We start from the raw sequence: 67,784 nt of genomic DNA, 5'->3' as shown, positions 1-67,784 counted from the left end.
CAACTCATTTATGAAACCAACACGCTCGAAGGTCTGTACTTACAGAACACAGAATAGTTCAGGCCGACACTTCAGCGTTTTGTTTTATAACAAAGCTCTACATCCCCTTCTCCTTGCTCAAGTGCTTCCTTTTGATTCGTCAGGTGCCAGTGATACCCGTACCTGTGAATGGGTTCACTTAGGTCATTCGAAACTTCATGGTGCGCTTTCTGGGCTGCGGTGCCTACTCACACTTAGGGCTGAGAAAGGAGAGCAGCGAGGAGGTTTTTGGGACAGAACAGAAACCTCTCTCCTAAACCCTTTTATAACTCTTCGTCGGTTTTGTGATCTGTCTCCTTCACCAGCGCACAGGTTGGTATGGACTCTGCGTGACCAAAGCGTGGTTATCGTTGCTCGACAACGAAGAAACCTATCCGGGCCAGTGGCATGTGCTAGGGGACTTTCTGCTTGTAGTGTGGAGGTAATCGCAGGCGCATCAAGCTGCACATCAAGTCATGTTCTTCTATTGCGCCATTCTTCTTGCAAAAGGGAAAAAAAGTAAATTCCACCATACGCTAACGGTTGCTACTGCGATCGGCTTTGAACCAGCTGATACATGGAACATCCGCATTGCAATTACAGTACTGTGTTCTCTAGTTGACGAGGGCGTCAGAAAATGGTGCCGCAAGCACCACATGGGCACTACCGTGTTTCCAGTATTTCGGTAAATCGGAAACTGCAGTATTCATAGAGAGAGAGAGAGAGAGAGAGAGGCTCAAGCTCTCGGTTAGGCCTCAGCATTGTATGCACAGTGCCCCCATCAGAATTGCTACTGGCGGTCCAGGATCTGGACACGCCCGGCACCTAATTAACCTTCTCTACAGAAACATGCGTGCGCTTGATTGTTCCCAATTTTGCGACTGCAAACGCGGGGTAAGCAGCGCTAGCATGCGTCCGACGATTTGCCTGTGGCCGTAAGGAACCCCAGACGCGTTCTAAGTTGGGAAACGTGGCAGTGGAGGAAGCCGACGGAGCAAGAGAGCTTTGTAAAAACAAACAGGCTACGAGTGAGGCACGCATGTGAACAGCGGAAGTTTTCTCCACGCAGCAGACTGGGTCTTCGACGCACGATATCGCCGCAGCCACAGGTTCAACCGGACTAGGCGAGTGAAATGAGCGCTTAGCTGCTAAAACAAGGTCGAAATTTTCAACACTGTGTTGCGATAGACGATTTCCTCTATCCGTCGGCACCCGTATGCTCTCAAAGAGAAGCACTATTTTTTTTTCAAACCCGCGACAACCGATTCCACTGAGAACGCTTATAACGACGGGAACTCCGACCGTATTTATACTCGCACAGACTTAAACTGGATGAGTTGTTCAGTCTTCCAATAGACTTGCCTTTATGGCGATGTGTATACGGTAAACGGTACCGGCAAAATTCGTTACCGAGCATGTTTCGCTTGGTCTAAAGTGTGTTCGTGGACTTGAAAACATGCTCGTCGTAGAATATCTGCAGAAAATAAACAAGAAGTGTGAGACGATAGCAAAACGTCTATAAACTCGGGATAAAAAGCTGTAAACGTTTGGGAAGTTATGGTTCCACGAAATTATAGAGGCATCACACTATGCACGTCTAACACACACGAAGGCAGGGCGGATAATACTAAACAAGCTGGCAATACAACACCAGACTCGAATTGAAGAAAAGAGAGATATTCCATGGGACATCAGGAACACCTTCATAATCCCCACCCCAGAGAACATGCACCCAAGCCATAGCGCAGAGCGACGGAAAGCAAGAGCTCAAATACTCCAGAAGGGTAGCGGATTGGGCGAGTTGGTGTTTCATGGTAACCATAAAATTCAAACAGCGCTAGACGACAGGACCAGAAAGAGGAGGAGACAAACACGGCGTCAGCGCCGTGTTTGTCTCCTCCTTTTTCTGGTCCTGTCGTCTAGCGCTGTTTGAATTTTATTGTTACCTCAAATGCTCAACAAAGTGCTCCAAGACGCTAAACATGTGGCTTATGTTGATGCTGCAAAGTATCCGTCACAACCAGCCATAACGCTGGCAGTTGTTACGGGTACAAAAGTGGATATCGCAACAACTGGCTCCATACGTACCAAACATCCAGAAGAAGGGGAAATGGCTGCAATAGCTTTAGCATACGCATAAAGCACTGCATCATGCATCGTCACCGACTCCAAATCAGCCGTAATTAATTACACCAAGGGACTTATGTCACCTCAAGCATACCGAATTCTCATTGGAACACATCCTACCGGCAGAAGAACTGTTCGACTCATCTGGACTCCAGGCCTTGCGGGGGTAATTGGGAACAACGCTGACCACGACGCTGCCCGAGCAAGTATTAACCGGGAGAGTCACTTGCGTGGCTCATCTCTCTCTGGACAACAAATCCCCGAAGAGAACCAAACAGAACTACGGCCCCCAGAACCAGATCCAGATCAAGAAATAACAGCTTCCCAATGCGAACAGATGACTACTTGAGGAGAAATCCTCGAATACTACCGAAATGCTCGCTATAATTACCCTCCGCCTGACAAATCAATAAACAATGCACCAAGCCAGCACGTGGATACTTCTACTAACAAGCTCCTTCACCACGCCACTACTCATGCACCGAATACACCCAGAAGTATACTCATCACCCTGTAAGACATGCAATACACCACATGCAGACCTCCGTCACATTATATGGGCATGCCCATCAGCTCCAAACAATATCAGGCACAGCATAAACCACAATGCTAAAATGGAAACCTCTGAGCAGCGGGAAGCTATACTGCTCAGCAAATGCCCAGAAGACCAGCACTGGGCTGTCCCACTGGCGGAGGACGCCGCTACGGTTCAAGGCCTGGCCTGCGTCTGACGGCGAGAGGAACTTTAGGGGACTAGCCTCCCGGCCTCTCCGTTCCCCTTTCGAACCCAGCAGATACTTTTCTATAAAGATGTTTTCACTCTTTCTCTCTCTCGATAAAAGAAAAGATTTGGCTAGCGGAAAGTAAACTACCGCTAGCCATCAATATTATTTATATATGATGATCAATCTATAATTGTTTTGAATGCGTGTGTCTCCATCCCCTACATGAAAACAATTTCGTGTTTTTTGAAGATTCCGTATAGACTGCGCTAACTCATCCGTGCACGCATTGACCAGATCTTCCTTTCTTTTCACCTCATCTTTCTATTCACATTTTTGCTCAACCCAGCGCAGGGTAGGACGCGCTTTATTATTTACCACATCTACACAAGCGTGGAGAGCTGGGCTAGTCGTTGCGTAGGTTGTTCCAGCTAACGTTAGCCAAGCTGTGTAACGAAAAAAAAGTTATTAAAGAAGCACGGTGCAAGATGCGATTTTAAGACCTACGGTGTTCAATCGTCGTAACGCTATCAACCCGAACACAGTAGTTCTTATAATTGTATCTTACAGCGTGTTTTACTTTAAATCATTTTATTTCGTTGGGCAGCTAGGCTAGCGTTAGCTGGGACACACGGCACATTCACGGTTTTCCAGCGCAAAGACACACACAGAAAACCGAGGCCCAATATGTGTTTACTAAAACTCTTTTTAACGCTATCTAGTTCATATCCCTGCTTTGCCTTTCTTCTCTCTGTCTAATCTCCAACATCTCCAGGAAGAGCTGTGCACATTTACTACACGAAGTCCACACTTCGTCAAACGAATGACGAAGTGTGGCACTTCCGCGACTTGTTCAGGAATATTGAACATTTAACACAGCATAATCGAACAACGACATAACATAAAGGTACAAAAAGTTAGACGTTCTCAATAAATCCTGACCAACCAGCCTACCTCGCCATCTTCGTTCACGAATTGCGATATAATTAAATGCCCTCGATATCTTGCTACTCCTGCGTCAGCTGTAGTGACTGTATTTTGAAAATTTCGTTAGCATTTTGTTGTGTTATTATTCAAAAAGTCTCGCTCAACAAAACGACAAGCTGACGGTGCACTGACCTATCCCGATTCGAACAGGCACTCAAGGTCCCGATTTTTGCAAATGTTTGCTTCCTTTTTAGGCCATTTAACAAGCAATATGTAGTCTGTCTACAAATACTAGCAACATCGGTCATCCAGTAAAGAAAAGTTTTGTAATTCATGAGTACACAGTGGCCAACACTGAAGAATCCTACAGCATTCATGAAAGAGTAGCAGTCAGCGTAATAAAGCTAAATAGGAGATTTAAATAAAGGTAATGGAAGCCCATGCTCAAACTTTCAGTCATGGTGATGAAGAAATAGAACAGTTCTATGAAGAACAATGAGAAAGGTGCAAACTCAGTACACTGCAGCCATGAAGGAGATCCAATGCTAAAGTGTGGAAAAATCACACCGGATAACAGGCAATTAAAAACTGCGGCATCTACTGTAGGAATACTAGAGGAGAAATGTTCCTTCTTCCAGAAATGCAACATCAGGGAATGGACTTCGAAAAGCCGTAACGGGGAAACAAGAACTGAAATAGTTTCATACTCTGTGCCGACCTCGACATAGTGCAGTATGTAGATGTATTACTTAAGGTAAAAAGCGGTGATGATCGGTTACCGAAGTCTGAGATTACTCTCGATTTAAAGAGAGTAAGAGAAAAATTAGCCAAGATTAAATAGGCCAACCTAGACGCAGCAAGAGTAAAAACAGATGAATGCAGCTTGGTGCTGGCAAACAAATACGCAGCTTTAGAAGTGGGAGATGAACATAACATACAGGTAATGAATGGAACCCTAGGTAGGCTAATTGCAGATGCAGCAGTTGAAGTGGGAGGTAAGGCATCAAGGCAACCAGCAGGTAAGCTTTCCCAGGTAACAAAGGACCTCATAAAGAAACTACAAAGCATGAAATTGTTTAACTCAAGAGATCGGAATAGAATTCACTGAACTGGCAAAGGTGATAAACAAGAAGAAAGTAAGCGATATTCGAAATCACAACGTCGGAAAGATTGCAGAAGCAGTAAAATAAATTGTCGCAGCATAATATCAGTGAGAAGAAAACGGGGCATAGGACAGGGCAGGATGTATCCAGTGAAAGATAAGCAGTGTAATGCAATCAGCAATTCTTGTGACATGGCAAAAGCAGCAGAATAATTCTATACTAGCATTTACAGTACCCAGAGCAGCCACGCAGCATTCATTAGAAGTAGTGATGAACACTATACAGAGGGTCCTTGTATTACTACCGATGAAGTTAGAAGGACCTTGCAAGACGTCTAGCGGAAAAGCGGCAGGACAACATGGAATTACGGACGATTTAATCGAAGACGGAGGAGATACCTGTATAATGCTTGAAAAGCTTGCTGCCCTTTACACGCAATGCCTCACGACTTCATATGTACCAGAGAGCTGGAAGAATTCCAACATTATACTAATCCATAAAAAGTGAGACGTTAAAGAAGTGAGGAATTATAGGCCCATTAGCTTGCTTTCGGTATTGTATAAAATATTTACAAGATAAATTCTCATAGAATCAGGGCAAAATGTGACTTCATTCAACCAAGAGAACAGGCTAGCTTCAGGAAGGGATATTGTGCAATGATATTGTCCATGTCATCAATCAGGTCATTGAGAAATATGTGGAGTACGATCAACCTCTGTATGGCTTTGATAAATTATGAAAAGGCACCTAATTCAGTAAAGATACCAGCAGTCATGGAGGCATTAAGCTATCAAAGCGTATAGGAGGCATACATGAATATCTTGGGAAATATCTGCAAGGAATCCACAGCTAACTGAATTCTCAACAAGAAAAGTGGACTAATGCCTGTCAAGAAAGGGATCAGGCAAGGAGACGCTAGAAAAGCCAATATTGTTGACATGAAGAGAAAAAAATAAAGCTGGGCTGGCCATGGAATATGTATGACAGTATGTATGTATATAGTATATATATAAACGAATCCACGGCTTCGCATTCAGCGAAGGGTAGTTAGTGCAGAAAGTCGATGGGGAAACGGTGCGGTGGTAGCTCATTTGGAACGAGCATCGCACACGTAGTGCGAAGGTGTGGATTAATATTCCACATGCTGCCAGTTTTATTTAATCCTTTTTCTTTTTTAATTATTTATAACCTTTCTTTACTTAAGTTACCCATTACAAATAATTCACAAACAATTTAGAACTATTAAGAACTACAAATAATTGGTCGGCCTACTTTGCCACGCCGACCCGGAAGTGTCGGAGAACAAGAAAGTTCGCTTCCTCACGCGTCGTGTGAAGCAAGAGCTTCTTCGGCGGATTGATTCGCAATCCACGCGAGTCTATCACAAAATTTGGGCGGAAGGCACGGGCACTGAGAAGATGCCGGAAATGCGCACTCGACAATACAACCGATCGAGTGCTTTCGCCGAAAAGCGAAATCCAAGCACTATAGGCTCTGACGGGTTCCGACAGAACATCAGAGCCGTCGTACGCAAGGAACTGCGCAGGACGTTCCCTTCGACGCCACCTCAAGTAGCCTCCATTGCCGACGTTGCCCGAGAGGAGATCGAGCATTCACTTGGAGTCCCTGAATTGTCGCAGCCTCAGCCGTCACGATCCTCCTTCGCGTCCGCGTCAGGGCCCCGTTACGTCGTGCACCGCCACCGCCGCCAGCACGCCCACACGTCGCCCCGCGCGGCATTCCAAGAAAGGCACCGTTCGGCGCACCCCCGACCACCGTCCGCTCTGCTATCACTGACGAGAAGCGGGCCACGTCTACCGCCGGTGCCCGTACCGAGAGATGAGACTACGAGAGTTCGCCGTCAACGAGCCCCGCCTGCAGCAAGGTGAAGGCATATGCTACAAGGTCCAGAGAGTTTTGGAAAGTAGAAATCGTCAGAACAACATATGGACAACAAACTATTCGTAACAACCTGCCAAGGTTACTGAATAAATTACACAACGAAACCACTGGATTGGAAAATACCTCTCTTAAAGCTCTGTATAGTTATTTCTGCCTGCACTAGATTGTTTCCCTGGCGTTCGCAAATTTTTTTCCTTATCGAAAACAACTAGTCCCATTGTATAGCTTATATTCTTGGTTTTTTCATTCGTTTAGTTTGTATGAGAAATGTTATTCTTACACCTTGTGTTATGATTATATCTTTCTCACCCTTGTGTTTCTTCTTTCTTTTTTTTTTTTTTTGAACAGTTGCGATACCGTTGTACCTATCATTGTTTTTTATCCTTATTGGTTAGATATGATTTTTACTATGACCTGTTAGAGCACATCTTTCTTTTTCTTCATTTGCTTCGCATGGTTCGCGATGCTCACTATTGTGTAAAGGACATATCTAAACAATGATGTACTACCTTTGTGCTCGCTAACGCCGCGCAAACGCCAATGCGGGGGCCTGCGGCTTCGTCAAGCTGTCCATGTGGCAGCTTTTTCTGCATGCTTCTCGCGTCATGTACTGATGCAAATAAACATCATTGTCAAATATCGCCGACTACACCGCCTCAACGCAGTGGAATCCCCGAAGTTCTTCCCGTTCGCCTTCACCAGGACGCTACTAGTCACCGCAGCACCAACCATACACAGGACCTGCCCGTGGTTAGTCCGCCAGCCCATATCTGGAAAACTAAGAGCAGCAACCGAAGGAGGTGCGGTTGCTGTTCGTCTAAATGCCGAAGATCCTGAGTCACCGACAAAGACGCCGGAAATAGCGTCTCAACGACGCAGCGACGACGCGATGCGACACGAACGAAGCCTCGAAACCATTAGAACGTCGCACAAAGAAGACTTGACGACCCGACGTAACAACACGGGGACAACAAGACGCTGCCGTGACCCGAAGCGCCGCCCTAACTGGAAGGCCACACAAAGAAACACCGAACTCACCGTGCTTCTCCACGGCAACAAAGTCACCGCTCTTGTAGACGCAGGAGCCGCCTACACCGTCATCAGTGTCATATTCGCCGCCAACTTGAAGGAAACCAAGACTGCATGAGACGGACCTCCAATTCGGGCAGCAAGGGGACTCCTGATAAGGTCGACTGGAATCTGCACGGCAAGAATTGCAGTTCATGGCCAGACCTACTCTACGATGTTCTTTGTGCTGCAACAGTACCAACAAGATGGAACCTTCGGCATGGACTTCCTGAGCCAACACGTAGAAATCATCGACCTGAAGTCGAAGTCGACAACGCTATCCGAAGACCATGTGATGACGCCGGAGAGCTCTCTCAGTCACCATATATATACCGAGTGTGCTTGAAAATCAAGTCAGCCTCCCGCCTCGCTCCCGTATGATCATTTCCGTCGCCGCCAAAATACCGGCAGACGTAAAAGGGGTCGTGGAGGACGATCAACATCTACTGATAGACCGCAAAGTTCGCATCGCAAGAGGAATCGCTCGATCGCACGGAGGAAAAGCGAAAGTAATGTTGACAAACTTCAGCCAGGAGTACAAACATCTCAGCAACGGCACGACAATCACATACATCGAGGAAATTGTGGAAAGCAGAAATGAGTTTATCCACTCAGATTATCCGGCATCCACCTTGACGGCCATAGCTCCCGAAACCGCCTCCGACATAAATCAGTGTCTCGCCATGAGTAGTCAGCAACAGCTCAACAGTCTTCTCCGACGATAGAAAGACTGCTTTTCTATGTCATCGAGGATTCGGCAAGCACCAGGTTGCTAAGCATCGCATAATAACCGAAAAATGCGCTAGGCCCCTCCATCAGAGCCCGGACCGAGGTTCGACGCGGGAACGAGAAGCTACAGAGCAACAAGTCGACAAAATGCTACGCGACAAATCATCCAGCCTTCGAAGAGCCCGTGGGCGTCTCCTGCAGTCTTGTTGAAGAAAAATGGCGGAACCCTGCGTTTCTGCGTAGATTATCATCGGCAGAACAAGATCACGAAGGACAACGTATAACCCCCTTCCACGGATAGACGACGCATTGCACCGGCTCTTCAATGCTAAATGTTTCTCATCAATGGATCTCAAGACTGGCTACTGGCAAATAGAAGTCGACGAGAGGGATCGCGATAGGACCCCCTCCATCCCGCCAGACGTCCTCTACGAGTTCAAAGCCAAGTAATTCGGACTATGCTCGGAACTTGCAACATTCCAGCACGTGGTGGAGACGGCGTTTGCAGCGTTGAAATGGCAGACCTGTCTGGTCTACTGTGATGGCGCCGCTGTCTTCGAAGGTTTTCCTTCGAGCCATGCGTGAACTTCAGACACTCTGATCTGTACACATGATGAACAAACGTTGACGCTGTTATACACTGACACTAACATAATGAATAGTACAGATGACATGACCCAATATCTCGGCATATAACGCAAATTCGACACTACTGATGCGCAGAGCTATACAATAAAAATTAACTTGAGCGTGTTTTGCGCATTTCTCTTTATTGCTTTCGGCTGAATGCCCGCTACGTCGTGTTTTCTTGCCTCGGTTGTCACATTTCTAGATGTTCCTAATGCCACAAATTGTTTTCTGCGGTATTTTTTATTTTCACGCCGAGATGTTTATTGAGCACAATCTGCGATAATTAGGGAGTCTCCTATTCTGGTTTATTTTTTATTTAATTTCTCATGCAAAGCAAGTGGCGAGTCGCCGTCAACACCTCGGCTTTCTCTACGCCTGGTGTCATCAACTAGCGCCGTTACTCCCCGGGTAATGATCGAGCGAGTGAAGGTGGGGCCGTGTTGCAAGAATACCAGGCGTACATAGCAGGCGTCTGCGTTCAAACTTCCACCCTGACGCCACGTGGGCGGGCTAGCCGCGACAATTCTTTCCAGCTTTGCAGTTGCCCCACAGACGTATTAACGTGTTTCACCTGCCGTTTTCTTTGTTTGGTTATTTTCGTATCGTGAGCCCCGTACTATCATTGACGTAGCCTAGCCGCCACTACGAGGAAAGGACGCTCCCAAACTGACAGCCACGACCGCGTTGTTGCACGCAGATTACCGAGTTTATTCGTACAACACGGCACAGTCCCTAATACACGCGAGTCTTTAAACTTGCTGGAAGGGGTGAGAAAAAGAAACTAGTACCTCGTTATTGATCAACCAGCTGTTCATAACCGGATAAGGGCGTAAATATTTGAAACTGAGGCTGCTCATCTTACTTCTTTACTATAACGTTTTTAATTTTATCTTATTTTAGTTTTTAACCACTTTATCATTTTATTCCCTCTTATATTGGTGTTTTATTTCTTATTACCGAGATTTCCTGGCAGTAGGCCCTATTGCGTGGTAAACTCTTTATACTTAAAAGCTAATAAAACATACAATTTTAGTGTCGCCAACGTTAAACACGATTGGCTACATATCTACACGGCACCTGCGGGTTGTTAGCCTGGGAATCTCAATAACGCTAAATAGACAAGGGCAGACACAGGAACGACCACACACGGCGCTGTGCTGTCGTTTCTATGTCTGTCCCTGTCATTTTAGTGCTATTCAGGTTCCCAGTATGATTATCCCGAATCAACCCCTTGGTCATTGGTAGCACTTTAGTTTCTTACTGTCAGTCAGAAGTCACATCTTGTATTTTAAGATATTCGTATATAAAATTCTACGTTATTGACTACAATACAAGCAGAAATGGAATTCTTGACCATGAGGGCGTTCGGAAAGTACAAGAAGGGAAAGTATATTGACTTCGCTATGCATTTTTTGTTGTTGTTGTTGATGGGATTTTGTTTCTCCTTTTTTTTCCTTTCTTTGCAAACAGACCCTTCCTTACCTCTGGAGCAGGAACAGGAGCTGCTTACTCATAGGTAAATAATTCCCGGGATGTTATAGCTTGATACAAACAACATAAATTCCGGCCCATCCATTTACCGAGTGGCGAAATAATGGTTCTTGCGCTAAACTAGAAGTTCAAGCTTGCTTTAGATCATGATAGAGCAGTGGTGCGTGATAAACAAAAACACAGAACAGAATGACCGGTGCCAAAGTTTAGGCACAGTCGGCAAGCTTTTTAAGGATAGCACAAATGGGTAAGTGTTACTGACCGAGGAGTAGCGAAGATATTAAAGAATAATATTGGAAACATAACCATAATTACAGACATAGCGAATCGAACCCATTTAGCAACAGTCACTTCAACAGACTAATAAGTTACAATGCTAACGATCACATACTCAAGAAATCACATATACAGAGTAAATGCTCGCTCGATGACTTCTTTTGATCCAATATAATATCGTTTCTGCGAGGCTATACTCATGAATGATTCAACCCACGGCTAAAATGCTGCGCGCACTTCGCCACTGATGCAAAAAAATCAGGAGAAACTAGCGATGCCTCTAACTCCGAAGTAACCTGCTGCAACAGCAGCAGGCTCCCACAACGGACGCCGCCATCTTCTCGAGCGGTGTGTCCAAATACACGCCCCAGTGAGGCCTCTCTGCGTGTAACAGAAACAGATCGTGATGTTATTAAGAAAAAACAAGCCAAAAATGACGCCCACAGGAAACATACAAGAAGGCAGGAAAGAGGCTCTTTTCTGCCTTCTTGTATGCTTCCTGTGTGCGTCTTTTTTGGCTGGTTTGTTCTTCATACAACGCACCAACTAATCCAACAACGTGTTTTGCTAGATCTCGACGGCCACTCTTTTGCCAATCGTATGCGCAGGAAGCGATTGTGGAGCCGGAAATATGTGATGGATACTTTGTACAACACCTTTTTTTTGCTTCGCGCTCAACGTCGTCTTCATCCACTGCAGTTAATGCTTGTTGAGCCTTCGAAATGCATGAACGCGGATAGCTCTGCGCGGCGATCGAAACCTCCACAAATTGACACACTCTTCTGCGCAATAGATGAGCAGTTAGCGCATCCGCTAATTAGCCTCGGATTGCCTCGATGGCAAATGTTCGATTCCCGGCATCACTGTTGGCAGAGATATAAGTTTTATTTAAATAAAGACAGGCAGGTCGGCCTGAGATAGCGTGCTCTCTAGCCTGCTACTCTGCACAGAGGGAAGTTAAAAAAAGAAAGGTTCAGTGACGAGGAGGGTAGATTTAGGGATGCTTAGATGCACACGTATCTTGCAGTACTGCTGTAACGGCCCGGGCCCAAACTGAATGTTGCGTAAATGTTCCGGAACATCCCTCAACGAAGGTTGTCGCATATCTCGTCCAGTCGGTGCTGACAAATCTTTTGTTTGCCATGTGGAGAGGGCGAAGCGTAGAACGAGGACGTGGCCTAACGATACCGTATAGCAGGAAAGACGGGACGAAAGGACACAGCAAAGGCCTTTTTTTTTTTTTTTGTCCAGCTCTCGATTGGTGTCGCAGTAGAAGAACCGCGTTATTCGAGGGTACATACGGCATTCGTGGGTGGCGTCGAGACATACTACGCATCTGCATGCCACGCCATCGGCGCCCAACTTACGTCACGCCGAGGAGACGAGGAAACGTGCTAATGAAGGCCTCCATGGTGCGCCAGTGCGGGCGTGGGCGGTGGGCCGACAGTGATTTGCGCCAGCCAGGTCGGCGGCCGCCCATTACTGAGCGCTCGATGCGCCATTTTCGCAAAATCAGAGAGTGCCCTAGAACAAACACTCTAACATTCTCAAGCATAGGCAAAGCGTTAAAACATCTTTTCCGTGCTGTCCACACCAATATGCTTGCTGCTCCCATAGACACTAGTGCAGAACTCCCTCTTGTAATTTTTGTAAGGAACTCTACAATAGTTAAAACCTCTTAGTCATCGCACCCAACCTCGAACACGTTCGCGCCTGCTCTAACGTGCATCGTAGTGCCTGAAGTTATTCGCGTAACTTGCGGCTGTATACGTGATGTGCAGGCAAAGCGATCGCGCAGTTACGCTAACGTGCGTATGCGAGCCCCATGGAAGCGCAATGCCTCGTCTTGCTTTGGCGTCCTCTTCCAGTGTTGTCAAAACTTCTTGCCGTCGCTGTCGAATGCAAGGCCTTTGTATCCCTCTTGCATCCAGCTCTCTCACATTCATGTTATGTGCAGCTGAGCACTGTTCCTGCGTGCAGTAACGCATGCTTCCCGCCTACATTTTTTCGGCTGCTACAGCAACGGTTATGGCGATAGCGAGTGTGAAACTGAAGCGGCCTCTCGCAAATACCAGCTGCCAAAAAAGCGGCAGGTAAAGATCCGGCAAAACATTAGGTATGTCAACAAAGTAATTATGCAAAGGAGTTCAAGAATATTTCCTGTGTAAAATGAAAAAAGAAAGTACTTTCGAACTAACACTTATTTTCGAGTTTATAAACTTAACAACAAGTCGACATCGCCACGAAGAAGGACAGAGAATGCTGAACCTACAGATGCATGCTGCGGCACTCATCATGCCGCAAATGTCGCCCCTCTGTCGGAGCGAGTCACGTGACTCACATGCAGCCGATAGTCGCGGGCAACTGCGCAGGTTTGCCAGCGAGTAAAAGCGACGATTGACGTTTGAGGCACTCTGGCGCTCGAATCCATTGGCTTTTTCCGTGACGTGCATGCGTTTACTTCTTTTTCGAAAGCCTAATTCATCTTCATTTAGACAATTCCCTCGTCCTCGCGAGCGATTCTTATTGCTGCCGTCAGCTTGATGCGAACGATACGTAGGGCAGCCCGGAAAGATAGCCATGACGCAGCAGCGTCGTCGGCTTAAAACGCACCTCGGTGAAGCAGTGATCGAGGCCTGCACGGCTTACATAAACTGGTAGGGGACGGACGGACAGACAGAGACAGACAGACAGACAGAGACAGACAGACAGAGACAGACAGACACAGACAGACAGACAGACAGACAGACAGACAGACAGACAGACAGACAGACAGACAGACAGACAGACAGACAGACAGAGACAGACAGACAGACAGACAGACAGACAGACAGAGACAGACAGACAGACAGACAGACAGACAGACAGACAGACAGACAGACAGAGACAGACAGACAGACAGACAGACAGACAGACAGAGACAGACAGACAGACAGACAGACAGACAGACAGACAGACAGACAGACAGACAGACAGACAGACAGACAGACAGACAGACAGACAGACAGATTACGTCCTGTTGTATCTTCAAGGTTCCTAACAGAAATTACAGCGAATAGTGTGTTTTTCTTTCTCTTTAAAGGAACACCTAATCAAAAATAAAGCAAGTGTAGCGGTAACGTAGCCCTAATTTCATCGAAAGAAGTTGCAAACATAATTGCATTAGATACATTTATGCATTAAAACTATATCCTTTAGACTTTCATGCCGTATCTCAGCGCTGATTTGTGACAGAACACCTACCGGGTGTTCCATCAACGAGCGCAGTATTTTCCGTATGTCATCCTTTACTGTGCATTTGCGACGACGCATCCGCGGCGAAGTTTCACGGGCAAAGCAAGCGAATTCTCCCTGATGTACAAGAAGGCTAAATTTCGACTGGTTCTTCGTTCCTATGCAGGGTGGTCATTTTTAAGTTTTATTGAATTTTTAAAAATGCCTTGTAGCACATAACATAATTATAGTCCTTGAGCTGTATCATTCTGAGAGGCGGACATTACTTACACGAGAAATCGCAACTTATATTCAAATAATTAACAAATATCCACTGATTATCTAATGAATTAGTTAATTTACGGTACGTACATGTTGCAATTTACGAATTGTGGCCGGTGAGCTTGTAAGGCGTATCCGCTTGTAATGAATTTCCGGAATTACGCCAGTTAAGACAAATGCGCCATTAAACTTGCCCTAAATATGCACTTTTGTTCCACGTACTTCTTTAACGAAACGCTATGTTATGCATTGAACCAGAAAACAGCTGGAACGCCCATTAATCTCGTTCTACACTTTTGGAAATAACATATTTCGAAACTGGTGTCATCCTGGAAATTAATTTCAAGTAGACAGGTCTCGCAAGCTCACCAGCTACAGTTAGGACATTTCAATATGTGCCGTAATGTAATTAAATGAGAATCCCAGAGTTTTTTTGTTAATTATTTGAATATGTATTTCGACTTATCGTGGTAGAAATGTTCTCCTCTTCGAATAGTCCAGACCAAGGACAGGAAGTATGCTATCTGCCACAGGCGTTTTTTTTTCTCTTAAATTCCGTAAGAACTTAAAAATGATCGCCCTGTACATGTAACCAGCCCTTCAATGCACAACCTTCTGCATCAATGTGAAGCAGGAGAACATAAGTGCAGCGAATTATATTTAATTTCTCCCTCAGTGTACCTTACTGTCCCGATTGGATTACATAAGGTGGGCGTACGTCGAAGTACGAAAAAAAAAAAAAAGCCAGCAACGAACAAAACTAGCGTGCATATAAAATGCAGAAAAATAACGAAAAGAAAGAAAAGTACTATATGGTACAACCACAATTCGCGATTCCATATGACATTTTTCCAGTGGCGTAGCTTACTACCTTTTTTTTCAGTGGCAGGGTAGAAGCGGGAGGGGTTATGCATTTGGCAGGGGACAGGGAGGGTGAGGAGGGAGGGAAAGGGGGCTGGGCAGGCCCCATAATACACACATGTCTGTGGGAGGAAGAGGGGGGGGGAGGGGGCATGTTCTCGGTGTGCCACCTCGTGGCTACGCCACTGAAATATTCTGACAGTAGCACACAGCATTAACTGAGGTTGCAGTATGCCGCATGTGTACGTTCACGTTATAGGAGACAGCAAACACAGAATATCTGCAAAAGAAAAAAAAATACAGGCAGACACAACTCCATTTGACATCTAGTAAAAGCGAAGCATTCTCGATGTCACTAACTCGTGAACCATGCGTGTGTGCATAAGGAGTGCGGCTTTCTAGGTCTAAATATCAGTATTAAAGAGCAGCATGTCATTCGAAGAACCGATTTTATTTGCAGTGAAATACAGACGCATTATATAAACATTTTTACGTGCACTGCATCATGCATATGTTATTTGGTAGAATTTTCAGTGGTGATCCATAGCGTCGTGGCGTGCTTGTGGTGTTCCTTCTATAGACCTCAGACTCTGCCCAGGCGGCGCTGCGGAAATACCCGTCACCAGCGCCCCCATCGCAGACTTGGCGCGAACTGAGTAGTGCAAGAAGAGCTGTCCGCAAGCGGAGGTGCATAGGCCACAATTGACCCTCCGCTTTCGGTTGTGTTGAGGCACGGTTTCCTAAAAATCAAGGACCTGGGAAGCTTCTTCCGCCCATCCACGTTTCGGAAAGAGGAGGAAGCTCAGCAGGGCGAAGTACGTGTACAATATAAAAGAAGTCTCAGGTGTTATTTCGGCGTGCTGCAACTCGCAAGTACAGAGAGCATCAGATTTGTTTATAGGCATATCCGCATAAAAATCTAAGCATTTCAAATTGGTTCATATTGAAAATGTCCTGAACTCAAGACTTAGGTATCTCCTATATTTTTATGCATTTTATCGCAATGTTGTTTCTCGCAATTATTTACAGAGAGTAAATCCTTCCATAGCTTTTTTCATGGCAGCAAACAGAAAACGTTTCCCAGGGCAGCAAACAGCGTGCGATCATATCTAAAGTAAGCTTCCTACAGTGCCTACGCGCGCGCATCTTTCCTTCTCGCAGGAGCTACAGCATCGCTCAGTACCTTTGAAATTTTCGCAGACGCTTCGAACAAGCGCGCACAAATAAATGCAAATAAACGCGACAATTTTTTCTTTACGCTCGTGCGTTACTTCGCAATTACTCATCCAGTGCTCCTACAGCAACTTTACTGTGCACATTTGAAAAACGCAGTCGAGCAGGCTCAGCACATTGCCAAACGTGCTTGTTGTATCGGCGCAGTACATACGAAATACCGAAACTAGAAATGAGCTCGCAACACAACGATGCTCTAGAACAGGATTTGTAATTCATAAACGAACCAAAATGTTTGGTTAAACTGACCTGCCAAATTTCTCCCTTCCACTTGTTGAGTGAAGCGGAGGCAGACGTCTGTTAAAAGGTGGGAATATCGGTTGCACATAAGCAGGATGGTTCGCAACGTTGTTTTTTTCTGTTACCAACGAAGTGGCAGCTGCAGATTCTTGAGTTTTCGCTCGGCTACCACGGTCCTCCGTCAGGGCTACGCAACACAATTACAGCAGAACAAAATTGTCGCACTTTCTCATGCGAGCCGCTGTGTTGTGGGGAATGCGCGTAATTCGATTAACCAACAGGTTGAACGGCCCGTATCCAGCGCTCTCGCCTTGCCCTTTCACACGATCGCGATGGAAATCGGTAAAGCTGAACGTTGTTATTCAGTCCTTCACGTTCATGGCAATTTACAACACAACAGTAGCGTCGATTGCGGCGTTTCTTCGTAGCGCGCGGAGCTATCGCGGTTGCCGTCATTTCCGCCATCGGTCTGAAGAGTGAGCCAGCAAGCGCTTTATGGCAGTTCGGCGGTGCGTCCGACTAGCGTAGAAATTCATAGCTCTCTGTCTGGGTGTTAAATGCGCAAAACACTCGCAATATGAACCAAAATCTAGTTAAATCGTTGTTTCGCAGTCGCTAGCTGCATAGGCAACTTCGCAAGGGAGTCGGGCTTCGCACTACTCAATCACTGCCTCTTCGCACCGGCAGGTGGCGCTATGCGTCTTGCAAAACTCCAGAGTCTAACGTCTATAGTTCCGGTTTTCTTCTGTAGTGCAAATGCGGCTCGAAACGCGCCAAGCGTCTAAACGCGCTCGCTTGCCCGCGAGAAAGGGTTTCCTATGCCGTTTGTCGAATCATGGTGTCCGCGGCGTTCAGCGTTAGAGGACAGATGCATACGAAAAAGTGCCTCAATCTCAGCGAGAAAACTTCGGTTCAACATAGAAACAAACGCACTGCGTCCTGCCCCGCAGAATCTGCAGCAGCCTTCTTTGACCTACACGCGCCGCCATTTGCTTGCACATGACACTGACCATGACATAGAGTGTCTAATGAGTATATGAATATATGTATCGGTGTCCCTCCAGCTTGTGGCCATCACTGCGTTGTCTAAGTTAGGCGCACGTCACCCATGTGCTGTAAAGCATTAGGGACCCTTCAATCATTTTTTGCTTGGTGTTCGCACTCCTTAAGCCTAAACTTGAAGCTCCTTCCCCATTGAGTAATGTATACTCTCAGCCGAAAGTCAACGGCACGCTCTACACATGACGCGCCCTCTCGAAGGAAAATATTGGAAGGTGTGAAATTTAGCGGCAAAGCTTTTTTTTTTTTTTTGGTTGGTCGATTGCCGTACGTCCTACTACACGTCGTAGCTTCAACGTTATCCAATTTATCTGCAGCTTAATATGCTAGAATCGACCCGCCGTGGTATACATGAGTGACTATGACGTTGCTCTGCTGAGCGCTAGGTGGCGGGGTTCAATCCCGGCAAAACGACCAAAAACGACAAAAAACGCAGACGTGCAAAAGCAAAGTTCGCAATAGGGGGTCAGAAAATTTGGTTGTGGGAGTTGATAGCGTTCTTTTTTTTTCTTTTTTTTTTTAACCTAGGTAGGACATTAGGCAGTGTAATAGCAAGAGCTTGGTGGCGCAACCCACCACCCCGTCCCTAAAGGGGCGCTCCAACATCCATCCATTCATCCATTCGCGGTGGCTGCATTTCTTAGGCTGTGAATGGAACGCAAAAAGAAGTAGGAAAGAAAACGCTCGGGTACCATGCATTGAGTGCACGCTAAAGAACCGCAGATGACCAAAATCTGGATATCCCGCTACGATGTCTCATAACCAGGCCTTGGTGTTGGTGCGTAAAACTAGGATTTAAAAAAAAGACATGCACTCAAAGCTGTTCCCAAATCATCTAGTAGTCGTGTGCGGCGCCTACATAGAAATTAGAGGAGAAAAAAAAATGTGCATATTTGTGGCCCAAAAAAAATTGGGTGATGCAAGGCTAACGCAAATACGCGTTGTTTAAACAGCTAAAGTGGCCTACAGGCCTTACTCGGTTGTTTACTAGACACTGCCCAAAAAGACTGCAGGGAGCGTTACCGTTATATAAAATTTAAAAAAAATATGATATTTCTGCTCGCCTCAAGTATTTCATCGACTCCGTTAGGGTAGGACATAGGAAGTAAAGATGTCCAACGTGATAGAAGAACGGCGGTTATCGACCCCGCACCCGCACGTTATGAGTGTACCCGGTCGTTATGGCGCTCCAACAATGTCGCAGATAGCCGTACAAAATATGCTTGTCTAAGGAAACATAAAGCCCACTGAGATATAGAGAACGTGGAGATATGGAGGCAGCGAAGTTAACTGGGGAAGGTGTTCGGTTGGCTGCCCTAGACCTGCAGGCCAGCGTCATGCTTTGCTTTGCATACGAGAAGCTTATGGATTTATTCCGGGTATTCCTTTCCTGAATCCTTACGAAGTCGGACTGCTTTCTGAGCGTCCGTACGTCTGCGCGTGCGTATTACTATGGAGACGGTGGCGTTATATTTAAAACTTCTTTTGGGGCGAGTTGGTGCATGCTTGATTTGAAAATTATAACCTCGCTAACACATGCAACCGCAAAGGAACAAGGACAAGACACAAGCGCGTTATCTTTGCAGGCAGCGACCACGCAATGCATGCAATAAGGAGCAGTATTCGCCAAAGGCAAGGAAAGCTTCAAACGAGGAAACTACCCTCCAAACTCGGAGAGTCAGAAAACGTCGCGTAAATGTGAGACGGGATGGAGAATGAAGCACGGTATACTCTCACGCCGCGCTTGCAGAAATCAGTGGCACACTTCTTTCGTATATAATTACACCACTTTCCTTGTGCGTTTAACTAGCATTAGCGCACGTTCCAGCACGGAGTCAATGGAGCACTAACGCCACGTTGCTAACGCGTAACTCTTGTAGGCAGTCGCAGCCCAAACGCTTCCATTTCATTTCATTTATTCTTTCTTTCTGTGTGCATGAAACTTGACTGGACTTAAGATGCACCGGACTTGAGCAAGAAAGCCTTGACGCTTCGCGCATCGTAATTGCTTGCCAGCACTGCCTTTAACGGAAAGCGCCGCATAGATCGAAGTCAGAGAACACGAGCGCGTCAGTATGGCCGCCAACCAAGGTTGCCGTTCTTAAAATCGATAACGTTTGCAAATGGAATACGTCAGCCTGCTCCTTCTGCAGTTCCGCCATCAGGGTGCAAATGGAAAGCAAAAAAAAAAAGGAAACCTGTTGCCACGTAGAATGAAACACACTTAAGGAATGTTGTTCTGAAGTGGAGCCAAGAGAGAAATGAAGTGCGCAACAGACGGCGTCCTTTGGACGTTCCTGACCCTTGCGCCGTTAAACACCACACATTTTCATGAACACTAAGTGTGCTAATATCACAGGTCTGTCTAAAAGGCGGGGAAGGCAGGTATGTTACCATGATGAAGCAAGGGTACGCCTTCACATCGGCGGTCTTCATACTGTGCTTCACAGCATGGTGGTTTTCGCAGAATTCCCAGTGTTCTCACAAAATGCGTTTTTTTTTACGAGACCGATTTTAATGGGTCGAAAAGCTCCGCGTTCAGCGCTTTCATTGAATCTGTATCTGTTCAGTTGGTGGACATTTGCAAGAGCAGCAGTAAATAAATTTAGCAGAACCTTGCGTGAACGTGGCTTCTCGGGTCTCGGTTGTGGCCCCCAAGAGAGACACCGAGACCACAACATCGAAAGATTAGTCTTTTTTTTTTTAGCAAAACTAAGCTAGCGCACAAGTGCTCGGACCGTACCGCTCGCCACGGCCAGTCGTTCTCTCAGTAGCCTGTTGCAATCAATTTTAGGGTGCGATTTGAAACGCAGCAAGTGAATCACAAGACAGATCAGGTGCCGAAAGGCGTGGGCATTGGAGCGGCTGGGCTCTTTCACGCCAGTCTGAGCACACTGCTTCCTTATCTTAAGGGCCTTGCAAAAGCAATTTCAGTGAGGAGCTCTAAGGCCGGTGAATGGGCAGGAGCGTAGCATTTGATGTGCGCAAAGGTCACGTAATTGTCATCGCCGTGTTAACGTTGGACAAAGTGCGTGTGCAAGAATTTAGCTTTCCTCTCAGGAGCGCTAAGAAACTAGAAAGTTTGCAGGGGTAATGCGGAGGACCAAGTGCCGTGGCGTGCTGGGAAAGTCTGATTGCTTGTGTTTTTTCTGAATCTTGCAGCATGTGTGACTTCACATTCAAGAGGCGAACGCCAGATCCCAGCTATCACATCGTACGTGATTGTGCAAGAATAATCGTAAACTAACAGCCCACTACATCTCTGCTGGTAAAGTCTCAGTTTGTTCCTCACACACATGGACCCTATAGACAAATGTAAAAGGTTTCGGTAGATGATGTAACGCAGTGTTAGTTTGCGTTACTTACAAATTAATAAAAAATACTAGCGACAATTTTAGCGACCTTGGAGCAACATTTAGCGGAAATTTAGCGACATTTTTGTTTCATATAACCAACAGATTTTAAAGATCATGGCAACACTAGTACTAAGTATTGTCTTTTTGAACAAACCTACTGACAAAGACGTGGGAAGAAGAGATGGAAGGAGGAAAGAAAGAAGGCATTTCACACAGACTGAACTGAACTGCAAGCCCAGACCAGCGAACTTTTACCTCCACAGGTCTGGTCTGGCTATATCGCCTTTGTGTCTTTTATGCAATGAGATTTGATCTCTGCAACACTTTTTTGGCATGCCGCCCTTTCGTTATCCAACGGAAAGGATTTTGAGAAGAACCGTTCCAAAAGCTTGGCTTGAATTTTGCTATTCCTGTAATTCTTTCCTTTAGGGCTACCGTACAAGGTTACACCCACCGGAACGTTTGTGAAGCCCCCTGCACTTTCTGCGTTAAACAAAAAGAATTGCAAGCTAGGATTCTTCTTAATACGTATTATGCTCGCAAAATTCTTTTTTTATATAACACTTCGATAACCGATTATTCATATCCGCAACAGTAGACACTTTAATTCCATCTGCAAGATAACTGTTCTGCAAGATAACTTGCAGAACAGTTATCTGCTGTTCTGCCTAGATGCATACTGATATACATGTATACTGTATCGCCCAACTGGCACGCTCTCAGATGAGAGTAGCAGTATTGTAAATTGTAAATAAAAATACTTACTTCATTTCCCCCTAATTTATTAAAAAAAGGAACTGATAACAGTTCCTTCACCGCCCGATTCACGGGCGATCCTCCAGAGTGGGTTGCGCCATTTCACTAGGGAACAAGAAGGACTACGGTAAACAACCTTCGAAAGAACGACAACGCGGCAATGTAAGAGCAGATAAAGAAAGCGTCGAAACACAGCGCACGCTTTGACAGGCGACGCCTTCTGCAGAGAAGCGCAAGGACATCGGCCCCGCGGGCGCGTTCTAGATTTAGCGCTCCCTTACTCGATCGATGGAAGCGTCGTAAAGCGACCGACAAATGGCCACTCGGCAGCGGACTGGCGCAACCTTGAAGGAACTGGAATGTGCGGTCACGACGCGAGGTCAGCGGAGCATGGAACCCGGCCCAGGGGTGTCACAAGGCGGGGAAGTATTCGGGGGCAGTGAATTTCGGCTGCGCCGCACACTTTCAGCGCGCTGCGCTGGAGGAGTCCTCCCGACGAAACGGTAGCAGTGACAAGCTTGACAGCGTTCGCTGTGGCACGATAGCTTGCGTTCATCTTTATGTTTTTTTTTTCGCTGTACATAGCGCGAAAAATAAACTTCCTTAATTGATTGATTGATTGATTGATTGATTGATTGATTGATTGATTGATTGATTGATTGATTGATTGATTGATTGATTGATTGATTGATTGATTGATTGATTGATTGATGTTAGATTTCCTACATTGCATTCCTGTGTTACATTTAGACGCTGCTATATGTTGTATATATGTTGCTTGTATTGACCCTATAGTTACCCACATTCTATGTTACTTCCCTTTAGCGCTCGCGAAATTTCCATCGCTACATGTTTATTATGTACTACACGTTATGCACGTATATAGTGTGCATTATATTATGCACTTGTCACTTTTCGTGCGCTGCCTCTCTGCTACTGCCTCTCTGCCTCTCTGCGCTGCCTCTCTGCGCGCGACTCCGCGGAGCTGTCATCTATGACAGCTTTTTTTTCCTGTTGGGTCTCTCGCATCAATGTAAAGCTACTTGATACAAATAAAGTTCGAAGTTAAGAGTTCACTGTGTTGGTGTAGCTGGTGTTCGTTGTGACGGGACAGGTGGCGTAATAATCATAGAGCAACGTACGTCACCACAATAAAGGTGAACTGACCTCCGCTGTATATGTAGAACAATCACACACTCCTCTTAATGAAACAGAGACACTTCTACTTTGAGTGCATGTAACCTAATAGAAAAACAATACAGTACTTCACACAGCCTTTTGTCGTTGCAGCTGTTGCGGTTTCTTAATCGGTTTGGCATCTATTTTTGGCCGGGTGTTTAGCTGCTACTTTTGCAGTTTATCGTGTGAGAGAGGGTGAAGCTGTGTATTGAGTACGACCGCTGGTAAAAAAAAAAGTTTCTTATCCAGTGGCCCTGGTATGACGTTAATTTTCTTTCTGTGAACTGCTCGCTTACCCGTAGTTGGTTAAGACCACCTGGTGCTTGCGTTTTTTTTTTCTACTTATTGTAAAAAAGAACATGAAAAGAAATAAAAGGTAAGCATTGGACCAGTAGCTATATGGCGTTTCACTGCTGAGTACGAGGTCCCGCGTTCAATTCCTGACTGCGGAAGCCGCATTATTTGGTGCGGCCGGAATGCGAAACAAGCTCGTGTATACCACGCTTTGGTGCAGGTCAACGGACCCCGAGTTGTCAAAACTATTCCGGAGTCCACAACTCAGGCTACGTACCTTCGTCTTCGTAAGCCGTGCATTTCCGGTACGTTAAACATTTTTTTATATTCACCTTGAGGGCGATACCTCCGTATCACTCACACCGTGTGCTCCAGGGTGAGCGAGACCGCGAGCATTGACACTACGGCTCTTCGACTTAGTGCTCAACTGAAACGATCAGCAATTTAATAGAATAGGATCAGGCTACAGCACCGGCAGACGACAGTGAATCGTCTAATAGCAACAAGTTTTGATAATTCAATATATTCAGCATTTTTTGGTTTTCATCTCGCATGGAAAAGCATAGCCTTAGACGCATATTGAAAAACGGTGAACAACAGTCATACGAGCGAGGGAAAGCTAACCTAAAAAATTTGTAGAAGGGCTCAAAACACATCATAGACAATCTTTACGGCTTTCATGAACGTAAACTGCACTCAGCCTACTACATCCACAGATAAACGCTTAAACACAAGTTCGCATCACAGCCGTAATGTTATTGCCTTCCACATCAGCACGCATCCATTACAATCCCGCGCTAAAACTGCTCAATGCACTTGGAAATGGCCAATCAGAGCGCGCCACACAGACGAAACCACGCACCGTATACTCGGCTATCAGTTATTTTTTGTGAACAAGGCTCCCCCGCAGGGGAACCGAAATGCCATTAAATTTTAGCTCTCATTTCGGTCGGTGCACCACCCCGCGTTATAGTAATACGAGCATCGCCACCGAGACGGGACGACGTCACACATTGAATCACACATTGGACCACACATTTATAATCAGCGAATAATCGATTCACTCCCTTTGTGACGCGGCGGTGATCTCAACAACGAAGCCCAATCGAGCAAAGCGTCATAGGGCGCAGCGTGCCAGTGCATTCTCGTAGTAAACGCTCACAGCTGTTACGCTATTGCCTGTTCTGATAAAGTTGCCCGCACCCAGACATATACATGCTTTCGGCTCTCCACGAGACTGCAATGAGGAAACGCGTACATTGCATGACGTAAGCTCGTAAGCTTGAAGAATAATAAGATGATGTGTTACGTCATCGCACACTTGCGCACTTAAATGAGACTCGAACGAGGGCTCTTCGTTGGTGATCACGGCACCACCAGGACGCTGTGCACTCGGGCACTTCAGTGCTGAGCCCGAAGGATAAACTCTGTGCAATCGAAAAGCATGCCCCCTAATGGCACCCACGCTTAAATGCTTTCGGAAAATGTTACCCCACCTCCTCTCTTTTAACTTTCTCTGGCTCTTTCGACCGCTTGTGTCGTTAGGGTCGGCGGTGTGACTGTAAGTCGGACTTGGGGGAGGGAAGGTGAGAAAATGCGCCGAGGGAAAGGGCGCGTGCTCTTACGCAGCCGAGCGGCGGGGATGGGCGGCAAGGAGGGTGGAAGAATGGTCGCTCGTTCGTTCGGGCTATTCGCTTACGCTGACAACCGTTGTGTATGGTTACTGCACAATTCGTAATGCGTTAAAGTTAGGAGTGTCAAAGCGGGAAAAAAGCTGCGTGAACTGTGGGAAGCCGGTCACGTGCGCGACGAGTTCGCGTCCTCGCCGGACCTACAATAAAGTTTATTCACTCACTCACTCACGTGGTAGAAGTATACGTGGTATATACAGGTTGTCCCACATAACTTGAGCCAAAGTTACAAAATACGAAAGGCACTCCGGACGCGAGTTGAACCGAATGCATAACGTTGGCACTGACCTAGAGTTACTCAGGCTATTTTTTTTTATTTTCCCCTTAACTAATGGATTAGTTAAGTTTAATTATTCAGCTTTTTAAGTATTGGCTGCAGACCCCAAATGTGATACGCAGAGTTGTAGTACACCTTGAGCAACCTCTCAATAGATTGTTTCCAACACGATACATCTCACCTGGTCCTTTTTTTCGCGTTCCAAAGAAAGCCCGCGAAAGATGAAAAATATACCGCGTGACGGGGCGCTTGCGCACTGTTATTGTGCTGCTCTCAAGCGTGCGACGGATGTACAAGGTCGGCTGCAGCGAGACTAGCCCGCGACAGGGCGTTGTGCCTGGTGCAGGTATCTGCGCATGCGGCTCTTACCACATGACCGTGCAAATGCATGCTGCTAGCCGAGCGTTGCCGACCTTGTTGCCGTTGCCGACAAACACAAAGCTAATATATTGCATTAACTAAGTGCATTCTACTTCACTGCTGCTGTAAATTATCGGTGGCGGTGTAATCATGTTGCTGCCTAAAATTAACACCAGCAGCAAAGTGAAATACACTTGGTTGCTCCAATACTATCTATGTTCATGTGGTTGAGCTCTGCGCCACTTGGTGGCTGCACCATGCAGGCCGCTCACGTTTACGTCTCCGCACCTCCGGCAAAGCACCAAGCCCACCAGCGTTTACCGAATACCAGATAAGCTAAAACTCTCTATTATCAAGGTTTAGCGTTCTGTTTGACTCCTCAGCCGCTGTTCCAATTATGCACGAGAGCAACATGCTGGCGCCACGCAGTATGCAAGGCAACTCCTGCTGGACGCAAAGAACAGCGCCCTGGCAGCTACCAGGCATCTCATAATGCCGACATGATCAGCGCCGGCAGTGGCGCTGTAGGCGTCGTCGCACGCCGATTGAGCACACGAGATGAGACCGACGGGAAAGCGTCGGCTTTAGCCAACTCCAAATGAAGTGTAAGATAACGTTCGTATGATTTTGGCTGCTCAAGCCAGAGCATACACACAGCAGCTCAGTGAGAACGATAAATTGCGTATACAGTGCGCGCGTGCGCCCGATGCAGCGGAAAGCAGAGCGCTGGCCTTGTTGCACCGCCAAAGATATTTATCGCAGCGCTGACGGTGCGTGCATTGCGCTTTGTCGTTTTTGCAACTAAAAGCACTCTGAAGCACTGGACATCGACCCTCTGAGCGCGAGCTAAGCAGGCGCAGTCAGCAGGACACAACAACAATGGCGCCGACGGCGTGAATGCGCCCCGAGCACCCGTACACTTTAACGCAATAAAACGTTGATGGTAACTGCCGTATATAAAGCTTTTTCAAGCGAAGCTTTTATTGGCTCACAAGTTTCGGTGGCGTTGTCGTGGTCACGCAAAAGAACCCAATTGCTCCCAGAGCGGAGCAGCAGCGGGAAAAGGGGGTTTGACGAGTTGACAGCTCCGCCGGCTACGGAGCGTGAGTCATTAGCAAGGATTCCAGCTGCATAGGCGCGCGCTCCCGCCAGGAACGCAACCAATCACAGCCGTTTCGCTTCCACCGGGGAGGGAATGGGCAGGAAAGGGTATCGCGCGCGCTCCGCCGGCTTCGTCTCCATTCAGTTCCATCTCGAAAAACGGATGGGACGGCCACGCGTTGTGCGTTCCCCCGACGAACAGGCAGCCTTCGTCGAGCGACGGCGAGAACTCGCCCGTAAAAGGGCTCGCCGTGGGTGCGCCAATCCAGCCGTTAGAGTCGCCCAAGCCCAGGCAATCAGATAACAACGAAAAGAACATCCCGAGCTGAGGGAGTGGGAGGCCGAAGCAATCCGGCACCGTCACCTGTGGGTTACATAACCGTGATCAAGGTCAGGTGCACGCAGGACAAGCTTCGCTTACCTCAATGTTGCGGTAGGGGAGGGGTTGGTCCCTTTCTGTATATAAGCTAGATTTTTTTTTCAAAGGCTGTAACTTAACCACAGGCAATAACCTTCCCAATCATACTGGTGATAACATTCTTTCTACTTCCGTTAACATTGAACTCGGGGAATATTAGTTTCCCAATATAGCGGGCTAAATTGTTTGCCGCTAGTAATACCGACTTACAAAGCACCGCGGCACTTGCGTAAGTGATTTACTGCAAACGCTCTAATTGACCCATCCACATCGAATACGTCACGTATAACATGCGCCCGACGTTCTTGACGTATTAATAACTTGACCTGTTTAGTTCACCGACAACACCGCAGGAAACCTAGAACGTGCTTCGTGGAACGCAATAGGCTAAGAATGAGGTTTCCGCAATTATTTGGAAAACTAATAATTAAACAAGAAATGTGCAAGCTTACATACGTTTTAAATATTGTATATGTACCTCCCTTTCACTAATTATTAAACTCTGTGTGACATATATAGCAATCTTTCTAGACTTTAGAAAATATAGCAGGTACCGGCCGTATAACGCTTTCGAGCAATTCTTCAAAGAATCTTTTTTTAAAGCCCGTATTTAGCTAACGCTCTAAGTAGTGTGCCGGCATCGCTCATGCGATTCCGTTATCTCTTTGAACCCGCCGTGGTTGCTCAGTGGCTATGGTGTTAGGCTGCTGAGCACAAGGTCGCGGGATCGAATCCCGGCCACGGCCGCCGCATTTCGATGGGGGCGAAATGCGAAAACACCCGTGTACTTAGATTTAGGTGCACGTTAAAGAACCCCAGGTGGTCGAAATTTCCGGAATCCTCCACTACGGCGTGCCTCATAATCAGAAAGTGGTTTTGGCACGTAAAACCCCATAATTTATTATCTCTTTGAAAAGTTATCTTCGCGGTACGTTGAGTTCTTTGCAGCAGATTGGGCAGACTTCCTATGCGGTGCGTAGAATAGCCTTGTTAGCTATGGAGCATCTGAAAACACGCATATATAATCTACAAGCGCTGTAAAAATCTATGTCCTAAAGTCGGTAGACAGCCTTTAAACGCGCGAGCGTTAAGGGCCCCCGGGCGTGTCGTAGAAAATCCGATGTCGGCGGAGTTGTCCGATTTCCGTGTATATTTCCGTATCTATTATGATATACGTATATGCCACGCCTTGCTGCCGTATGTGCGATATATGCGTGTTATATTCCCAGACAATTGTATCGCTAAAGTTGTTCATACCTTGCATTACATTGTTAACAAAGTTATTCCTCGGAATTTTGAAAATGACAGCCCACAAGCAGATGTCATGAAACAAAACACCGACAACGCATGCCTTTCATGTTAAATCTTCTGCGATTTAAATATTGAAAGCGCGAAACAATAACAGAAACCTCAAAATGATGTAATTCTTTTTTTTTCTTTTTGCGCGGCTGTGCGCTATCTCCGGGATCGGCCCACACAAGAGGCTGCGTTTCTACTTGAAAGCTCGCCTTTGTGCATAGCGTTCGCCGCCAGCGTTTGCCGGTAAACATTACAATTACATAAGCTGCAATTAAGAGACAGGAAAAGAGCGGTATCGATCTGAGAGCAAACAGGGATAGATGATATTCTAAAGAAAAAAAATATATGATAATATTTTTGATAGATGATAGAGGATAGATGATAATAAAAAAAAAAGTCAGGATGGCCGAGCGGTCCACGGCGCTGCGTTCAGGTCGCAGTCCGGTCTTCCGGGCGTGGGTTCGAATCCCAATTCGGACAACGGTTGTTTTTTTGCAGTGCCAACCGACGTAAAAAGAAAAAAAGTAGGTAGCGCTGCATCTCTTTCCTTTCCCTCTTTTGTGTATACGCAAGGCTAAAGTACGGTCTACACTGTGCCACTTTCCTGTTTAGTCGTGTCCCGTCAGGATGGATTTCTGCTTCCGGCCACCGAGCGTGACGGACGCGTGATGACGGGCTCCGTTGGAGCGGCTTCAGCGGCCTTGTCTGGCCGCGGAAACAGGAAGATGGTAAAGGAGGGCACCTACCAGGTTGTTCTGCCAGGTCTGCCAACAGGTCGTTATGTTTTAAATACAGTTTTTTGCACGTTGATATTACGGCGCGACCGTACCGGATTGAAGATTTCCGTGACGCATTGGCACAGCATTCGCTTCTTCCGGATGTTATCGCCCTGGGGGCGTATCGCATGAGCCATGTCTGGGCTATCACTTTCAAGGACGCGGACGCGGTAAAGATCTCGAGCATCGGGGAGCTGCGTGTGAAAAGCCGGCGCTGCCTGGTGATTGACCCGGCGAACCAGGACGTTTGACTGAAACTCCACTGGCTTCTACACAATGTGCCTGATGAGGACGTGCGTGTCACCTTTGCGCCCTATGGAAAAGTTACCGAAGTAGGCCGGGAGCGCTGACGTGTGCAAGGTATGACAGAGAAGGGCTCAACTACCCGGCTTGTCACCCTCAAGTTGAAAGCGGGCGTGAAGTTGGATGACTTGCCACACCAAGTGAGCGTTGGCGGTGAGTTGGCGCTTGTCGTGGTACCAGGCAGACCCCCGCTGTGCCCTTGGTGTCGTGGTACGGGCCACATCCGCAAGGAATGTCAAGTCCCGCGTTGCGGAATCTGCCGACGCTACGGGCACGAAGAAGACCAGTGTACTCGTATTTATGCGAGCATTGCAGGCCTGGCAACCAGCGAGAACTCGTCTGAGATGCTGATGGACGAGACGGATGCGGAGGAAGCAGCCCGTGCAGGTGGACAACCACAGCGCGATACTCAGCCATCGTTCACGACTCTGGTTAAGCAGAAGGCGGGGCCCTCCCGCACAACAGATGGTAGTGTACAGGCGCAGCATAAGCCTGAACAGGACGACGTTGACAATGTGAAGGAGGTGGCGAAAGCCACTGACGCCAAATAAAGCAGCGTGGAGACCCCCGGCATTGATACCATGGAGACGAACCAGGAAGCGACGAGCACCATGGTTCCAAACATCCGCATGAAGAAAGCGGCGACGTCAAGCTGCAGCCTGGCGGTGCCGGCGGTGAGCCTCCGCCGAAGGCAGGGGGAGTGAGACGCTCGTCTTTAAAACCGCGGCCGAACCTTCCGGCCGACACGCGGAAGGCGGGGAAACTGCCTCCGTAGTAGCACAGGGTCCTGGTCGGTGTCAGCGCCGGTTGTGCTGGTCGACCGGTGTCAAGAGGTTCTGGCAGTCGTGAGGAAGGCTACGTCAACCATGAAGGTAGGCACCATGCGGATAGAGGCGTTTCTTCTTCCAAGACATGGCTTTTAATCTTATCACTCCACGTCGAGTTGTGACCTTGAATGTCAGAGGGCTGGGAGCAAGAAGGCGACAATACCAGCTTAATCGCCTTCTTCTGGATAACGATATTGATATAATTGCTATACAACAGTCGAAAATAGAGAGCCAAGAGCACACTGACCGCATGGTGTCTTCCTTTCAAGCAAACTTTCATATCTGCGTCTGTCATTCTGTTGGGACGTCGGGTGGGTGCCTTATATTCATCCGTAAGACGTTAAAAATGAACGTAGAGTCTGTATTTGCATGCCCAAGTGGTCGCCTTTTGATTGCTGATCTCACATTTTCGTATTTGTGGTAGCGAATTGTTTGTGTATATGCTTCGAATGTAGAAAGCGAGCGTAAAATTTTCTTTGAATCCCTTGAGCCATGGTTGAAAGGCTACAAGTTTTTGCTTGTACTGGGTGACTTAAACTGTGTGTGTGCCGCAGTTGACAGGAGCTCTGAAGTTTTGAATACTTTTGTGCATGAGTACGGTCTCGAGGATTTTGGCAATGTGTTCTCCACTGGGACCCACCCAGAATACACGCACTTACAGCGGGAGAGCCATGCGAGACTAGACAGGATGTATGTATCTGTCGATCTTTTGCCGCTATGCTCTAGTTATGATGTTATACCTGTGCCTTTCAGTGATCATTGCCTCCTGAGTATGACTTTAGGAATGAAGGGCAGGAAATCGCGCTTGAACTGGCACTTACGGAAACTGAACACAAAGCTTTTGGAGGATGAAGGGTTCATTATGCAAGTGAAGACCAAGGTAGACAAACTGCTAGACGCCCACCCAGCTAGATTTGCAACTGAATGGGAGGGGTTCAAAGAGTGGGTAAAATGAAAGCAATAGAAAAGAGCAGCGTGGTTCGTTATACAGAGAAAGAAAAAGAAATGAATGGGCAACTTGAATGGATGCTAAGCATGGAAAGTAGCGCGCCGGGAACTTTCACGAAAGAAATACGGGAAGTGAAATGCCAGCTCGTAAGAATTGACGCCGGCAGGTATAGAGCCGCCGTCATACGCGCAAGGTCTGAAAAATTGTGGGCTGGCGAAACGCCGACAAAACGAGCGCTATCAAACGAGAAAAGATACGCTTGCCAGAAAGAAATTAGGAGCATCCGATATGACGGCAGGACTTCGCAAGATGCGAGAGACATTCAGAGCGCTATAGCCGAACATTTCACGGAACTATTTAGCAATAAGCTCGAGACCATAGAAGGCTTTCATGTAGACTTTCTAAGACGGGTGTCAACACTAGATGACGAAATTAAGGAACGCCTTGAACTGCCTATAACCTTACAGGAGATAGAAAAAGCAATAGACGACCTACCATCTGGGAAAGCTCCTGGGCCAGATGGGCTAAGTGCGGCCTTTTATAAAATCTTTAAGCTTCCTATTGCACAGTGCATGCTCCATGTGATAACTGAGGCTTATGAACGCAAACAGGTTCCATTGTCTTTCAATACGTCCCACATCGTTCTGATTCCCAAGACTGATGATCCGGAAGAACGACTGTTGGTGGGGTCATATCGACCGATTAGTCTCACCAACGTCGACTACAAAGTATTTATGAAGGTTCTAGCAAAAAGACTGCAGTCTGTGATCACGAAGTTGGTAGGGTCTCACCAGACGTGTGGAATTAAAGACCGTAGCATCGCCACAAATATACATGTCGCACGCAGCGTATTAGAGTGTGTTGATGCAGTTGGCGGTCAGATAGCAATGATACAGCTCGACTTGGCGAAAGCGTTTGACCGCGTCTCCCACGAAATTCTTCTTTCCATCCTGGAACATTCCAAACTAGGCGACGTTATAGTAGAAGGCATTAAAATGGCATACAAGAACTGTACAACCCGCATTGTAGTTAATGGCGATCTCACTGACAAACTTGCTGTACGTTGTTCAGTAAGACAGGGATGCCCGCTTTCCCCCTTGCTTTTTGCAGTGTATTTAGAGCCGCTATGCCTGGCAATCATCAATTCTGACAGAATTTCAGGTTACAGACTGCAGTCATCACACGTGAAACTACTCGCGTATGTTGACGATATAGTGGTGTTTTGCGCTGATAGACAGAGCATCTGTGAAGCCACGAGTGTGGTTGAAAAATTCTGCGCTCAGACTGGAAGTCAGATCAATTGGGGAAAAAGTTGCGGTTTTTGGCACGGCGAATGGGACGTAACACCGGGTTGTTTTCCTCGGCTTCGATGGTCCACCTTGCCAACGCGGTATCTAGGAGTGCCCCTGGATGGTTATCGGGATCCCAGCTCGTACTGGAAAGAAGAAACTTCGACAATGAAAGAGAAAGCGGTCGCGTGGCAAGGAAGACAGCTATCAATGTTTTCCCGTGCCTCTATGTGTAATGTCTTTTTGATTTCGAAGCTCTGGTATGTAATGAATGTGCTGTGTGCGACACGAACAGCTATTCAAAAAATGCATCGTGTTTTTGCTGTTTTTATTTGGGCGTCCACCTGGGAAAGAACCAGCCGAACTAACCTGTTTGTTTCCGTTAAAAGCGGAGGCCTTGGCCTGGCGCATCTTTTTTTGCGTCAAGTGGTCTCGCGATTTATGTTTTTGCGTGATCAAAGTGATCCCTTTCTAAGAACTGTTCTGCAAGTGCGCCTACAGAGACTGCTCCCTGGAAGGGTAGTCTCCTGTGATAACATGTGTGGTGCTGTGACAGGATACTTGCGCGAGGTTGCTCTTTCGTGCAAGATGTTGGAAGTACGTTTCAGCCCTGAATACCTATGTTATGTTAATAAGAAAAAGCTGTACAAAGCGCTGGTTGACGTGATGTTGCCGGTACCCATTTATCGGACACCACACTTTGGAGGCCCAGGGCAAGATATTTTTAAAAGAGTTAAGAATATGCCCGTTAGACCTGGGGTTAAAACTTTTTTTTTTAAACTGCATTCCGGTACGCTGCCTGTTAAGACCTGGCTGCAGGATAAAGGGCTATTCGTGCCATGGACAACAAACTGCTTGTCATGCAGGAAGCCCGAGACAGTGGAACATGTTTTCCTAGAATGCTGGGATCCAATTTTTTATTGGGATGTCCTTCAGAGGACGATTAAGAAGGAACTCCCTTTAAATCCTTACGGCATCCGGTACTTACCAGTTGAAAGTGAAGAAGTACCCTACGATTTAATTATGCTTCTTGGCCTCCACAGTTTGTGGAAAACGCGTATGCAGGTGCGACATGCAGACATAAATACAGGTTCCACACGTGAAAACTTCATCGAAAGTGTTGTTTATCTTCGCGAATGTTTCAGGGCTCAGACTGATCCACCAGAGTGGATATCACTGCTTGATGTTTTAGCACAAATGAAAAGACTTTAGCACCACTCGCCTCAGTCCAAGTGTGGCTGAAGTGTTTTACCATATGTTACTTTGTATTACACATCCAAGACGGCAATAAAGAAAAAAAAAAGTCCCGTCAGGATGGCCGAGCGGTCCAAGGCGCTGCGTTCAGGTCGCAGTCCGGTCTTCCGGGCGTGGGTTCGAATCCCACTTCTGGCAAGGGTTCCTTTTTTGCAGTGCCAACCCACGTAAAAAGAAAAAAAAAGTAGGTAGCGCTGCACCTCTCTCGTTTTCCTCTATTGTGAATACCCAAGGCTAAAGTACGGTTCACTCTGTGCCACTTTCCTCTTTGATCGTGTCCCGTCAGGATGGCCGCGCGGTCCAAGGCGCTGCGTTCAGGTCGCAGTCCGGTCTTCCGGGCGTGGGTTCGAATCCCACTTCTGACAAGGGTTCCTTTTTTGCAGTGCCAACCCACGTAAAAAGAAAAAAAGTAGGTAGCGCTGCATCTCTCTCGTTTTCCTCTATTGTGAATACCCAAGGCTAAAGTACGGTTCACTCTGTGCCACGTTTCTGTTTTATCGTGTCCCGTCAGGATGGCCGAGCGGTCCAAGGCGCTGCGTTCAGGTCGCAGTCCGGTCTTCCGGGCGTGGGTTCGAATTCCACTTCTGGCAAGGGTTCCTTTTTTGCAGTGCCAACCCACGTAAAAAGAAAAAAAAAAGTAGGTAGCGCTGCATCTCTCTCGTTTTCCTCTATTGTGAATACCCAAGGCTAAAGTACGGTTCACTCTGTGCCACTTTCCTCTTTGATCGTGTCCCGTCAGGATGGCCGCGCGGTCCAAGGCGCTGCGTTCAGGTCGCAGTCCGGTCTTCCGGGCGTGGGTTCGAATCCCACTTCTGACAAGGGTTCCTTTTTTGCAGTGCCAACCCACGTAAAAAGAAAAAAAGTAGGTAGCGCTGCATCTAGCGACGAGGATTGCTCCGACCCAACGAGCGCTGTGGGACCACCACCACTGAAGTCAACGACCACTCGTAGGAGCAGCTTCAAGCCCAAGCCGACGGTCCCACCAGACCGGTTGCAAGGGCCGCGAGTGCCTCCGCGTTAGCGGGGGTATTTTTTTGCCTTCTTGTTCAACTGTATGTACGAGGACAATCATGTTGAGACTTCGGTTGAATTTAGTGTCTTCAAGGTAGAAGCCGGGCTAATTACGCGTGTGGACGAATCCGCCTGCTGTGCACACTGACCGGTGATGTAAGTCTCCCTCGCCTGTTTTTGCGTAGCGTTTTAGGTATTGTGGAAAAAAAAATAAGACAATATACCCAAATCTTTCTGCACTTCGTATAGCAACGTTGAATGTACGGGGATTGACAGCAAGACGACGGCAAGTACAAGTTAGTCGCCTAATGCTCGATAATGACATAGATATTTTGGCTATTCAGGAGACAAAAATCGAGAGTCAGGAAGCAACAGACCGGATGGTCGAGACCTTTAAAGCAAGATATAACGTTTGTGTGTGTCATGCTGCTGGCAAGTCCGGAGGATGTGCCCTTTTTTTGCGCAATAGTATCGGAATATTAGAGGAAGCAGTCCTCACCAGTGAAAATGGTCGGCTAGTCCTGTGTGATTTTTCTTTTAATGAAGCTGAGTGGCGTCTTTTGTGCATCTACGCCCCGAATAGAGAGAGGGAGCGCAAGGTTTTCTTCGAGTATGTTGAACCGTTTTTGTCTTGTGAAAGGAAAGTTGTGCTTCTTGGTGATTTTAACTGTGTGTGCTTGCCTGAGGACACAGTCAAAAATGTACCTATTAGAGATTTGAGCGCTGATCTATTGAACACAATTACACAAGAAAAATATATGTTTGATGTGGGGGATGTACTCCGTGGTAATTGTGTGCAGTATACGCATTTCCAAGGTGCGAGTCATGCCAGGTTAGATCGCGCATACATTTCAGCAGGCCTTATGCCATTATGCTTCAAATACATGGTAAACCATGTAAGCTTCAGCGACCATAGCCTGGTCATGTTTGAAATAGGCACGAAACGAAAAACTTCACAGTTTAATTGGAATCTTTGGAAGCTTAACGAAAAGTTGCTACATGATGAAACTTTTATGCGGGCAGTGACAGAAAGAATTGAAGCTGTTAACTCTGATAAGTCTGACAGGATTGGTGCGTTGTGGGAACAATTTAAAATTGATGTTAAAATTACTGCAATTGATAGAGCATGCGCACTGCGGCACAAATCTAAATAGGAAGAAAAAGAACTGCGAAATACTCTGGACTACCTTTTAAATGCTGAAACCACAATACCTGGGCTGTTCTCAAAAGAGATTAAAGAAGTTAAAAGAAAGATGGAAGCCATGGAAGCTGAAAAATATAGAGGGGCCGTGATAAGAGCGCGGGCTGAACGGCTCTGGCTGGGGGAAACCCCAACCAAGCGTGCACTGGGAGACGAAAGATGCTACGGCGCAAAGAACGCAATCAAAAGAATTTGCTATCGTGATGAAGTCACGACTGATCAAAATGTGATCCAGAAAGCATTTGTTGAAAGATACACGGGCTTGCTGGGGTGTAAGACACCTGTACACGAAGGCTTCTTTACAGAATTTATGCCACTAATGCCGAGGTTGGACGACGATGCGAAAAATACACTGGAAACTCCCATTAGTGTTAATGAAATCGAAACAGCGATAAAAGAGTTAAGTGTAGGAAAATCGCCTGGGCCTGATGGCCTTGGCGCGTCATTCTACAAAGCCTTTAAACAGGAATTGGCTGAAATACTCTACCATGTTATTAATGAAGCGTATGACAGACGTGGAATGCCTCCATCTTTTAAAACAAGCCATATTGTACTAATTCCTAAAACAGATGACCCCTCGAAACTACTTTCAGTGGAAGCATATCGGCCGATAAGTCTTGCAAATGTTGATTACAGGATATTCATGAAAGTGGTAGCTAAAAGACTCCAAAGTGTAATAACATTGGTAGTTGGTAAACACCAAACATGTGGCATAAAGGGGAGGACAATTTTTACGAATGTTCATACAGCTCGAAGTGTACTGGAGTGCTGTGATATGGTATGCGGGCACGTGGCGATGGTACAGCTGGACCTTGAGAAAGCTTTTGATAGGGTAGCGCACGAGGCGATCTTTAGATTACTGGAATATAATAACGTTGGCAAGGTGGTCCTAGATGGGGTAAAAATGGTTTACACTGATTGTACTAGCAATCTAATAATTAATAAGACATTAAGTGATCGAATATCAGTTGTAACTGGTGTGAAACAGGGAGATCCGATTTCAGCATTATTATTTGCAATGTTCTTGGAACCTTTTTGTCTTAAAGTGCAGAACAACCAGAATATACGAGGTTTCCGTTTCTTCACGCATGAAATTAAAATCTTGTCTTACGCAGATGACAGTGCAATTTTTTGTGGAGACAAAACAAGCATTAAAGAAGCAGTAAAAGATGCCAAAGAATTTTGTAGCTTTACTGGCAGTGCCATAAACTGGCAGAAGTGTTTAGGTTTCTGGCACGGAGAATGGGAAGATAAGCCAGAATGCTATGAAAGCATAAAGTTCACAACTGTGCCATCCAGCTACCTTGGTGTTCCGCTTCAATATTATAAAGATGCAACGAGCCAGTGGGCAAAGCCAACTGGAAAAATGAAAACACAGACATCAAAGTGGGGCGGACGAAGTATGTCTATATTCACCCGTGCGACGGTGTGTAACTTGTTTTTGGTAGCGAAAGTGTTTTATATGTTACAAGTGTTGTGTATGTCAAGGATTTGTGTGCAGAAATTGCACAGAATATTTGTTGTTTTTTTGTGGGCATCTGGTTGGGAAAGGATGAGTCGTGTAAACTTATTTCATGCGGTGGGGAATGGAGGTGTAGGTTTATCTCATTTGTTCTTGAAACAGGTCGTGTCGAGATTTGTGTTTTTTCGCGACCAAAGTGACGCGTTCTTGCGCACTGTTATTCAACTGCGATTGTGTGATGCATTGCCTGATTTTATTGTTACGTCACACACGCTTGTAGCTGTGAAAGGATTTATGCGTGAAGTTGTGGATAGTGTCCGTTTTCTGAGAGCGCATTTTTCAGTAGATTATCTGTCAGATGTTTCCAGAAAGAAGCTTTACAAGGACCTTATTTATATCATGTGCCCTACACCGATTTATCGTTCATCATATCATTTAGGACAAGAGCGGAATGTGCTGAAACGTGTGAAAGGTTTTCCTGTGAAGGCTTCTACAAAAACTTTCTTCTTTATGTTACACTGCGGCACACTACCTGTCAAACCTTGGCTCCAGGAAAAAGGTATCTTTGTGCCTGGTAGCGTCAACGGCATCATTTGTAAAAAGCCAGAGACAATAGAGCATATTTTCTTGAATTGCTGGGATTCCATATTCTTATGGGACATCCTACAGAGAACTCTCAAAAAAGATTTGCCATTAACGCCTTTCGGGATAAGGTTTCTGCCTGTTGAGCAAACAGAGATGGTGCCGTACGACCTAATAATGTTGTTGTGCATGCACAGTCTCTGGAGGACGCGAATGGCGGTCAGAAATGCAGACCAAGTTGCACGACCAGCAAAAGAGTATTTTGTTGAAAATATTGTATATGTACGTGACGCATATAGATCTTCATGCGAGCCCCCAGAATGGCTATGGATCTTTGACCACCTCACCACAACAAAATACCTTTAACCAAGCTGTATAATGTGTAATACAGCCGGTGTTTTCATCGCCTCATTTCATTGTGGATGTGCTTTTCCTTTGAATTCCAAATTGTGAATTGAGTCATTCCATGTTTTTTTTTTTCGTATTGTATCGCTAACACGCAATAAAAAAAAAAAAAAACGTCAGGATGGCCGAGCGGTCCAAGGCGCTGCGTTCAGGTCGCAGTCCGGTCTTCCGGGCGTGGGTTCGAATCCCACTTCTGACAACGGTTCCTTTTTTTGCAGTGCCAACCCACGTAAAAAGAAAAAAAAGTAGGTAGCGCGGCATCTCTCTCGTTTTCCTCTTCTGTGAATACCCGAGGCTAAAGTACGCTTCACTCTGTGCCACTTTCCTCTTTGGTCGTGTCCCGTCAGGATGGCCGAGCGGTCCAAGGCGCTGCGTTCAGGTCGCAGTCCGGTCTTCCGGGCGTGGGTTCGAATCCCACTTCTGACAAGGGTTCCTTTTTTGCAGTGCAAACCCACGTAAAAAGAAAAAAAGTAGGTAGCGCTGCATTTCTCTCGTTATCCTATTTTGTGAATACCCAAGGCTAAAGTACGGTTCACTCTGTGCCACTTTCCTCTTTGATCGTGTCCCGTCAGGATGGCCGAGTGGTCCAAGGCGCTGCGTTCAGGTCGCAGTCCGGTCTTCCGGGCGTGGGTTCGAATCCCACTTCTGACAAGGGTTCCTTTTTTGCAGTGCCAACCCACGTAAAAAGAAAAAAAGTAGGTAGCGCGGCATCTCTCCCGTTATCCTCTTTTGTGAATACCCGAGGCTAAAGTACGGTTCACTCTGTGCCACTTTCCCCTTTGATCGTGTCCCGTCAGGATGGCCGAGCGGTCCAAGGCGCTGCGTTCAGGTCGCAGTCCGGTCTTCCGGGCGTGGGTTCGAATCCCACTTCTGACAAGGGTTCCTTTTTTGCAGTGCCAACCCACGTAAAAAGAAAAAAAGTAGGTAGCGCTGCATTTCTCTCGTTATCCTCTTTTGTGAATACCCAAGGCTAAAGTACGGTTCACTCTGTGCCACTTTCCTCTTTGATCGTGTCCCGTCAGGATGGCCGAGCGGTCCAAGGCGCTGCGTTCAGGACGCAGTCCGGTCTTCCGGGCGTGGGTTCGAATCCCACTTCTGACAAGGGTTTCTTTTTTGCAGTGCCAACCCACGTAAAAAGAAAAAAAGGTAGCGCTGCATTTCTCTCGTTATCCTCTTTTGTGAATACCCAAGGCTAAAGTACGGTTCACTCTGTGCCACTTTCCTCTTTGATCGTGTCCCGTCAGGATGGCCGCGCGGTCCAAGGCGCTGCGTTAAGGTCGCAGTCCGGTCTTCCGGGCGTGGGTTCGAATCCCACTTCTGACAAGGGTTCCTTTTTTGGAGTGCCAACCCACGTAAAAAGAAAAAAAGTAGGTAGCGCTGCATCTCTCTCGTTTTCCTCTTTTGTGAATACCCAAGGCTAAAGTACGGTTCACTCTGTGCCACTTTCCTCTTTGATCGTGTCCCGTCAGGATGGCCAGGATTCCACTTCCGGCCACCGAGCGTGACGGACGTGTAAATCATGGGCTCCGTAGGAGCGGCTTCAGCGGCCCAGACGGGCCGCGGTACCAGGATTTCTGCCTCGGACGACGAGTATCAAGTTGTTTTGCCTAGTCTGCCAACAGGGCGTTTTGTTTTGAATACCGTTTTTCTACACTGTGATATCAGGGCCCGCCCATACCGGGTGGAAGATTTTCGCGACGCGCTCGCCCAGTTATCGCTCCTGCCGGAAGTGGCTGCTCTCGGGGCCTACCGTATGAGCCATGTGTGGGCCGTGACCTTCAAGGACAGCGACGCGGTGAAAAAGATCGTCAGCGTTGGAGAGCTGCAGGTCAAGAAGGGCCGGTGTCTCGTCATCGACCCCGCCAACCAGGACGTACGCCTGAAAGTGCATTGGCTGCTGCCCAGCGTTCCTGACGAGGACGTACGTTTTGCCTTCGCGCCGTTTGGAAAGGTCACCGACGTAGTCCGCGAGCGCTGGCGGGTTCACGGCGTGACTGATATGAACTCAACAACAAGGCTGGTTACGCTGAAGTTGAAGCCGGGCGTAAAGCTCGACGACCTTCCGCATCAGGTGAGCGTCGCCGGGGAACTGGCTCTCGTGGTTGTGCCGGGCAGAGCTCCTCTCTGCCTACGCTGCCGCGGCACGGGCCACATTCGTCGCGAGTGCCGCATTCCACGGTGTGGTGCCTGCCGACGCTTCGGTCATGAGGACAGCCAGTGCGAGCGCACGTACGCTAGCGTCACCGGACCCGTGGGCAATGAGGACAACTCCGCCCTACTCATGGACGAGGCGGACATGGAGGACACGTCGACCGCGGCGGGTGAAGCAGCTGACGTCGTGGCAAAGCCGGCGGTGCGGCTTGAACAGGAGGAGAAACAAGTCGCTCAGGCTGTCTTCACAGGACACCAACAAGCGACTGCAGAGGGCACCGCGGCCATGCCGAATGCTGAAGAGAAAACCCCACCTGATGCGGAGGTGACCTCCTCCCTCGTTGAACCTGAAGGCATGGACACCCTCACAGGCCCATCTACCCAACCGACGGGAAAACGGCCCCACAACCAGACCGTTAGCCGGACGGCGAAACAGGACGGCAGCGGCGGCGACGAGCCACCGCCCAAAGCGACAGGTATAAGGAGGTCGACCTTGAAGCTTCGGCCGAACGTTACGGTCGATCCACGGCAGGCGGGTAAACCGCCTCCGTAATTCCGTGCTGTCTAGTTCGAGTGGGGTTGGGGGGTTGGTGAGTGCAATGGCCGTCATCCTGAGCGCTAGTTTTTCAGAACCTTGCCAGGAAGGGGGGCTCAAGTTGCACTTGAGTGCCCTTTCCGGAAGGTCGAGCGGCGTCTCCTTTAGAGGCATTCCACGTGGTTGCCGGCGCACCTTCATGAGCGCTCATACTTGTGTAATTGTGATGGGCACCATTCTACCGTGTAGTCATGGCGGTTAATTTCGAAGGAATGCTACGTGTAGCAACGTTAAATGTACGAGGGCTCAATGCAAGAAGACGGCAATGTCAGCTAAGTCGTCTCCTCTTGGATAATGACTTACACATAGTAGGAATCCAAGAAACGAAAATTGAGAGCCAAGAGCTAACCGACAGAATGGTGTCCAATTTTAGAGCGCACTTTGACGTGTGCGTTTGTCATGCGGTTGGTGGATCAGGCGGCTGCGCTATATTCCTAAGAAATAATTTTGGCATTTGTATGCAGTCAGTGTTTTCGTGTGAAACTGGGCGCCTCTTAGTGGCTGATTTCTGTTTTGAGGATGTGGATTACCGTGCTATTTGTATCTATGCGCCGAATATTGAAACGGACCGTCGATCTTTCTTTGAGCGTCTTGAAGCGTACGTAAACTGTTCCAAGGTCGTAATACTGCTGGGTGATTTTAACTGTGTTTGCTATGCTGAAGACCGAGCAAAATGTTCACGCATTCGTGATAAGAGTGCCGAATTTCTTAACGCAGTGGCGCATGATTATGACCTGGAAGATGTGGGTAGTGTTTTTGCCAGCGGTACTCGCCCGCGTTTTACCCACTTCCAACGTGACAGCCACGCTCGATTAGATAGATTATACGTGTCAGCCGAACTAGTGCCCTTATGTTGCGAATATGATGTGCAAGCTGTAGCATACAGTGATCACTGCTTGGTAACTGCCACGTTCGGGAAAGGACAGAGCAAACGGCCCTTTAACTGGGATCTCTGGAAAATGAATGCGCAGTTGTTGAATGACGATCCTTTTGTCGATGCTGTAGCGAAGGAACTAGAAAACCTGACTTCAGCCAAGCCATTAAGCTTTGCCATTCAATGGGAAGAATTTAAACAGAAAGTAAAAACAATGGCCATTGAAAGAAGCAGTGTCATTCGACACAACCTGAAACAAGCAGAAACAAAGCTTCGCCAGCAACTGCAATTTTTTATTAGCATGGAAAGTGTCGAGCCTGGTGTGTATGTTAACGAATTAAAGGAAGTGAGAACTGAACTAGAAAGGATAGATACAGAAAAATACAGAGCAGCACTTGTGAGACCAAGGTCTGAGAAGTTGTGGGCGGGAGAAACTCCAACGAAACGAGCTTTATCAGACGAGAAAAAGTACGCTTGTCAGAAAGAAATCCGCCAGCTAGCTAAAGGCAATCACATTACATCCGACAAAAATGACATCAAGCAAGGGATCGCCGATCACTTTAAAGATATTTTAGCTCATCCGCGGAATCCTAAATGTAACTACCAGAATGAATTTCTCTCGCTGATGCCAAAGCTCGATGAAGAAGTCAGGACACGGCTGGAACTGCCAATTAGCCTGAGTGAGAGTGCGCAATAGACGAGTTAACCATCGGTAAAGCACCTGGGCCAGATGGCTTGGGGGCCGCTTTCTATAAAACCTTCAAGTCTGCATTGGCCCCTGTTCTTCACGAAGTTATCAGCGAAGCGTATGAGCGAAAAAGATTGCCCTTGTCATTCACAACCTCGCATATCGTGCTAATTCCGAAGAGTGATGACGAGGAAAAACTTTTGTTGCCAGGGTCATATCGTCCGATAACTCTAGCCAATGTCGACTATAAAATATTCACGAAAGCTTTGGCCAAACGACTGCAAAGTGTAATTAAGACATTGGTAGGGCCGCACCAGACTTGTGGCATTAAAGGCCGCAGCATTGCAACGAATGTACACACGGCTCGAAGTGTGCTTGAGTGCTGCGATGTGATTGGCGATCACGTCGCGATGATGCAGATCGATTTGGCAAAGGCTTTCGACCTCGTCTCGCACAAGGCTTTGTTCTCCATGCTGGAACATGCGAACGTTGGCAAAGTCATAACGGAAGGCGTCATGATGGCGTACAGAGAATGCTTAACGCGCATCATTGTTAATGGGGAGCTCACCGATAGCTTTCCCGTGCTCTCGTCGGTGCGGCAAGGATGCCCGCTGTCGCCCCTTCTATTTGCTGCTTATCTCGAACCACTCTGTTTGGCGATCAGAAATAACGAGCGCATAGCAGGCTATCGGCTGCAGGCAGCACACGTTAAAATTTTGGCATATGCCGATGATATCGCGATTTTCTGCACAACCAAAGCGAGCATTAAGGAGGCAACGACTGTGGTTGAAAAATTTTGTGACTCAACTGCAGCCCAGATAAACTGGGATAAAAGTTACGGCTTCTGGCATGGTAGCTGGGAAGACACGCCGGAGACCTTTTATCGACTGAAGTGGTCGACGTTACCAACCCAATACTTGGGTGTGCCTCTCGGAAATTACCGTGAACCTGAATCGTACTGGCTAGATCAAGTGTCGAAAGCAAAGGAAAAGGCTGACGGGTGGAGAGGAAAACAATTGTCAATGTTTTCTAGAGCCACTGTTTGCAACCTTTTTTTAGTTTCTAAGATATGGTACGTTATGAATGTGTTGTGTGCTGCGAGGGTAAGCGTACAAAAAGTTCACCGTGTTTTCGCCATTTTCATTTGGGCCTCCACCTGGGAGAGGATGAGTCGAATGAACTTGTTCCTCCCGGTCGAGAAAGGTGGGCTTGGTTTAGCTCATTTGTTTCTGCGACAAGTCGTCTCACGCTTTGTGTTTTTACGGGATCAAAACGATCCTTTTCTCCGGACAGCGATACAGGTACGGCTGTGTAGACAACTTCCAGGATTCATTGTTTCGACTGTTCATAATATGCCAGGAGCAGTGACTGGTTACCTACGTGAAGTGGTATGTTCATATAAGATGTTGAACGTACGGTTTTCACAGCAATACCTGTCTACCGTTACCAAGAAAAAACTATACAGGGATCTCGTGGACACGATGTTCCCTCCACCTTTGTACCGTTCTCCGCAACGTGGAGGCCCAGGACAAGACGTTTTAAAGAGGGTGAAAAAAATGCCAATACGGCCGTCAGCTAAATCTTTTTTCTTCAAATTGCACACAAACACACTTCCCGTTAAGACCTGGCTTCATGAGAAGGGTATTTTCATCCCCTGGAGCACCGACTGCTTATTATGTAAAAAACCGGAAACAATAGAACATGCATTCTTAGACTGCTGGGACGCCATCTTTCACTGGGATGTTCTGCAGAGAACATTGAAAAAACAGTTACCCCTGGACCCATATGGAATACGCTTCTTACCGTTTGATAACGCCGAGGATGTCCCGTATGACCTTATTATGATCCTGAGCCTCCACGCTATGTGGAAAACTAGATTGCAATTTCAAAACGGAGACATTGTTGTTCGATCGGCTCGGGAAAACTTCATTGAGAGTGTTGTGTGTGTAAGAGATGCGTTCAAAGCGCTGCCTGATCCACCACAATGGATCTCCTTATTTGATGAATTAGCGTTGTTAAAAAGATCTTAATACCGTGTTGGCCAAAGTGTGGTCCACACGTTTTATCTTTGTAAACCTTGATTGAGTACGTCAAAGTCGGCAATAAAGAAAAAAAAAAAACCGTCAGGATGGCCGAGCGGTCCAAGGCGCTGCGTTCAGGTCGCAGTCCGGTCTTCCGGGCGTGGGTTCGAATCCCACTTCTGACAAGGGTTCCTTTTTTGCAGTGCAAACCCACGTAAAAAGAAAAAAAGTAGGTAGCGCTGCATTTCTCTCGTTATCCTATTTTGTGAATACCCAAGGCTAAAGTACGGTTCACTCTGTGCCACTTTCCTCTTCGATCGTGTCCCGTCAGGATGGCCGAGCGGTCCAAGGCGCTGCGTTCAGGTCGCAGTCCGGTCTTCCGGGCGTGGGTTCGAATCCCACTTCTGACAAGGGTTCCTTTTTTGCAGTGCCAACCCACGTAAAAAGAAAAAAAGTAGGTAGCGCGGCATCTCTCCCGTTATCCTCTTTTGTGAATACCCGAGGCTAAAGTACGGTTCACTCTGTGCCACTTTCCCCTTTGATCGTGTCCCGTCAGGATGGCCGAGCGGTCCAAGGCGCTGCGTTCAGGTCGCAGTCCGGTCTTCCGGGCGTGGGTTCGAATCCCACTTCTGACAAGGGTTCCTTTTTTGCAGTGCCAACCCTCGTAAAAAGAAAAAAGTAGGTAGCGCTGCATTTCTCTCGTTATCCTCTTTTGTGAATACCCAAGGCTAAAGTACGGTTCACTCTGTGCCACTTTCCTCTTTGATCGTGTCCCGTCAGGATGGCCGAGCGGTCCAAGGCGTTGCTTTCAGGACGCAGTCCGGTCTTCCGGGCGTGGGTTCGAATCCCACTTCTGACAAGGGTTCCTTTTTTGCAGTGCCAACCCACGTAAAAAGAAAAAAAGGTAGCGCTGCATTTCTCTCGTTCCTCTTTTGTGAATTCCCAAGGCTAAAGTACGGTTCACTCTGTGCCACTTTCCTCTTTGATCGTGTCCCGTCAGGATGGCCGCGCGGTCCAAGGCGCTGCGTTAAGGTCGCAGTCCGGTCTTCCGGGCGTGGGTTCGAATCCCACTTCTGACAAGGGTTCCTTTTTTGGAGTGCCAACCCACGTAAAAAGAAAAAAAGTAGGTAGCGCTGCATCTCTCTCGTTTTCCTCTTTTGTGAATACCCGAGGCTAAAGTACGGTTCACTCTGTGCCACGTTCCTCTTTGATCGTGTCCCGTCAGGATGGCCGAGCGGTCCAAGGCGCTGCGTTCAGGTCGCAGTCCGGTCTTCCGGGCGTGGGTTCGAATCCCACTTCTGACAAGGGTTCCTTTTTTGCAGTGCCAACCCACGTAAAAAGAAAAAAAGTAGGTAGCGCTGCATTTCTCTCGTTATCCTCTTTTGTGAATACCCAAGGCTAAAGTACGGTTCACTCTGTGCCACTTTCCTCTTTGATCGTGTCCCGTCAGGATGGCCGAGCGGTCCAAGGCGCTGCGTTCAGGTCGCAGTCCGGTCTTCCGGGCGTGGGTTCGAATCCCACTTCTGACAAGGGTTCCTTTTTTGGAGTGCCAACCCACGTAAAAAGAAAAAAAGTAGGTAGCGCTGCATCTCTCTCGTTATCCTCTTTTGTGAATACCCAAGGCTAAAGTACGGTTCACTCTGTGCCACTTTCCTCTTTGATCGTGTCCCGTCAGGATGGCCGCGCGGTCCAAGGCGCTGCGTTCAGGTCGCAGTCCGGTCTTCCGGGCGTGGGTTCGAATCCCACTTCTGACAAGGGTTCCTTTTTTGGAGTGCCAACCCACGTAAAAAGAAAAAAAGTAGGTAGCGCTGCATCTCTCTCGTTTTCCTCTTTTGTGAATACCCAAGGCTAAAGTACGGTTCACTCTGTGCCACTTTCCTCTTTGATCGTGTCCCGTCAGGATGGCCGAGCGGTCCAAGGCGCTGCGTTCAGGTCGCAGTCCGGTCTTCCGGGCGTGGGTTCGAATCCCACTTCTGACAAGGGTTCCTTTTTTGCAGTGCCAACCCACGTAAAAAGAAAAAAAGTAGGTAGCGCTGCATCTCTCTCGTTTTCCTCTTTTGTGAATACCCAAGGCTAAAGTACGGTTCACTCTGTGCCACTTTCCTCTTTGATCGTGTCCCGTCAGGATGGCCGCGCGGTCCAAGGCGCTGCGTTCAGGTCGCAGTCCGGTCTTCCGGGCGTGGGTTCGAATCCCACTTCTGACAAGGGTTCCTTTTTTGCAGTGCCAACCCACGTAAAAAGAAAAAAAGTAGGTAGCGCTGCATTTCTCTCGTTATCCTCTTTTATGAATACCCAAGGCTAAAGTACGGTTCACTCTGTGCCACTTTCCTCTTTGATCGTGTCCCGTCAGGATGGCCGAGCGGTCATTCTGCTTCCGGCTCCCGAGCTAAACGGATCGTAGGATCATGGGCTCCAATGGAGCGGCATATGCGGCTGTTAGCCGCGGCAACAGGCTTTCGACGGAGGAAGATAAGGATTTCCAGATTATTTTGCCTCGGCTACCTACAGGACGCATTGTTTTAAATACAGTTTTTTTGCACGGCGACGCTCGTGTTCGCCCGTTCCGTGTGGAAGATTTCCGGGACGCGCTTCAAGCTGTTGGTATGCTCTCTGGCGTCGTCGCCCTTGGAGCATACCAAATCAACCATGTATGGGCGGTGACGATGAAGACAGCCGAGGCTGCCGAAAAGCTGGCTGCCCTGAAGGAGCTACAGGTGAAGGGGCGTCGCTGCCTGGTCATCGACCCCAAGGAACAACAGGTGAAGCTTCGTATCCACTGGCTTCTGCATGGGGTGGACGACGAAGACGTCAAGACCGCGCTGGCCTCCTTCGGCAAAGTGACGGAAGTGACCCGGGAGCGCTGGCGAGTGGATGGCGTTTCCGACAAGGGCTCGACGACCCGAGCAGTGCTGCTGCAGCTGAAAGCCGGAATGAAAGTTGACGACCTGCCCCACCAGATCCGCGTCGCCGGCGAGCTTGCGCTGGTGGTAGCCCCAGGTCGCCCCATGCAGTGCCTACGCTGCCGGGGCTCTGGCCACGTTCGACGAGAATGCAAGGTTCCCCGTTGTTCCCGGTGCAGGCTTTTTGGACACAACGACGCGGACTGTGTACGCTCTTGCGCAGTAGCCGCGGGCTCGGCGCAGAGCGAGCCGTCGGCATCAGAACATATGATGGACGTGACCGAGGCGGAGGAAGCGGCCAAGGGTGCTGGAAACAGCAACGTGGCGGCAGAAACGAGCGCGACGACCAAGCAGGCCGAAGCAGGAAGGAATAATATCCCTCCCCCTAAGGAACCAGCAGCTACAGTCGAGAGCGTGCAGACGGCCCCGCAAGAAAATGAGAGCCACCAGCGAGCTACGGATGCAACGCAGGCAGAGGCGGACGACAACGCGACCCATGCTAGCGCCCGCGTCGAATCCGTCTCGGCACCGGTCAAGAGATCCCTGCAGCACGAGGAGAAAGTCGACGGAAAGGCCGGCGGTGACTCCGAGCCACCACCCGCTAAGACGCTACCCGGAAGGCGCTCCACCATCAAGCCTAAGCCGAACTTGGAGGCTGACCGCAGGCTCACCCCGAAGCCGACCAAAGACGAACTCGGACGACGGCCACCGGATGGCCACGGAGGCGTCTAGCGGTCAGCTAGACGTTAAGGTGAGCACCATGCTCCGGGCCTTCTCCCCTCCCGTTTAAATCAGTAATGGCTACCAACCCGTCGCTTAGCCTCGGCACGCTAAACGTTCGAGGTCTGGCCGCCAAAAAGAAACAGAGTCAGGTTTACAGACTACTAGTGGACCACGACCTCGACGTTTTAGCCGTGCAAGAAACCAAGGTAGACGGCGAGGAGGAGACCGGGAGCATGGTGCAAAGGTTCACGTACAACTACTATACGGTAGTGAGCCACGCCTTAGGGACTTCGGCGGGATGTGTGTTGTTCGTGAGGAAGCTTCCAGGACTGGTTATTGACGGTTACTTCTCGTGCACTTCCGGTCGACTTGTCGTTTGTGATTTCAGTTATTGCGATGTCAAATGGCGCGTGTTGTGCATTTATGCACCTAATACAGTGCAAGAGAGGGCAACTTTCTTTTTGAACCTAAAGCATCACTTCTCTGTGCAAAAAACAATAGCCTGTGTAGGGGATTTCAACTGCGTATTGAATGCTGAGGATAGGTCTACGCGACGCGTAGTTTATGACAAAAGCAGCGATATCCTCGCACAAATTATACATGAGTTCGAATTAGAAGATGTCGCTGAGTGTTTTCGGGCTGACCGAGACGTGATGTACACTCACTTTCAGGGCACAAGTCACGCACGATTAGACCGGATCTATCTATCATACGATTTGGTAGGAAAATGCCAGTGCTATGCAGTTACGGCCATATCATTCTCGGATCACTGCCTGGTAAAATGCAGGGTAGGCAGCAAGAAAGAACGAAACAAATTCGTTTGGGAACTGTGGAAAATGAATTCTGAGCTGCTACGAGATGAAACTTTTAATGAAAAGGTAGTGGCTGCTCTGAATTCTTTTGCAACGGATAGTTCTATAAAGTTTGGCGAGGAATGGGAGTTGTTGAAGCAAACCATCAAAATGAAAGCAATTGAAAGAAGTAGCGTACTGCGTTATGAAGAAAAGGCCAGTGAAAAGGATTTAAAAACATTGCTGGCAAAATTGGCGACGCTGGAATGCAAGCAACCGGGCGCTTATCAAGACGATATGCGCGCTGTTAAGAAAAAGCTCGAAGTGTTCGACGAAGAACGCTATCGAGGCGCACTCGTGCGTGCTAGAGCAGAAAGACTAACATGCGGGGAAACGCCAACGAAAAGAGCGATGGGACTAGAAAAAAAACATTCCAGACGTAAGCAGATTGAGGCCATTGAATATGAAGGGGTGGTATTAACCGATAACAATAACATAGGGCATGCGTTCCTTGAGCATTACAAAAAACTTTTTGCATTCAGGCCTGTCAACATGCACGATTTCAATAATTTATTTTTGCAACGAATGCCACAGCTGTCGTCTGAAGTTAAAGAAACCTTAGAACGACCATTAACAGAACATGAAGTGATGAAGGCCATCGAAGACCTGAATCCTGGCAAGTCGCCAGGTCCAGACGGTCTTTGTGCCGCCTGGTACAAATCTTTTAAAGGCCACCTAGCTCATATCTTAACCGCCGTTTACAACGAAGCATACGAACTGAAAATACTTCCACCATCCTTTGGCCAGTCCCATACCGTACTAATACCGAAAACAGAAGACACCGAAAAGCTCAAGCAACTTTCATCATACAGACCCATTGCGCTTACTAATTGCGACTACAAAATATTGATGAAGGTGTTGGCACGGCGTATGCAGTCAGTCATTAAGGATGTAGTCGGCCCACACCAGACGTGTGGAATTCGCGGAAGAACCATCTTTACTAACATTCATAAGTTGAAGTGTGTGCTGGAGTGTTGTGATGCCATGTGTGAGGCAGTTGCGATCCTCCAGCTAGACTTGGAGAAAGCATTTGACTGTGTTTCTCACGAGATATTGCTCACCATCCTTCAACATGTTAATTTTGGCCACATAATCACTGAGGGGGTGACCATGGCGTACCGGAGTTGCTATACGAGACTTATAATTAATCAAATGCTGGGGGCCCCCATTAACGTGAAGCGCTCCGTTCGCCAGGGTTGTCCACTCAGCCCACTCCTGTTTTGTGTTTACATAGAAACGCTATGTCAGGCCATCATTGAAAATGAATACATTAAGGGATTTTGCCTCCAAGCAGCAGAGGTGAAGTTATTGGCATATGCTGACGATGTGGCTGTATGTTGTAAAGATACGCAAAGTGTATTGAACGCAGTGAGTATCGTCAGACAGTTTGGTAATGCCACTAATAGCTTCGTGAACTGGCAGAAATGTTTGGGGTTTTGGCACGGGGAATGGGCGTCCACACCAGACCACTTTTCCAACGTAACCTGGGTCACGACGCCAGTTAAGTACCTTGGCGCACCCCTTGATGCCTACAAGGACAGTAGCGAATACTGGAAGGAGCGAACAAAAGAAGTAAAAGAAAAAGCCGACCGATGGAACGCCGTTCACTTGTCCATGTTCGCGCGAGCTACAGCGTGCAACACGTTTCTCGTGACAAAGATCTGGTACGTGATGCAGGTCCTACAGTGCTCTCGGATTAATGTGCAGAAACTGCACCGCGTGTTCGCTGTATTCGTGTGGGCATCGAGCTGGGAGCGATGCAGCCGAGATAATCTCTTCCGACGCGTGAAGGATGGTGGTCTGGGGTTGGCGCACCTTTTCTTGCGTCAACTGGTGAATAGATTCTTCTTCTTTCGAGATACAAACGACCCATTTCTGCGCACGGTGATCCAAATGAGGCTTTCAAGATCACTTCCCGAGTTTGTAGTAGGTACCGAAATAATGCCAGGATCTGTCCGTGGGTTCTTTCGGGAAATAGTTGATAGTGTTTCTTTTTTGCGTGTTCGTTTTTCAAGTGAATATTTGTGGAATGCAAAACGGAAAAAGTTATACCGTGATTTGTGTGATAGTGTATTGCTTGTACCCATGTACAGAGCCGTGTACAGTGGAGGCCCAGGCCTAGACGTCTTGAAAAGGGTGAAGATGATGCCAGTTCAACCAGCCACGAAATCTTTCTTCTTTAAATTACATACCGGTACCTTATCTGTTAAAATTTTCCTGGAACAACGTGGGTTCTACATGCCGTGGGGAACCCACTGCCTCATTTGTAAAAAACCGGAAAGCATAGATCATGTCTTCATCCACTGTTGGGAGGGGGTTTTCTTCTGGGACGTGTTGCAAAGGACTTTGAAAAAGGAGTTACCGATAGATCCACACGGAATCAGGTTTCTGGCAGTTAATGATGACGAAGGATTCCCGTACGACCTTATCATGCTAACAGGCCTCCACTGTTTATGGCGCGCAAGAATGGCGGGCTACCATTGTGACCCGGATGCCCGACCAGCGCGTGTATACTTCCGGGAATGCATGCAACGGTATGTGGAAGTGCAGAAGTTGCAACAGCCTGTTCCTGAGTGGCTGTCGAGGGTTGAACCCCTTACAGCACTAAAGGAATTTTAATCCGACAACGTCGTGCCACAGTAGCGGACGGCAACGAATGTAAATATTACTGTTCTTTGTTCCATTTGTGTATTCATTCGTTTTTGCTTCTTTGGTCTTTGTTTATATCATTTAAGGAATGTGTGTTGTGGTGACATGTCGAGGATTGGCAATAAAGAAAAAAAAAAAAAAAAGTCAGGATGGCCGAGCGGTCCAAGGCGCTGCGTTCAGGTCGCAGTCCGGTCTTCCGGGCGTGGGTTCGAATCCCACTTCTGACAAGGGTTCCTTTTTTGCAGTGCCAACCCACGTAAAAAGAAAAAAAGTAGGTAGCGCTGCATCTCTCTCGTTTCTCTCTTTTGTGAATACCCAAGGCTAAAGTACGGTTCACTCTGTGCCACGTTCCTCTTTGATCGTGTCCCGTCAGGATGGCCGAGCGGTCCAAGGCGCTGCGTTCAGGTCGCAGTCCGGTCTTCCGGGCGTGGGTTCGAATCCCACTTCTGACAATGGTTCCTCTTTTGCAGTGCCAACCCACGTAAAAAGAAAAAAAGTAGGTAGCGCTGCATCTCTCTCGTTTCTCTCTTTTGTGAATACCCAAGGCTAAAGTACGGTTCACTCTGTGCCACGTTCCTCTTTGATCGTGTCCCGTCAGGATGGCCGAGCGGTCCAAGGCGCTGCGTTCAGGTCGCAGTCCGGTCTTCCTGGCGTGGGTTCGAATCCCACTTCTGACAAGGTTTCCTTTTTTGCAGTGCCAACCCACGTAAAAAGAAAAAAATTAGGTAGCGCTGCATCTCTCTCGTTTTCCTCCTTTGGGAATACCCAAGGCTAAAGTACGGTTCACTCTGTGCCACGTTCCTCTTTGATCGTGTCCCGTCAGGATGGCCGAGCGGTCCAAGGCGCTGCGTTCAGGTCGCAGTCCGGGCTTCCGGGCGTGGGTTCAAATCCCACTTCTGACAAGGGTTCCTTTTTTGCAGTGCCAACCCACGTAAAAAGAAAAAAAAGTAGGTAGCGCTGCATCTCTCTCGTTTTCCTCTTTTGTGAATACCCAAGGCTAAATTACGGTTCACTCTGTGCCACTTTCCTCTTTGATCGTGTGCCGTCAGGATGGCCGAGCGGTCCAAGGCGCTGCGTTCAGGTCGCAGTCCGGTCTTCCGGGCGTGGGTTCGAATCCCACTTCTGACAAGGGTTCCTTTTTTGCAGTGCCAACCCACGTAAAAAGAAAAAAAGTAGGTAGCGCTGCATCTCTCTCGTTTTCCTCCTTTGGGAATACCCAAGGCTAAAGTACGGTTCACTCTGTGCCACGTTCCTCTTTGATCGTGTCCCGTCAGGATGGCCGAGCGGTCCAAGGCGCTGCGTTCAGGTCGCAGTCCGGACTTCCGGGCGTGGGTTCGAATCCCACTTCCGACACTGGCACTTATTTTTCAGTGCCAACCCACGTAAAAAGAAAAAAGTAGGTAGCGCTGCATCTCTCTCGTTTCTCTCTTTTGTGAGTACCCAAGGCTAAAGTACGATTCACTCTGTGCCACGTTCCTCTTGATCGTGTCCCGTCAGGATGGCCGAGAGAGGAGGGCTTTCTGCCGCGCTAGCGAGCGGACGTGCCGATCATGAGCTCCGTAGGAGCGGCTTCAGCGGCCCAGCAGGGCCGCGGTACCAGGAGTTTTGCCTCAGAAGACCCGGAATACCAAGTTTTGCTGCCTCAATTGCCGACAGGTCGGATAGTTTTAAATACAGTTTTTCTGCATGCGGATGTGCGTGCCAGGCCGTATCGTGTGGAACATTTCCGAGATGCGTTGGCTAGCTTAGGCCTACTTGCTGATGTCATCGCCCTAGGGGCGTATCAGATGAGCCACGTTTGGGCGGTTACTTTCAAGAGTGACGAAGGCGTGAAAAAGCTTTCAAGCGCCAAGAACCTCAAGGTGAATGAACATCGGTGCATTGTCGTTGATCCTGCCAATCAGGCCGTGCGGCTGAAGCTGCATTGGATGCTCCATAACGTGTCGGACGAGGATATACGAACAGCCCTGTTACCGTTCGGAAAGGTCACGGACGTTTTCCATGAAAAGTGGCGTGTTCAAGGAGTTCAAGACAAAGCATCGTCGACACGGGCGGTGTCCCTGGTACTGAAGACGGGTATGACCGTAGAAGATCTGCCCCATCAACTTCGTGTAGCTGGTGAGCAGACCCTAGTTGTGGTACCGGGCAGAGCACCCCTTTGCCTGAAGTGCCGAAACACCGGACATGTCCGACGTGACTGCCGCGTCCCGAGATGTGCAGTATGCCGTCGCTACGGCCACCAGGATACGGAATGTGTTAAGACTTACGCATCCGTCGCAGGACCTGCGCTTCGAGAGGACGTGGCTGACCTGTTAATGGACGAGGCTGACGTTGATGAGGCTTCCCGCGTGCTAGTACCACCGGCGGACAGAGTTGCAACACCTTCTGGGCCGGTTGCTAAATCCACGAAGGTGGAAAATGTGCTGCCTACGGGCCCGAAAGATGCAGTGCAAAGGGCATGCGACGAAGGAGCCAAAGAAGAATCGGCCGTAAAATCCGCCACTGCCGAGGAGGCCGCCACGGAGCACGGACCGGCAACTCCCTTGATGGACGTCGAAGAATCGAGTGCAAGCAATGCGGCTATGAAAAGAGCGAGGGACTCGACCGGAAACCTGGACGGCAACCTGGACGGCAACCTTGACAACGGGGCCAAAGACGAGCCGCCGCCAAAAGCGCAGGCGGGTCGTCGTGTGCCCGTGCGCCTGAAGCCAAACATCCCGCCGGACAGACGGCCGGCGGCAAAACCGCCTAAGTAGGACCCGGCGCCTACTGGGGCGCCCGGACTAACGTCGTGAAGAGATGGCGTCCTTTTTGGAATCGGGCTTCGCGTACCCTCTAAAGGTACGCGTGTGGATCGAGTGGTTTTCAGTGCAGAAGTTATGCATGCAAATTTGGCTACAGTGTGTCCGGATCGCGTGTTCTTCAGCGGCACCGTGCGATCGGCTTGCTTTTGCAGATAAATGGCGGTGAAACTAGAGAGAGCACTGAGAGTTGCCACGTTAAATGTTCGTGGCCTTGGAGCGCGAAGGAGGCAATATCAACTTAGCCGCTTGTGTATGGAGAAGGAACTCGATGTAGTTGCCTTACAAGAAACTAAGGTCGAAACCCAAGAGCAGACCGATCGCATGGTGACGCCTTTCACGGCGCATTACAATGTGTGCGTGTGCCATGCGAATGGCACATCAGGCGGATGTGCGTTGTTAATACGGAAGAGTGCTGGTATTATTGAAGAAAGTGTAACTGTTTCTGAAACTGGCCGCTTGCTTATTGTAGATTTTTCCTTTTCTCACGATTTGTGGCGGTTCATATGCGTTTATGCGCCAAACAATGTGAATGATCGATTTTTGTTTTTTGAAGGTATCGAGCAGTATCTAAGATGTGATCGCTTCGTCATATTTCTTGGTGATTTTAACTGTGTGTGTTCTCCGGAAGACCGACTAAAAAGGGAAAGGGTTCGCGATAAAAGTGCTCTCCTTTTGAGCAGACTAATTGAAGACCACAACTTAGAAGATGTTGGCCTAACCCTCACTGATGGTATGATTCCGCAGTACACGCACATTCAGCGAAATAGCCGAGCAAGGCTGGACAGAGTGTATGTTTCTGACGACTTGATCACCCTTTGTAATAGTTATAACGTCGCACCGCAATCGTTCACGGACCATAGCTTGGTAAGCTTCTCGATTGGGGAAAAATTTAAAAGAACACGATTCAACTGGAACATGTGGAAATTCAACGAAAAGCTGCTTGATGATGAACCATTTGTGCGCAGAGTTAAGGAAAAGATAACAGAGTTGATGACAAATGAGGATGAATATTTTACTGCCACATGGGAGGAATTTAAGATTCAAGTTAAGTTCATTGCAATAGAAAGAGGAAGCAGCCTTCAGCACGATAAAGTACAGAAACAAAGAGAGCTGCAAAGACAGCTAGAATATCTGTCAAGCGCACAAAATGCGGGTCACGATCTATTAGCTGAAAACGTAAAGAAAGTAAGACGCGAGCTTGAAGTTATCGACGCCGAGCGATACAAAGCAGCAGTTATACGCGCTGGAAGTGAACGCCTATGGATGGGTGAGATACCAAACAAACGGGCAATGAGCGATGAAAAGCGTCACGCGTCAAGAAATGAGATCCAACAGATACGTTTTCAAAACGAGGTGACGTCAGACGCTTCGTCGATTGAGAAAGCTTTTGTGGAGCACTATCGCGAATTGTTCGGCAATGTGACGCGTTCTGGACTGGTCTTCGAGAGTGAATTCATGAGCGAGATGCCAAGGTTGGATGACGACGTTAGAGAAAGTCTTGAGAGACCAATAGCTGTGTCCGAGATCGAAAGGGCGATAGAAGAACTGCCATCAGGCAAATCGCCAGGGCCGGACGGCCTAGGCGCCGCTTTTTACAAGGCATTCAGTCAGGAGTTTGCGTGTATATTGCACCGACTACTCTCAGAGGCGTATGAAATTAAAAAAGTACCACCCTCATTCCGGACTTCACACATAGTATTAATTCCGAAAACCGATGACCGGGAAAAACTCCTTTCAGTAGGTTCATACAGACCGATAAGTCTGACCAACACAGATTACAAAATATTTATGAAAGTACTGGCTCGACGATTTCAAAGCGTGATTCAGCAGCTTGTAGGGCCACACCAGACCTGTGGCATTAAAGGCCGCACCATTTTTACGAACACCCACATTGCAAGGAATGTGCTCGAATGTTGTGATGGCATTGGGGGTCGGGTGGCCATGTTGCAGCTAGACCTTGCGAAGGCGTTCGACCGGGTGTCACATGAGGTGCTTTTCGCTATACTGCAGTACTGTAATGCTGGGAGTGTCATTGTACATGGCGTTAAAATGGCTTATGAAGACTGTTACACGCAGCTTATAGTTAATAAGTGTCTTAGTTCGCGGGTGCCACTCCGCTCGTCTGTACGGCAAGGCTGTCCCTTGTCTCCTTTGCTTTTTGCCCTGTACCTCGAACCCTTTTGTATGGCAGTCATACGGGATGAAAACATTCGTGGTTTTAGGCTGCACGCCGCAGAAGTTAAAATGCTAGCTTATGCAGATGACGTCGCCGTCTTTTGTGAAGACAGGGAAAGCGTGGTCGAGGCTGTCCGCCTTGCAAGATCCTTTTGTAGGTACACTGGTGCCCAGATAAACTTCGAAAAAAGTGTTGGGATATGGCATGGAAGCTGGGACGCGACACCCACAAAATTCGCCGGGATGCAGTGGACTACAGTGCCTTCACTGTATCTAGGAGTGCCCCTTGAGCACTATCGGGACTCGACACAGTTGTGGACCGGACAAATAGAATCAATGAAAGAAAAGATAAAAGGATGGCAGGGCCGGGGATTGTCAGTGTTTGCACGTGCTTCAGCTTGCAATATATTTTTAATTGCCAAAGTTTGGTACATACTGCAAGTAATGTTCATGTCCCGTGTAAACGTTCAAAAAATGCATCGAGTGTTTGCTATCTTCATCTGGAACTCCACTTGGGAGCGATCCAGTCGAACAAATCTTTTTCGCACAGTTCGAAATGGGGGCCTTGGGCTCTCACACTTGTTCATTAGACAGATCGTATCGCGGTTCATCTTCCTGCGAGATGAAAGAAATGTTTTTCTACGTACAGTCATTCAGGCGAAAATGGCAACAGAACTGCCTGAATTTGTTGTGTCCACATCTAGTGCTATCACTAGAGCGACTGGTTACTATCGTGAAGTCGTTGCAGCTTTTAGAATACTCTGCGCACGTTTTTCGCTGGAGTATTTGTGCTCAGTGAGAAGAAAGAAACTGTACGCAGATTTAGTTGACAGCATGTTACCTATCCCACTGTATAGGAGTGTTCACTGTGGATGCCCAGGAAAAGATGTGCTGAAACGAGTCAAAAGGATGCCTGTAAGACCTGCTGCGAAAACTTTCTTTTTCCACCTACACACGAACACCCTCCCCGTTAAAGTATGGCTAGAACAGAAAGGAATATTCGTACCCTGGACTACCGATTGCCTGCTGTGTAAAAAGCCTGAAACAATTGAACACGCCTTCATTGAGTGTTGGGACGCTGTCTTTCACTGGGACATCTTGCAGCGCACTCTTAAAAAAGAACTCCCCATAAACCCCTATGGAATTCGGTTCCTTCCAGTTGAAAGCGATGACGGGCCACCGTTCGACATGTTCATGTTGCTGGGCCTCCACAGTTTGTGGAAAACAAGAATGGCTATACGTCATGCTGATGTGAATGTGTGCTCTGCGCGAGAGAACTTCATTGAAAGTATGTCACTATTACGAGAAGTGTATCGTGCACAAGGCGAAACCCCAGACTGGGTTAGCATCCTTGATGAGCTGGTGTGCCTCAAGAAATTTTAGCGACCATCCCACCTGATGTGATGTGGGTGCACTGTGTATATGAATTTGTTTTTTTTGTGTGTTAATGTCTAAGCAGGCAATAAAGAAAAAAAAAAAAAAAGTCAGGATGGCCGAGCGGTCCAAGGCGCTGCGTTCAGGTCGCAGTCCGGTCTTCCGGGCGTGGGTTCGAATCCCACTTCTGACACTGGCACCTCTTTTTCAGTGCCAACCCACGTAAAAAGAAAAAAAGTAGGTAGCGCTGCATCTCTCTCTTTTGTGAATACCCAAGGCTAAAGTACGGTTCACTCTGTGCCACGTTCCTCTTTGATCGTGTCCCGTCAGGATGGCCGAGCGGTCCAAGGCGCTGCGTTCAGGTCGCAGTCCGGTCTTCCGGGCGTGGGTTCGAATCCCACTTCTGACAATGGTTCCTCTTTTGCAGTGCCAACCCACGTAAAAAGAAAAAAAGTAGGTAGCGCTGCATCTCTCTCGTTTTCCTCTTTTGTGAATACCCAAGGCTAAAGTACGGTTCACTCTGTACCACGTTCCTCTTTGATCGTGTCCCGTCAGGATGGCCGAGGGTTTCGGCTTTCTGCCGCGCTAGCGAGCGGACGTGCCGATCATGAGCTCCGTAGGAGCGGCTTCAGCGGCCCAGCAGGGCCGCGGTACCAGGAGTTTTGCCTCAGAAGACCCGGAATACCAAGTTTTGCTGCCTCAATTGCCGACAGGTCGGATAGTTTTAAATACAGTTTTTCTGCATGCGGATGTGCGTGCCAGGCCGTATCGTGTGGAACATTTCCGAGATGCGTTGGCTAGCTTAGGCCTACTTGCTGATGTCATCGCCCTAGGGGCGTATCAGATGAGCCACGTTTGGGCGGTTACTTTCAAGAGTGACGAAGGCGTGAAAAAGCTTTCAAGCGCCAAGAACCTCAAGGTGAATGAACATCGGTGCATTGTCGTTGATCCAGCCAATCAGGCCGTGCGGCTGAAGCTGCATTGGATGCTCCATAACGTGTCGGACGAGGATATACGAACAGCCCTGTTACCGTTCGGAAAGGTCACGGACGTTTTCCATGAAAAGTGGCGTGTTCAAGGAGTTCAAGACAAAGCATCGTCGACACGGGCGGTGTCCCTGGTACTGAAGACGGGTATGACCGTAGAAGACCTGCCCCATCAACTTCGTGTAGCTGGTGAGCAGACCCTAGTTGTGGTACCGGGCAGAGCACCCCTTTGCCTGAAGTGCCGAAACACCGGACATGTCCGACGTGACTGCCGCGTCCCGAGATGTGCAGTATGCCGTCGCTACGGCCATCAAGATACGGAATGTGTTAAGACTTACGCATCCGTCGCAGGACCTGCGCTTCGAGAGGACGTGGCTGACCTGTTAATGGACGAGGCTGACGTTGATGAGGCTTCCCGCGTGCTAGTACCACCGGCGGACAGAGTTGCAACACCTTCTGTGCCGGTTGCTAAATCCACGAAGGTGGAAAATGTGCTGCCTACGGGCCCGAAAGATGCAGTTCAAAGGGCATGCGACGAAGGAGCCAAAGAAGAATCGGCCGTAAAATCCGCCACTGCCGAGGAGGCCGCCACGGAGCACGGACCGGCAACTCCCTTGATGGACGTCGAAGAATCGAGTGCAAGCAATGCGGCTATGAAAAGAGCGAGGGACTCGACCGGAAACCTGGACGGCAACCTGGACGGCAACCTTGACAACGGGGCCAAAGACGAGCCGCCGCCAAAAGCGCAGGCGGGTCGTCGTGTGCCCGTGCGCCTGAAGCCAAACATCCCGCCGGACAGACGGCCGGCGGCAAAACCGCCTAAGTAGGACCCGGCGCCTACTGGGGCGCCCGGACTAACGTCGTGAAGAGATGGCGTCCTTTTTGGAATCGGGCTTCGCGTACCCTCTAAAGGTACGCGTGTGGATCGAGTGGTGTTCAGTGCAGAAGTTATGCATGCAAATTTGTCTACAGTGTGTCCGGATCGCGTGTTCTTCAGCGGCACCGTGCGATCGGCTTGCTTTTGCAGATAAATGGCGGTGAAACTAGAGAGAGCACTGAGAGTTGCCACGTTAAATGTTCGTGGCCTTGGAGCGCGAAGGAGGCAATATCAACTTAGCCGCTTGTGTATGGAGAAGGAACTCGATGTAGTTGCCTTACAAGAAACTAAGGTCGAAACCCAAGAGCAGACCGATCGCATGGTGACGCCTTTCACGGCGCATTACAATGTGTGCGTGTGCCATGCGAATGGCACATCAGGCGGATGTGCGTTGTTAATACGGAAGAGTGCTGGTATTATTGAAGAAAGTGTAACTGTTTCTGAAACTGGCCGCTTGCTTATTGTAGATTTTTCTTTTTCTCACGATTTGTGGCGGTTCATATGCGTTTATGCGCCAAACAATGTGAATGATCGATTTTTGTTTTTTGAATGTATCGAGCAGTATCTAAGATGTGATCGCTTCGTCATATTTCTTGGTGATTTTAACTGTGTGTGTTCTCCGGAAGACCGACTAAAAAGGGAAAGGGTTCGCGATAAAAGTGCTCTCCTTTTGAGCAGACTAATTGAAGACCACAACTTAGAAGATGTTGGCCTAACCCTCACTGATGGTATGATTCCGCAGTACACGCACATTCAGCGAAATAGCCGAGCAAGGCTGGACAGAGTGTATGTTTCTGACGACTTGATCACCCTTTGTAATAGTTATAACGTCGCACCGCAATCGTTCACGGACCATAGCTTGGTAAGCTTCTCGATTGGGGAAAAATTTAAAAGAACACGATTCAACTGGAACATGTGGAAATTCAACGAAAAGCTGCTTGATGATGAACCATTTGTGTGCAGAGTTAAGGAAAAGATAACAGAGTTGATGACAAATGAGGATGAATATTTTACTGCCACATGGGAGGAATTTAAGATTCAAGTTAAGTTCATTGCAATAGAAAGAGGAAGCAGCCTTCAGCACGATAAAGTACAGAAACAAAGAGAGCTGCAAAGACAGCTAGAATATCTGTCAAGCGCACAAAATGCGGGTCACGATCTATTAGCTGAAAACGTAAAGAAAGTAAGACGCGAGCTTGAAGTTATCGACGCCGAGCGATACAAAGCAGCAGTTATACGCGCTAGAAGTGAACGCCTATGGATGGGTGAGATACCAAACAAACGGGCAATGAGCGATGAAAAGCGTCACGCGTCAAGAAATGAGATCCAACAGATACGTTTTCAAAACGAGGTGACGTCAGACGCTTCGTCGATTGAGAAAGCTTTTGTGGAGCACTATCGCGAATTGTTCGGCAATGTGACGCGTTCTGGACTGGTCTTCGAGAGTGAATTCATGAGCGAGATGCCAAGGTTGGATGACGACGTTAGAGAAAGTCTTGAGAGACCAATAGCTGTGTCCGAGATCGAAAGGGCGATAGAAGAACTGCCATCAGGCAAATCGCCAGGGCCGGACGGCCTAGGCGCCGCTTTTTACAAGGCATTCAGTCAGGAGTTTGCGTGTATATTGCACCGACTACTCTCAGAGGCGTATGAAATTAAAAAAGTACCACCCTCATTCCGGACTTCACACATAGTATTAATTCCGAAAACCGATGACCGGGAAAAACTCCTTTCAGTAGGTTCATACAGACCGATAAGTCTGACCAACACAGATTACAAAATATTTATGAAAGTACTGGCTCGACGATTTCAAAGCGTGATTCAGCAGCTTGTAGGGCCACACCAGACGTGTGGCATTAAAGGCCGCACCATTTTTACGAACACCCACATTGCAAGGAATGTGCTCGAATGTTGTGATGGCATTGGGGGTCGGGTGGCCATGTTGCAGCTAGACCTTGCGAAGGCGTTCGACCGGGTGTCACATGAGGTGCTTTTCGCTATACTGCAGTACTGTAATGCTGGGAGTGTCATTGTACATGGCGTTAAAATGGCTTATGAAGACTGTTACACGCAGCTTATAGTTAATAAGTGTCTTAGTTCGCGGGTGCCACTCCGCTCGTCTGTACGGCAAGGCTGTCCCTTGTCTCCTTTGCTTTTTGCCCTGTACCTCGAACCCTTTTGTATGGCAGTCATACGGGATGAAAACATTCGTGGTTTTAGGCTGCACGCCGCAGAAGTTAAAATGCTAGCTTATGCAGATGACGTCGCAGTCTTTTGTGAAGACAGGGAAAGCTTGGTCGAGGCTGTCCGCCTTGCAAGATCCTTTTGTAGGTACACTGGTGCCCAGATAAACTTCGAAAAAAGTGTTGGGATATGGCATGGAAGCTGGGACGCGACACCCACGAAATTCGCCGGTATGCAGTGGACTACAGTGCCTTCACTGTATCTAGGAGTGCCCCTTGAGCACTATCGGGACTCGACACAGTTGTGGACCGGACAAATAGAATCAATGAAAGAAAAGATAAAAGGATGGCAGGGCCGGGGATTGTCAGTGTTTGCACGTGCTTCAGCTTGCAATATATTTTTAATTGCCAAAGTTTGGTACATACTGCAAGTAATGTTCATGTCCCGTGTAAACGTTCAAAAAATGCATCGAGTGTTTGCTATCTTCATCTGGAACTCCACTTGGGAGCGATCCAGTCGAACAAATCTTTTTCGCACAGTTCGAAATGGGGGCCTTGGGCTCTCACACTTGTTCATTAGACAGATCGTATCGCGGTTCATCTTCCTGCGAGATGAAAGAAATGTTTTTCTACGAACAGTCATTCAGGCGAAAATGGCAACAGAACTGCCTGAATTTGTTGTGTCCACATCTAGTGCTATCACTAGAGCGACTGGTTACTATCGTGAAGTCGTTGCAGCTTTTAGAATACTCTGCGCACGTTTTTCGCTGGAGTATTTGTGCTCAGTGAGAAGAAAGAAACTGTACGCAGATTTAGTTGACAGCATGTTACCTATCCCACTGTATAGGAGTGTTCACTGTGGATGCCCAGGAAAAGATGTGCTGAAACGAGTCAAAAGGATGCCTGTAAGACCTGCTGCGAAAACTTTCTTTTTCCACCTACACACGAACACCCTCCCCGTTAAAGTATGGCTAGAACAGAAAGGAATATTCGTACCCTGGACTACCGATTGCCTGCTGTGTAAAAAGCCTGAAACAATTGAACACGCCTTCATTGAGTGTTGGGACGCTGTCTTTCACTGGGACATCTTGCAGCGCACTCTTAAAAAAGAACTCCCCATAAACCCCTATGGAATTCGGTTCCTTCCAGTTGAAAGCGATGACGGGCCACCGTTCGACATGTTCATGTTGCTGGGCCTCCACAGTTTGTGGAAAACAAAAATGGCTATACGTCATGCTGATGTGAATGTGTGCTCTGCGCGAGAGAACTTCATTGAAAGTATGTCACTATTACGAGAAGTGTATCGTGCACAAGGCGAAACCCCAGACTGGGTTAGCATCCTTGATGAGCTGGTGTGCCGATTCTGCTTCCGGCTCCCGAGCTAAACGGATCGTAGGATCATGGGCTCCAATGGAGCGGCATATGCGGCTGTTAGCCGCGGCAACAGGCTTTCGACGGAGGAAGATAAGGATTTCCAGATTATTTTGCCTCGGCTACCTACAGGACGCATTGTTTTAAATACAGTTTTTTTTGCACGGCGACGCTCGTGTTCGCCCGTTCCGTGTGGAAGATTTCCGGGACGCGCTTCAAGCTGTTGGTATGCTCTCTGGCGTCGTCGCCCTTGGAGCATACCAAATCAACCATGTATGGGCGGTGACGATGAAGACAGCCGAGGCTGCCGAAAAGCTGGCTGCCCTGAAGGAGCTACAGGTGAAGGGGCGTCGCTGCCTGGTCATCGACCCCAAGGAACAACAGGTGAAGCTTCGTATCCACTGGCTTCTGCATGGGGTGGACGACGAAGACGTCAAGACCGCGCTGGCCTCCTTCGGCAAAGTGACGGAAGTGACCCGGGAGCGCTGGCGAGTGGATGGCGTTTCCGACAAGGGCTCGACGACCCGAGCAGTGCTGCTGCAGCTGAAAGCCGGAATGAAAGTTGACGACCTGCCCCACCAGATCCGCGTCGCCGGCGAGCTTGCGCCGGTGGTAGCCCCAGGTCGCCCCATGCAGTGCCTACGCTGCCGGGGCTCTGGCCACGTTCGACGAGAATGCAAGGTTCCCCGTTGTTCCCGGTGCAGGCTTTTTGGACACAACGACGCGGACTGTGTACGCTCTTACGCAGTAGCCGCGGGCTCGGCGCAGAGCGAGCCGTCGGCATCAGAACATATGATGGACGTGACCGAGGCGGAGGAAGCGGCCAAGGGTGCTGGAAACAGCAACGTGGCGGCAGAAACGAGCGCGACGACCAAGCAGGCCGAAGCAGGAAGGAATAATATCCCTCCCCCTAAGGAACCAGCAGCTACAGTCGAGAGCGTGCAGACGGCCCCGCAAGAAAATGAGAGCCACCAGCGAGCTACGGATGCAACGCAGGCAGAGGCGGACGACAACGCGACCCATGCTAGCGCCCGCGTCGAATCCGTCTCGGCACCGGTCAAGAGATCCCTGCAGCACGAGGAGAAAGTCGACGGAAAGGCCGGCGGTGACTCCGAGCCACCACCCGCTAAGACGCTACCCGGAAGGCGCTCCACCATCAAGCCTAAGCCGAACTTGGAGGCTGACCGCAGGCTCACCCCGAAGCCGACCAAAGACGAACTCGGACGACGGCCACCGGATGGCCACGGAGGCGTCTAGCGGTCAGCTAGACGTTAAGGTGAGCACCATGCTCCGGGCCTTCTCCCCTCCCGTTTAAATCAGTAATGGCTACCAACCCGTCGCTTAGCCTCGGCACGCTAAACGTTCGAGGTCTGGCCGCCAAAAAGAAACAGAGTCAGGTTTACAGACTACTAGTGGACCACGACCTCGACGTTTTAGCCGTGCAAGAAACCAAGGTAGACGGCGAGGAGGAGACCGGGAGCATGGTGCAAAGGTTCACGTACAACTACTATACGGTAGTGAGCCACGCCTTAGGGACTTCGGCGGGATGTGTGTTGTTCGTGAGGAAGCTTCCAGGACTGGTTATTGACGGTTACTTCTCGTGCACTTCCGGTCGACTTGTCGTTTGTGATTTCAGTTATTGCGATGTCAAATGGCGCGTGTTGTGCATTTATGCACCTAATACAGTGCAAGAGAGGGCAACTTTCTTTTTGAACCTAAAGCATCACTTCTCTGTGCAAAAAACAATAGCCTGTGTAGGGGATTTCAACTGCGTATTGAATGCTGAGGATAGGTCTACGCGACGCGTAGTTTATGACAAAAGCAGCGATATCCTCGCACAAATTACACATGAGTTCGAATTAGAAGATGTCGCTGAGTGTTTTCGGGCTGACCGAGACGTGATGTACACTCACTTTCAGGGCACAAGTCACGCACGATTAGACCGGATCTATCTATCATACGATTTGGTAGAAAAATGCCAGTGCTATGCAGTTACGGCCATATCATTCTCGGATCACTGCCTGGTAAAATGCAGGGTAGGCAGCAAGAAAGAACGAAACAAATTCGTTTGGGAACTGTGGAAAATGAATTCTGAGCTGCTACGAGATGAAACTTTTAATGAAAAGGTAGTGGCTGCTCTGAATTCTTTTGCAACGGATAGTTCTATAAAGTTTGGCGAGGAATGGGAGTTGTTGAAGCAAACCATCAAAATGAAAGCAATTGAAAGAAGTAGCGTACTGCGTTATGAAGAAAAGGCCAGTGAAAAGGATTTAAAAACATTGCTGGCAAAATTGGCGACGCTGGAATGCAAGCAACCGGGCGCTTATCAAGACGATATGCGCGCTGTTAAGAAAAAGCTCGAAGTGTTCGACGAAGAACGCTATCGAGGCGCACTCGTGCGTGCTAGAGCAGAAAGACTAACATGCGGGGAAACGCCAACGAAAAGAGCGATGGGACTAGAAAAAAAACATTCCAGACGTAAGCAGATTGAGGCCATTGAATATGAAGGGGTGGTATTAACCGATAACAATAACATAGGGCATGCGTTCCTTGAGCATTACAAAAAACTTTTTGCATTCAGGCCTGTCAACATGCACGATTTCAATAATTTATTTTTGCAACGAATGCCACAGCTGTCGTCTGAAGTTAAAGAAACCTTAGAACGACCATTAACAGAACATGAAGTGATGAAGGCCATCGAAGACCTGAATCCTGGCAAGTCGCCAGGTCCAGACGGTCTTTGTGCCGCCTGGTACAAATCTTTTAAAGGCCACCTAGCTCATATCTTAACCGCCGTTTACAACGAAGCATACGAACTGAAAATACTTCCACCATCCTTTGGCCAGTCCCATACCGTACTAATACCGAAAACAGAAGACACCGAAAAGCTCAAGCAACTTTCATCATACAGACCCATTGCGCTTACTAATTGCGACTACAAAATATTGATGAAGGTGTTGGCACGGCGTATGCAGTCAGTCATTAAGGATGTAGTCGGCCCACACCAGACGTGTGGAATTCGCGGAAGAACCATCTTTACTAACATTCATAAGTTGAAGTGTGTGCTGGAGTGTTGTGATGCCATGTGTGAGGCAGTTGCGATCCTCCAGCTAGACTTGGAGAAAGCATTTGACTGTGTTTCTCACGAGATATTGCTCACCATCCTTCAACATGTTAATTTTGGCCACATAATCACTGAGGGGGTGACCATGGCGTACCGGAGTTGCTATACGAGACTTATAATTAATCAAATGCTGGGGGCCCCCATTAACGTGAAGCGCTCCGTTCGCCAGGGTTGTCCACTCAGCCCACTCCTGTTTTGTGTTTACATAGAAACGCTATGTCAGGCCATCATTGAAAATGAATACATTAAGGGATTTTGCCTCCAAGCAGCAGAGGTGAAGTTATTGGCATATGCTGACGATGTGGCTGTATGTTGTAAAGATACGCAAAGTGTATTGAACGCAGTGAGTATCGTCAGACAGTTTGGTAATGCCACTAATAGCTTCGTGAACTGGCAGAAATGTTTGGGGTTTTGGCACGGGGAATGGGCGTCCACACCAGACCACTTTTCCAACGTAACCTGGGTCACGACGCCAGTTAAGTACCTTGGCGCACCCCTTGATGCCTACAGGGACAGTAGCGAATACTGGAAGGAGCGAACAAAAGAAGTAAAAGAAAAAGCCGACCGATGGAACGCCGTTCACTTGTCCATGTTCGCGCGAGCTACAGCGTGCAACACGTTTCTCGTGACAAAGATCTGGTACGTGATGCAGGTCCTACAGTGCTCTCGGATTAATGTGCAGAAACTGCACCGCGTGTTCGCTGTATTCGTGTGGGCATCGAGCTGGGAGCGATGCAGCCGAGATAATCTCTTCCGACGCGTGAAGG

At 48.2% G+C, this 67,784-nt stretch overlaps 3 protein-coding genes and 28 non-coding genes across 31 annotated transcripts; all 31 read left to right on the top strand.

The window, feature by feature from the left end:
• The first annotated feature begins 34,064 nt into the window (after positions 1–34,064).
• TRNAL-CAG (transfer RNA leucine (anticodon CAG)) lies at positions 34,065–34,148 on the top strand. Its single transcript has one exon. It is a non-coding gene; the product is annotated as a tRNA-Leu (tRNA).
• A 143-nt stretch (positions 34,149–34,291) lies between these two features.
• On the top strand, positions 34,292–34,375 carry TRNAL-CAG (transfer RNA leucine (anticodon CAG)). The gene has a single exon. It is a non-coding gene; the product is annotated as a tRNA-Leu (tRNA).
• Positions 34,376–34,516: 141 nt separating this feature from the next.
• On the top strand, positions 34,517–34,600 carry TRNAL-CAG (transfer RNA leucine (anticodon CAG)). The gene has a single exon. It is a non-coding gene; the product is annotated as a tRNA-Leu (tRNA).
• Positions 34,601–34,744: 144 nt separating this feature from the next.
• TRNAL-CAG (transfer RNA leucine (anticodon CAG)) lies at positions 34,745–34,828 on the top strand. Its single transcript has one exon. It is a non-coding gene; the product is annotated as a tRNA-Leu (tRNA).
• A 3,958-nt stretch (positions 34,829–38,786) lies between these two features.
• On the top strand, positions 38,787–38,870 carry TRNAL-CAG (transfer RNA leucine (anticodon CAG)). Its single transcript has one exon. It is a non-coding gene; the product is annotated as a tRNA-Leu (tRNA).
• Positions 38,871–39,013: 143 nt separating this feature from the next.
• Positions 39,014–39,097, top strand: TRNAL-CAG (transfer RNA leucine (anticodon CAG)). The gene has a single exon. It is a non-coding gene; the product is annotated as a tRNA-Leu (tRNA).
• A 141-nt stretch (positions 39,098–39,238) lies between these two features.
• Positions 39,239–39,322, top strand: TRNAL-CAG (transfer RNA leucine (anticodon CAG)). Its single transcript has one exon. It is a non-coding gene; the product is annotated as a tRNA-Leu (tRNA).
• Positions 39,323–39,463: 141 nt separating this feature from the next.
• Positions 39,464–39,547, top strand: TRNAL-CAG (transfer RNA leucine (anticodon CAG)). The gene has a single exon. It is a non-coding gene; the product is annotated as a tRNA-Leu (tRNA).
• Positions 39,548–39,688: 141 nt separating this feature from the next.
• Positions 39,689–39,772, top strand: TRNAL-CAG (transfer RNA leucine (anticodon CAG)). The gene has a single exon. It is a non-coding gene; the product is annotated as a tRNA-Leu (tRNA).
• A 138-nt stretch (positions 39,773–39,910) lies between these two features.
• Positions 39,911–39,994, top strand: TRNAL-AAG (transfer RNA leucine (anticodon AAG)). The gene has a single exon. It is a non-coding gene; the product is annotated as a tRNA-Leu (tRNA).
• Positions 39,995–40,154: 160 nt separating this feature from the next.
• LOC140213779 (uncharacterized) lies at positions 40,155–41,638 on the top strand. Its single transcript, XM_072285101.1, has one exon. The coding sequence runs from the start codon at positions 40,191–40,193 to the stop codon at positions 41,373–41,375; it is 1,185 nt and encodes a 394-aa protein (XP_072141202.1). The 5' UTR covers positions 40,155–40,190; the 3' UTR covers positions 41,376–41,638.
• Positions 41,639–45,101: 3,463 nt separating this feature from the next.
• Positions 45,102–45,185, top strand: TRNAL-CAG (transfer RNA leucine (anticodon CAG)). The gene has a single exon. It is a non-coding gene; the product is annotated as a tRNA-Leu (tRNA).
• Positions 45,186–45,326: 141 nt separating this feature from the next.
• On the top strand, positions 45,327–45,410 carry TRNAL-CAG (transfer RNA leucine (anticodon CAG)). The gene has a single exon. It is a non-coding gene; the product is annotated as a tRNA-Leu (tRNA).
• A 141-nt stretch (positions 45,411–45,551) lies between these two features.
• Positions 45,552–45,635, top strand: TRNAL-CAG (transfer RNA leucine (anticodon CAG)). Its single transcript has one exon. It is a non-coding gene; the product is annotated as a tRNA-Leu (tRNA).
• A 140-nt stretch (positions 45,636–45,775) lies between these two features.
• TRNAL-CAG (transfer RNA leucine (anticodon CAG)) lies at positions 45,776–45,859 on the top strand. Its single transcript has one exon. It is a non-coding gene; the product is annotated as a tRNA-Leu (tRNA).
• Positions 45,860–45,995: 136 nt separating this feature from the next.
• Positions 45,996–46,079, top strand: TRNAL-AAG (transfer RNA leucine (anticodon AAG)). Its single transcript has one exon. It is a non-coding gene; the product is annotated as a tRNA-Leu (tRNA).
• Positions 46,080–46,220: 141 nt separating this feature from the next.
• TRNAL-CAG (transfer RNA leucine (anticodon CAG)) lies at positions 46,221–46,304 on the top strand. The gene has a single exon. It is a non-coding gene; the product is annotated as a tRNA-Leu (tRNA).
• A 141-nt stretch (positions 46,305–46,445) lies between these two features.
• On the top strand, positions 46,446–46,529 carry TRNAL-CAG (transfer RNA leucine (anticodon CAG)). The gene has a single exon. It is a non-coding gene; the product is annotated as a tRNA-Leu (tRNA).
• Positions 46,530–46,670: 141 nt separating this feature from the next.
• On the top strand, positions 46,671–46,754 carry TRNAL-CAG (transfer RNA leucine (anticodon CAG)). Its single transcript has one exon. It is a non-coding gene; the product is annotated as a tRNA-Leu (tRNA).
• Positions 46,755–46,895: 141 nt separating this feature from the next.
• Positions 46,896–46,979, top strand: TRNAL-CAG (transfer RNA leucine (anticodon CAG)). The gene has a single exon. It is a non-coding gene; the product is annotated as a tRNA-Leu (tRNA).
• Positions 46,980–47,120: 141 nt separating this feature from the next.
• TRNAL-CAG (transfer RNA leucine (anticodon CAG)) lies at positions 47,121–47,204 on the top strand. Its single transcript has one exon. It is a non-coding gene; the product is annotated as a tRNA-Leu (tRNA).
• A 5,062-nt stretch (positions 47,205–52,266) lies between these two features.
• TRNAL-CAG (transfer RNA leucine (anticodon CAG)) lies at positions 52,267–52,350 on the top strand. Its single transcript has one exon. It is a non-coding gene; the product is annotated as a tRNA-Leu (tRNA).
• Positions 52,351–52,491: 141 nt separating this feature from the next.
• On the top strand, positions 52,492–52,575 carry TRNAL-CAG (transfer RNA leucine (anticodon CAG)). The gene has a single exon. It is a non-coding gene; the product is annotated as a tRNA-Leu (tRNA).
• A 141-nt stretch (positions 52,576–52,716) lies between these two features.
• Positions 52,717–52,800, top strand: TRNAL-CAG (transfer RNA leucine (anticodon CAG)). Its single transcript has one exon. It is a non-coding gene; the product is annotated as a tRNA-Leu (tRNA).
• Positions 52,801–52,941: 141 nt separating this feature from the next.
• Positions 52,942–53,025, top strand: TRNAL-CAG (transfer RNA leucine (anticodon CAG)). Its single transcript has one exon. It is a non-coding gene; the product is annotated as a tRNA-Leu (tRNA).
• A 142-nt stretch (positions 53,026–53,167) lies between these two features.
• Positions 53,168–53,251, top strand: TRNAL-CAG (transfer RNA leucine (anticodon CAG)). The gene has a single exon. It is a non-coding gene; the product is annotated as a tRNA-Leu (tRNA).
• Positions 53,252–53,392: 141 nt separating this feature from the next.
• On the top strand, positions 53,393–53,476 carry TRNAL-CAG (transfer RNA leucine (anticodon CAG)). The gene has a single exon. It is a non-coding gene; the product is annotated as a tRNA-Leu (tRNA).
• Positions 53,477–53,643: 167 nt separating this feature from the next.
• On the top strand, positions 53,644–55,368 carry LOC140213778 (uncharacterized). The gene has a single exon (XM_072285100.1). It carries the CDS (start codon positions 53,674–53,676, stop codon positions 54,877–54,879), a length of 1,206 nt encoding a protein of 401 aa, XP_072141201.1. The 5' UTR covers positions 53,644–53,673; the 3' UTR covers positions 54,880–55,368.
• Positions 55,369–58,585: 3,217 nt separating this feature from the next.
• On the top strand, positions 58,586–58,669 carry TRNAL-CAG (transfer RNA leucine (anticodon CAG)). Its single transcript has one exon. It is a non-coding gene; the product is annotated as a tRNA-Leu (tRNA).
• A 132-nt stretch (positions 58,670–58,801) lies between these two features.
• TRNAL-CAG (transfer RNA leucine (anticodon CAG)) lies at positions 58,802–58,885 on the top strand. The gene has a single exon. It is a non-coding gene; the product is annotated as a tRNA-Leu (tRNA).
• Positions 58,886–59,052: 167 nt separating this feature from the next.
• LOC140213443 (uncharacterized) lies at positions 59,053–60,289 on the top strand. The gene has a single exon (XM_072284668.1). The coding sequence runs from the start codon at positions 59,084–59,086 to the stop codon at positions 60,287–60,289; it is 1,206 nt and encodes a 401-aa protein (XP_072140769.1). The 5' UTR covers positions 59,053–59,083.
• The last annotated feature ends 7,495 nt before the right edge of the window (positions 60,290–67,784 follow it).

The sequence above is a fragment of the Dermacentor andersoni genome, chromosome 10 (assembly GCF_023375885.2).
Source record: "Dermacentor andersoni chromosome 10, qqDerAnde1_hic_scaffold, whole genome shotgun sequence".
Classification (NCBI taxonomy): domain Eukaryota; kingdom Metazoa; phylum Arthropoda; class Arachnida; order Ixodida; family Ixodidae; genus Dermacentor; species Dermacentor andersoni.
Note: the sequence above shows the minus strand (reverse complement) of the source record. Positions and strands in the feature narration are given on the sequence as shown.

Coding starts and splice junctions, on each gene's coding strand:
- LOC140213443 (XM_072284668.1), top strand. CDS start 59,084: ATGAGCTCCGTAGGAGCGGCTTCAGCGGCCCAGCAGGGCCGCGGTACC.
- LOC140213779 (XM_072285101.1), top strand. CDS start 40,191: ATGGGCTCCGTAGGAGCGGCTTCAGCGGCCCAGACGGGCCGCGGTACC.
- LOC140213778 (XM_072285100.1), top strand. CDS start 53,674: ATGAGCTCCGTAGGAGCGGCTTCAGCGGCCCAGCAGGGCCGCGGTACC.